Raw genomic sequence first — 65,726 nt, 5'->3', positions numbered from 1 at the left:
TACAGTGTAAGGGGGCCTCGTTAAAATAGAGTGTCCTGTTTACACAAGGCGGAGCAAAATTGAATAGTACATCTACAAGATTGTCATTTTATAATCCTAAAAAAGCAAAATTCCCTTCTCCTTATTTTACAAGACATAAATTTTGCTGTAAGGTTTTCATATTGAACAATACACATTCAAGACTGTCATTTTATGACACTAAAAAAACAAAATTCCTGTCTCCTTTGGATCCATGCATGAAAAAAGAATTTGATAAGGCAACACAATGCATTGTCGGCATTTTATGTTTAGAACATTCTATTTCTTTTTATATTTTAGAAGTAGTTTTTAAGTATTTTTTAGTTTTTTATTTTAAATTAATATATTTTTGATATTTTTAGATATTTTGATATATCGATATCAATTTTTTTTAAAATAAAATAAAAATATTATTTTGATATTATTTTAAATAAAAAATACTTTAAAAAATAACAACAATCACACTCTTAAACAAACTCTTGTTGAGTTCAATATTGCATATTCATCCATGTGAGAATTTAATTCTTTGTGTATTGTTTGAAATTGCTATTCAATCATATTTTTTTTAAAAAAAATTAATTTTAAATTAATATTTAAAAAAATAAATTATTTTAATGTACTAGTATCAAAAATATATTTTTATAAAAAATATTATAAAAATACACATCGCATTATTAAATATGTCATGTTGATTCGCCACGTTATTCAAAAAGCAAGAAATATTAGTTCCGCTTACATCCTTGATTTAGCGTGTATTGCATGGTGCTATTTAAAATAATTTTTAATTAAAAATATATTAAAATAATATTTTTTAGTTTTTTATTTTTTATATTGATACATTAAAATTATTAAAAACCTTAAAAAATATCAATTTAATATATTTTCATGTTAATTTTTTTTAAAAAAAAATAAATCACATTACCAAATAAATTGAATCCAGATTTTAAAACAATGATCTGGTGAGGTCGGTGTTTGAGAAGGGTTTTCTTCTATGAATGTAGTTGTCATTAGATGCACTGTCTTTTCCTTTCGCCCCCCTGATTATATGAGTCAAGTGCTAGGTATTAAGTAGAAAAAAAAATGATTAGAAAATTAAAAAGAAAACCTAACCTTGTTCCTTTTTTATTTTCAATTTAATAAATAAGAAAACCAAACCAGACTAAAAACTTGATTAAAAACTTATTAGCCAATTCACTTTTTATTTATATAAAAAACCAAATTAAACTGAATTGTTCAGCTTGAATAGATATTTAGCTCGATTTAATTTATTTATTTATTTTATATTCGACTCATATAATTTTTTTATTAAAATCGAACTGAACCAAACGACGCTCACAATCCAATAATTGTTTAAAAAAAAAACACGGCAGCAAAAGTCCAAATACAATGCCGATCTTGGAACGTGACGGTGCCAACAAAACTTTCTGTCCTATTATAATGGCTACGATTTGCCCTCCTTAACTAATAATTCGTGTCGTTTCACTTTCACTTGATTTCAAATCCGGGCAAAAATGAAAAGGAGAGATTGGGCCATGTAAGGCCCACCATAGGTTGGCGGTACTGCAAATCAGTGGTTGTCAGGAGCACGCATGAGACCGGGAGGGCGGATATCGGGTCCGATGAAATAACTTGCTAGTAAAGTAAATACGAAGAGCCCTCACCTTTCTCCATGATCATTTCTCAAACCGTTTTCTATAAAAACACGAATTATTCTGTCAATAATGCCCACTATTGTTATGTATTCTTTTAAAAATATAATTATTGAAAAAGGAATGTTTATAAATGATTGAAATTTTAAAAAATAAAATTGTGAGACATCTTTATTTTATTTTTTTTATTAAATAAATTTATTATTTATCCTTTAAACTTCGAATATCTAATTTGTTAATGTGATGTGCTTTTTTTCTTCTTCTAACTGATACCATCTAAATCATTGTAATAACATGTATAAAATATTATTCGTTCAAATAGTATTTTGTTTTTTTTAAATTTTATTATTTAGTATTGTATTATTTTTAAAATTATACTTTGTATTTTTTTATGTTAAGTTATATATGGCCTCTTGATTTTATCATTTTTATTATTATTTAACATAGTTCAATTAGTAAAATGATTAAAAAAATCAATAGAATAGTAATTAAATTTAATATAAAAATTAAATAATGATGAAGAACTGAATTAAAAAAATAAATATATTATAACAAGATAAAATGAAACAAATGACAATAAAAATAACTAAATTAATGAAGTTTATAATTATTGAAAAAATCACATGCCAATTTTCCCTTTAAAACTCATATTATATCTCATTTTAACACAGAAAAACTTCATAAATTCCCTTTAAAAGACCCATAAACCAATTAATCAACTTAAAAAACCCTAAAAATCACAAAACTATACCAAGTTATATATTTTTCCTTGATTTTAATAATTTTTTTTAAATAATAAACGACTATCATCAAACTATTTTCATTAAATAATATCCATGGATACCAAAATTAACCAATTCAGTGGTTAGGATATTCAAAAACAACAACAATATAGTAAAAAGAAAAGATTTCTCTCCTTCACAAAATAGAAACGTAAAAAATAACAAAAATGAAGTTTTGCACTAAATTGAATTTTAAAAAAATCAAAAAAGCTATAATTTTGAAAATTAAAATACCAAGTTAAATTTAAACACCCCACCTATTCAGTGCATTTTCTAAGATGGCCGTCCTTTTAATTTTGTCTCTTGCCACCAAATACAAAATAATTGGCTATTAATTTTGAAATCAAAGGACTCAGTTGATAAAAAAGAAGAAGTTAAGGGATAAAAAAAAGTCTTTAAAACCACTCCTCTCCGTAGCACATTCTGAATATGTAAACAGTGTTTATTGCTGTTATCCCTGTTTTAAAAATATTTTTTTAAAAAATGATTTTTTTTATTTCAAATTAAATTTTTTAGTGTTTTTAAATTATTTGGATGAATTAATTTAAAAAATTATTTTTTAAAATTATTTTAAAATAAAAAATACTTTTTTATTTTGTAACTGCAAATAGGATTAAGAAAACCTTTACATTTTAGTTTATTTTGGTATCATATATATAAAAGAAACCGAGCCTTTTTTCTTTACTGTTTTTTTTTCCTTTTAAACGGCGCCGTTTGGAATAAGGGAAGAAACCCCTAATTTCCAGCACAAGCAGCCACACGCAGAAGAGAATACACACTCCCCCTCTGCTCGTCTTCTCCTCTTCCCTTCACCCGACCTGCTTCTTCTCTCTAATCCACTGCTACTGCGTACTGACCTTCAATTTTAGTGCAAAACAGATCAAAGAGCTGCTGATATTTGCGAAAGTGGTGCCTACTTTCTATCAGGTTGGTTCATCATTCTTATTAACTTCTGCTATTTATCTTGAACAGATTTTCATCATAGGTTGTTCCACTATTGTTATGTATTCTTTTAAAAATATAATTATTGAAAAAGGAATGTTTATAGATGATTGAAGTTTACAAAAAAATAAAATTGTGAGACATCTTTATTTTATTTTTTTATTAAATAAATTTATTATTTATCCTTTAAACTTCGAATATCTAATTTGTTAATGTGATGTGTTTTTTTTTCTTCTAATTGATACCAGCCAAATCATTGTAATAACATTTATAAAATATTATTTGTTTAAATAGTATTATGTTTTTTTAAAATTTTATTATTTAACATTATATTATTTTTAAAATTATATTTTATATTTTCTTATGTTATGTTATATACGGTCTATTGATTTTATCATTTAACATAATTCAATTAGTAAAATGATTAAAAAAATTAAAATAATAATAATTAAATTTAATATAAAAATTAAATAAAATTAAATGATGAAGAACTAAATTAAAAAAATAAATATATTATAACAAGATAAAATAAAACAAATAAAAATAAAAATAACTAAATTAATAAAATTTATAATTATTGAAAAAATCAAAGGACACATTATCTAGATTTCAGCTATTATTGCTGAAAAATCTTAACATGTCAATTTCCCCTTTAAAACTCATATTACATCTCATTTTAACACAGAAAAACATCACAAACTCTCCTCTAAAAGACCTATAAATCAATCAATCAAAGTTATATTTTTCTTCCTTGATTTTAATGGTTTTTTTTTTAAATTTTAAATGATCATCATCAAACTATTTTCATTAAATAATATATGTGGATACCAAAATTAACCAATTCAATGGTTAGTATATTCAAAAACAATAACTTTCTCTTTGATATTGGAATATAGTCAAACTTTTTCTCTCTTTCACAAAATAGAGACATAAAAAATAACAAAAATAAAGTTTTGTACTAAATTGTATTTAAAAAAAATTAAAAAAGCTATAATTTTGAAAATTAAAATACCAAGTTAAATTTAAACACCCCACCTATTCAATGCATTTTCTAAGATGGTCGTCCTTTTAATTTTGTCTCTTGCCACCAAATACAAAATAATTGGCTATTAATTTTGAAATTAAAGGACTCAGTTGATAAAAAAAAAAGTCAAGGGATAAAAAAAAAGTGTTTAAAATCACTCCTCTCCGTAGCACATTCTGAATATGTAAACAGTGTTTATTGCTGTTATCCCTGTTTTAAAAATATTTTTTTAAAAAATGATTTTTTTTATTTCAAATTAAATTTTTTAGTGTTTTTAAATTATTTGGATGAATTAATTTTAAAAATTATTTTTTTAAAAAAATATTATTTTAAATATTTTAAAATAAAAAATACTTTTTTATTTTGTAACTGCAAATAGGATTAAGAAAACCTTTACATTTTAGTTTATTTTGGTATCATATATATAAAAGAAACCGAGCCTTTTTTCTTTACTGTTTTTTTTTCCTTTTAAACGGCGCCGTTTGGAATAAGGGAAGAAACCCCTAATTTCCAGCGCAAGCAGCCACACGCAGAAGAGAATACACACTCCCCCTCTGCTCGTCTTCTCCTCTTCCCTTCACCCGACCTGCTTCTTCTCTCTAATCCACTGCTACTGCGTACTGAACTTCAATTTTAGTGCCCAACAGATCAAAGAGCTGCTGATATTTGCGAAAGTGGTGCCTACTTTCTATCAGGTTGGTTCATCATTCTTATTAACTTCTGCTATTTATCTTGAACAGATTTTCATCATAGGTTGTTCCCTTATTGATTTAGAAAAATGTGTACCTCTTTCTCTGAGAGAGACCATGATGCACATAAACGCTCGGTCGGTCGATTCTTTTTTGTTTTTGCTGGGCACACTTTCTGTGAACTGACACTGAAAGGAATCATTGACAATTTTTTTCCATTTATGTTATTTTATTGACTTACAGATTCTAATTGTTTTAACAAATTGATAGTTATCCAATCACACTGGCAATCCTCCTCTACACTTTTTTTGTTTGACAAACCTGATCCCAGTAAATCAAATATCATCTTTATCCCCACCAAACATACGTTTCCTTTTGGAACTTTCGTAGTTTGCTTAGTATAGACTGCAATTGCTTAGTATAAACTGCGAACAGGAGGATCTGTAAGCCCTAAGCACTGACCGACAATACTTTTAATTTGTCAAGATGAACGAATAAGACGTGCCGCCAACGGGTTACTCTAGGAAATGGGCCCTGTCTCACTACCCTCATTAAACTTTCACTCTTTCCCCGGAAAACATATTGATACTGATGTCATTGTACATTAACAACGTCTAATCTGTTCAATAATTAATAATCAACACAGGACGCAGCTCTTGCTCCTTCAATCTCGGCTGGCTTTTGGCAAAAATGGAGTTCGTGAACCCTGAAGGTCTTCGTCTGGATGGTCGCCGCCCCATGGAAGTACAATCCACTTCTCTACCTTTTTGCTTGACTCCACTGTTTCTTCTGTCTTTGCTTATTTTGTTTCCCTTTTACCTATTGCAGATGAGGCAACTTAGAGCACAAATCGGTGCTGTAGCCAAAGCAGACGGGTGTGTTTAATATTTCTAACCTCGGCTTCTAAAAATCAAAACAGAAATATTGAAGTAAAAAAAAAAAACTATCATTTGTTTTGTAGCTCTGCTGTTTTTGAGATGGGAAATACTAAAGTAATTGCTGCCGTTTATGGACCTAGAGAGGTAGCTGCTACTCCTTTTATATTATATTTTATCTCTCTTTTTTAACTACTTATTTGCTTTGGTTACTTATATTTTTTTTTCAGGTTCAAAATAGGAGCCAACAGATTAACGACCAAGCACTGGTAAATTCTTTTATTACGAATTCAGCTAGTTTAATTCTTTTATTAATAAAAATGCCTTTGTAATGATGTGTATTTTAGGTGCGGTGTGAGTACAGCATGGCTAATTTCAGTACAGGAGATCGGAGGCGAAAACCAAAGGGTGACAGGTACGCTTTGTTTTTTTTTTAAAAATATTTTGAAAACCTCTTGCTTGACTGTGCCTTTTTTTCGAGTTTTGGAATTGGTTGTTGTATGAGATTTTGAATGAGTTATTTGCTAGTGGGCAAACCAAATAACTTGAAGTTGACATCTTTGTTATTTCTGACACTGCTCTTTGTATTTTTTGTGTCTGTCATTGTAAATACCAAGATTGCCTGTGAAAATGCCATTTTCAGATGTACAGATTGTTGGTTTTATGTTTGAGATGTGTTTTTGTCGCGGCTAGTATTTTTTATTGGCTCCAAAAATCACAATAAATTCTGCACTTCAAATCAATGTTACAATACACATTGTTGGGGTATTTTGATTTGTTATAGATGAAAGCATTTGCAGGCGATCAACAGAGATTTCGTTGGTTATTCGTCAGACAATGGAAGAATGCATATTGACGAATCTAATGCCCCGTTCTCAGGTCCTTTTGCGGTTGCGTGAGATATTTTCCCAACTCCAGTGGATGCTGATTCTTCTTTTTTTACCTAAATTGTTTGCATATTTTGCAGATTGATATATATGTGCAAGTTCTCCAAGCTGATGGAGGTAACTTCGAAATCATTTATGAATACCCAGCACTAACTCATTAATGTTTGCTTTTCTTTTTTGTATTTATGTGCTTCTTTGACCTCTGTGCGTAAGCTCAGATTCTGTTAATTTTATCGGTACATTAGGTATGTTAATTTTATCGGTACCTTAGGTATTGCTCCTCTTTTGCAAGATTTAAGAGAAAAAGGTCCTTAAATTCAGGCCATCATATATAAGTTGCAAATATTGTTGTTGTTTTTTCAGTACATGGTCTTTATTGTAAGCTACCTACCTGCTAGTTCATGATAATAATGCCTACAGAATTGTTAATGGTTACACTGCAACAACTTTGAAGGAAATTATTCTTCATTTATTTTACTTTTCTTCATCTGAAAAAGAAACATAGACAGAGACAGGGTTAAATAAACAGGAAGCATTAAAGAGAGCCAAGAGAAGAAAATTGGAGCAAGTCGGACCTCTTCTCCTTGTCTCCAATTGAAATAGAATATGTACTTGGATATATTTGCTCTCTCCCTCAAATGTTTTCCCCTCACTCCCCAAACTCCAAAATGGCCAAAACAAATTATATGAGTCAAATAAATCAATCTTGTGCTGGTGCTAGTGCCAAGAGGCATGGACTTCAGAAACATCCAATGCTTTCTAAATAAGCTAAGCAACGCTTGAGGAGCCTGTTTCTCTAGTATTCATTATCGCACCACCACTGGAAATCTCCAAGATGCTTCACTGTCTTGTACTCAATAATGGAAAATTTGTGTCCATTAAGCCATATGTTGTCTGCAGGAACTAGATCTGCATGCATCAATGCTGCAACTTTGGCCTTAGCAGATGCAGGTATCCCCATGCGTGATCTTGTTACTTCTTGTAGTGCTGGATTCCTCAATAGCACTCCTCTTCTTGGCGAGTTCTTCATGTCTCTCATTTGAATGTGCAGTTTTCTGTTTTCTACACTAATTGATTTTTATCATATTGAAGCTAACTTTTGTTTTGTTGACCCAGATTTAAACTATGTTGAAGACAGTGCAGGAGGTCCTGATGTCACTGTTGGAATCCTACCCAAGGTGGACAAAGTGACACTTCTTCAGGTTTTTACGTGAATCTCTATTTCATATAATTCTCCCTGTTAATAAAAAACCCTTTGTTTCTTCCATGGTGATGTTAATCGTGAAAGTTATTGATCTGGACAAGTATGACTGGAAATTTTCATCATGGAAGTTACTCTTAAGTTGTGACAACAAGAATTTGTGGTGTGCAAATTTTTATCAAAAGTTGCCGTGTCATTTCTTTTCCTTGTAGCCACCTTTTGACACCCTCCTATCCCTCTAAATCGTCTTCACTGGTAAAAAGAAAAGTAAGATGAAAGTAAACACCAAATAGCCCTTGCTCTCATAGCGTGATCTGCTGCACTGTTTTGAATACAGTGTCCAGATGCTTCTTAATACCACTCCAATCGATCTTCAAATACAACTCTACAATGTCTTCAAACGTGAGAATCGATCATTTGTGTTCAGCATAATCCAGGTGTTTCAACTCCGCTGCAAGCGTGGGAATTAGAATTCTTACTTTTAGCAAAGCTTTTACTCTTAGACCCCTCATTTATGGTGTTTTTTTTAATGCAGATGGATGCTAAGCTGCCAATTGATACCTTTGAAAATGTTATGCAACTTGCTGTTGAAGGCTGCAAGGCAATAGCAAATTACATTCGTGAAGTAAGTGAGAGTTTGAATATGATTGAATGACCTATGCATCTTAACCATGTCTTAATGTTTACATATTGGCACGCATCTTAAACATTTCATTTTAGCTGAACTATTTATTGTGCACCTTTTGGCAGGTTTTGCTAGAGAATACCAAACAGCTGGAGTATAGACGTGGCTTGTAGTTCATAAAAAGGGTAAGAATTCTGGGCCACGTGCAATCATATGCTTGTAACTTGACAAAAACAGACAGGGCTTACCGTATCTGCGTTTTTGTTCTGCAGGTATCAGGGCTCATATCCAAGCCCCAGCCTTTGCCTGGTTATTGTTGGACTTTCAGTTGTCAAGTCATCACTTGAAATTTGTTGCATGTACCGGAGTTGCCATCTCTTAAGTGAATTCAACTCTGTTAATTTGCTGAAGTCGTAGCTTACCGGGAGAGATAGTGGCCAGTATATTTGTATTTATATTTTCATTTGTTGCTGGAAGTGCTTGGTTTGACCGGAAACGTTGAACTCATGATGCCTTGTACCATCATTTTTGAATTGTTGATACAATGCAGTAAATTTTGCGAGGAGTATGACATGAGGTGGTGCGGTTGTCAGTAACCTAGTAAGGAGTTCTTGTAATTTTGACCCGCTATTCACCACGGCTGGATAAGTTTTTTTCTCAGTAAAAAAAATTAAAATACAGGCTTTGGAAATTAAATGAACCACAGAGAGGTAAAATCAGCCTTTTTGGGAAAAAAGAGGGAAATAATATGTTAAATTTGCTCGTCATTTCATCCCCTCTCTCCACCTAGAAATATATCAATATCACAATATTCATTATCTTTCCCTTCCAACAAATAATTTATTTTCCTTCGTTCCGCTTCTTATTGAATTCCAAACGAGTTGTTTTTTTTAATGCAGATGGATGCTAAGCTGCCAATTGATACCTTTGAAAATGTTATGCAACTTGCTGTTGAAGGCTGCAAGGCAATAGCAAATTACATTCGTGAAGTAAGTGAGAGTTTGAATATGATTGAATGACCTATGCATCTTAACCATGTCTTAATGAAATGGCACGCATCTTAAACATTTTCATTTTAGCTGAACTATTTATTGTGTACCTTTTGGCAGGTTTTGCTAGAGAATACCAAACAGCTGGAGTATAGACGTGGCTTGTAGTTCATAAAAAGGGTAAGAATTCTGGGCCACGTGCAATCATATGCTTGTAACTTGACAAAAACAGACAGGGCTTACCGTATCTGCGTTTTTGTTCTGCAGGTATCAGGGCTCATATCCAAGCCCCAGCCTTTGCCTGGTTATTGTTGGACTTTCAGTTGTCAAGTCATCACTTGAAATTTGTTGCATGTACCGGAGTTGCCATCTCTTAAGTGAATTCAACTCTGTTAATTTGCTGAAGTCGTAGCTTACCGGGAGAGATAGTGGCCAGTATATTTGTATTTATATTTTCATTTGTTGCTGGAAGTGCTTGGTTTGACCGGAAACGTTGAACTCATGATGCCTTGTACCATCATTTTTGAATTGTTGATACAATGCAGTAAATTTTGCGAGGAGTATGACATGAGGTGGTGCGGTTGTCAGTAACCTAGTAAGGAGTTCTTGTAATTTTGACCCGCTATTCACCACGGCTGGATAAGTTTTTTTCTCAGTAAAAAAAATTAAAATATAGGCTTTGGAAATTAAAAGAACCACAGAGAGGTAAAATCAGCCTTGTTGGGAAAAATATCTTCTTTTTTCCCACTAGCTTGCAAATTTCTATCCCGCGTTAATGGAAAAGAGGGAAATAATATGTTAAATTTGCTCGTCATTTCATCCCCCCTCTCCACCTAGAAATATATCAATATCAATCAATATTCATTATCTTTCCCTTCCAATAAATAATTTATTTTCCTTCAATCCACTTATTTAATTCCAAACAAGTTAGATATAATTTTCCCGAAACAAAGACTTGGAAGCTGGAACTTGTGGCAAAATAATGTCAAGAAGCTGCCACTCGGGATTCTAAAAGATGGGGTTATAGGAAGCATGTTTTGCCCTATACCTGAACCATGCTTACCGCGGTGGACAAGAGATAATTAATGACATTCTATGGAGTACTAGACCCCATCCGAGGAACATATCTCCAGTATTCGTGTATTTGAACCTCAAAGCCACGGAAGATCTTTCTTCTTTTTCTCAGAAAAAGAGCCCATAGTTTATAAATCACACAAACTACCTAACGTTAGAACTGTGGATATTTTGACTGGGAGATCTCTCTAGTAGCTACCTGAATGGAGAAAACCTGACACAGAAGAATGTGAAAAGAGGCTTCAATAATTTTTGTGTGACATGCTAATCAACAAAACAGGTCAGAATTCTAAAAGAAGAAGGCGCAAATTGAAAGCAAGTTATAACAACAACATGAAGCAGTGCCACTTTTTGCTCTTGAAAAATAATTCCACATCCCAAATAACTCCTCTCTGAAGATCAAAGCGTTCGCTGCAAAAAACTTGGAAGGCACAGCTGAGAGCTCCGAACACCCAGTCCATTCCGCTTCAAGGCTACAGGTTTCGCAATCACTACTCCATCGACACTTTACACAAACTCTAAAATGTTTGGGTATCTCACTGTAATAATTCCAAGTGAAATACCTATCTTATTCTTCACAAACAAAACTTCAAAACGAGCTATTGGGGTAATTTTATAATTTCAGAAGAATCCATCCTTCATTGCCAGATTTCAAGGTGCAATTAAGTATTTTCACTTCTGTATCGCCCACTCAAATTGCTATTATACCCTTATATTCAAGATGTTTCAAAGCTGGTGTCGTATTTTCTATTTTTTAAGCATTTTAGGATGACTTAATTATCCTTAAAGGGTGAATTTTCCTTAACTTACGTCTACGGATATTTTTGTATTTTTATTTGGGTATCTTTTTGTTAATATCATGCAGATAAATGAGAGATTTTGTAGTGCTAAGAATACAAATATTATTTTTTTAAAAATAGTTCATGCGTGTTACACGTGTCAACACGTGGACGTGGTTGTGTTGTTCAAGTAGCACGACATTGCCCGACTTCCAAGGTGGCGTTCACTTTATCTTAACAAACTCTCCATTTTTGGACAGACATGTGGTGAATGGAACTCTTGTTTTGGTGTTACTGTCTTTTTCTTTTTTCTTTTCCTTTCTTCCTTAATTTTCATACTCTACCCTCCAAATTCTCACATAAGCCATTTAATTTACTTTTCCTTCAGATTATGTCTATTTTCTTTTGATTCCTTTTATCTTATTAAAATAATTTATAAAATTAAAATTTATTTTAAATTGCACACTTCTTTAATTTTTTATGTTAGATTTGATTGTATTCTTTTAATTATTATTTTTATCTTGTTTGAGTTAATTTTTATGATTGGATTTTTTAACAATTCCATCATCCTTTAGTTTTTTTTTGTATGAAATTTGATCTTCATTCGTTAAATTGTTAGTTTTTTACTTTAATGAATGTTTTAAATTGATTTTTTAAATTTTATTTTTTAATATTAAATTAATTAAAAATTTAGCTTTTTAATTGAGTATAAATCTAGAATTTTATGGTTATGAACTTAAGAGATTGACCCAGGTTTTTTAGATATCAATATTATTTTTATCTTAACTAGAAATTTAATTTCTATTGCAAATATGTTTTAACTCACACATTTTTATCTTAACTAGAAATTTAATTTCTGTTGCAAATATTTTTTAACTCACACTAGAACGACCTGCACCGAAGATAATACATGCTAAATAATTTTTATGTTTTTTCAGTATACTTAATCTTAAATAGATAATCTATATTTAAAAATTGTTTAATAGTAAATAATCACCAAGATAAATGGGTATTTTAATCATTTATTTGAAATTAATAATTTGACTCTTACAACCAAAACTTATCAAATTACAAAAAACCTTTTTAGCAAAATGTATTATTTGTTGTCTTAGTAACTTTTCATGATATTATTCTATATGGACGGTGTGGATTTTTGCAGTCTCAGTAATCTAAGGTAACATTCCATACTCACATGATACCACTAAATTAATCTCACTGCTGAAGAAATTGTAACTTCAAAGCACATGAACGCTGACAAGAAAGGAGAAGAGACGTGTCGTACAAGGTTAAGCATCCAAACTAGCAATGGTCAATCAAAGGGGAGACAATCAGCAGAAAGCCAGTGATTGTTTGCCTGAAGATTATATGACGAGGAAGGGGCCTGAACTGTTCTGCCCGTACCCAGTCCATGTGTGGAGTCAACTTTTTAGCTATGGAGCCATGGATTCAAATGGCCCGACTGGTATTACAAGACGGGGCTTCACTTTAGCTTCTTACTAGGTCCAGACCGGTCCTGAGGGCAGCCGCCAGCACTATGATGTCGGTGTTGATTCGTTGAATCCCATATAAGTTCCTGATTATCGGTCCTTTTACGGCTCTTGACTTCAATCCCAAAGCTTTACTTTTACAAGAACAGAATACATCATCTGACGTTTTATCTGCGCTGACATCTCTTCCTGTACGCAGGCAAAAGTTTCGAGCCAATGGTGCAATCCTACAAATACGTAGACTGGTTGAGATTGCGATTACCGTTATTTTTTAATGTATTTTTATTTAAAACAATATATTTTTTATTTTTAAAAAATTATCTTTAAAATCAATGCTTTAAAATGATCTTAAAATATTAAAAAATATATTAATTTGAAATAAAAATAAAAAAAAAATATTTTTTAAAATATTTTTAAAATACAAAAACAATCATAAAATAAAAATATCAACTTATGATGCTCTAAAGTTACATTTTAAATTTGTATGGACTACAATGATTTGCGTGCTTGGTACAAATAACGTGACGTGGTTGATCATGGTGCCTGAATCAATTTTGGATAAAGTTTAAAAACTACAAAACCATTCCTAGAGAATTGATTGAGTTTTTATGTGAAAATATTTTTAAAAAAAATTAATTTTTTTATTTTTTATTTATTTTAAATTAATTATTTTTTGATATTTTTATATCATTTTAATACACTAATATCAAAAATTATTTTTTTAAAATAAAAAAATATTATTTTAATATATTTTAAAATAAAAAATACTTTAAAAAATAATAACAACCACAATCTCACATACTCTTTAAAATCCGTTAGGTATCCTAAAAAGGTTTCCCAAACATTTCCTTTATTTCATCGCAAAGTGAGGCAAATAAGATCGGGGGCATTTCAAGCAGGAGCGAGTTACTTGTTTAAAATCATCCATTATGAATTCTCTAGTTTCTCCTATAAGCATTTATATAAGCATTCTTGACCATCCCAGCACTGAATATAAGCATTTTAATGGACATCTCAAATTTCAGTCATAATTCATGATGTAAATGAGATAATAATAGCAAGAGCATGTCTTGTATAGAAGCACGATCGTCTCAAGCTCATATCAAAGTGTCCACGTCACTATTTGATAAAATTTCACAAACAGAAATATTTATAAACCACTAGTACCCAAACCTTCCCTGAATGAGTTTCTAAATCTCTTCAATGTACATTACCTTTCAATGGCCATCCCAGCACTGAATATTGATAAAACGCATCAGTTCTGCCATGAGAGAGCTACCTTAACATGTTAAAATTAAGAGTCTCGAGGATCGGCGCCAATCCTATTTAGATATTCTATCAACAGCTAAACTATTAACCGTAATTTTGGGCTTGTAATTATGCCAAAACTAAATGGTTGCTTTGAAATATAAGATGAGGGACTGCAAGCAAGCTACTTTCGTCAACCAGCAGCCACAGCATCAGCTCTGGGGCTTGCATCCAAGAGTTGATGTAGCTTGGCACCAGAGTTGGAGTTTCGCTGCTCATCAATGTTGTTTAAAATCATTTCTTGCGTGGGTCCTAGTTGCGCATTCTTGAGTTTCTCCTGCAAATTGAACCACTCTAGAAAGTTACAACATAGATAATTAAATACCAGCAAAGAGCTAAATAAATAAACAAACGACCTCCTGGACTAAAGGATTGACAGAGCTGAAAGGGTGTGTACCGTTAATGCTGCATTTTCAAGCCTTAGTTTCTGCGATTTCTCTGTAAACTGATCTATTTCCGATTTAAGTGCCATGTTCACTGTAGTCAAAGTTTCTACTTTGTGTGCGAGTTCTTCAGCCTCGGCCTAGAGGGTCGAATACAAAGCACAATTTCAGTGATAAATTGATAGTCTAATGGAGAGATTTAAAACGACAACAGGATGTCTAGGGGGGGAAATGCAGCTACAAATCTACTCTACCTGCTTCCTTAATCTTGACCTTCTAGCAGATTCTCTGTTCGATTGCTTCCTCCTCTCTCGTTTCAGCTCCCGGTCATTCTGAGCATGCCAACAGAATTCATAAGAAAGTGCTCAAGATAGGGCATATATACTATTCTAATTACAAACAAAAACTTCTGACGATAGCATATGTTCAGAAAGGCACAGAAGAAATGGTTGGGACAAATTAAGAGATATTCGACAGCATATATTATACCGGTGACCAGGCTTCAGAAGGCAGCATGGCACCAGGTTGAGGAATAGTTGCAGGATTTGTCTTAGCAACATTCACACTAGGAGGGTTTCTGAGCTCCAATGCTTTGGTCATACCAGGATCAACAACTGCACCCAAAACCTTGTCAGTGGATGGATTCACCTCTCCAAGAAGAGGGCTACAATGTGTCTCTGTTTTTGTATCTCCACCTGTGGTATGATGATCTGAGTACAGAAATGATGCCCTATTTTTTGGTACACCATACACAAATGAAGCTTAAAAACATAAAATTCAAGACAGAATGTGGATCGGCTATATTTTGTCCATTATCTATTCCCATTCCTGGGTTGTTTCGTTTGTGCTAGAAGCCTAGAATTCATTGCCATGCATGCATGAGGTTCAATTACAGGGAAAGTTTCCTCATCTAAGCATGCTGTGCGGCTTATCAACTATTGCCCTCAACAACATTGGTCATTCCTAAATAAAATATCATAATTTCACTTTCCAAGATTTCGCCTAAAAAGAAGTCATTCTTCAATTGACACTACCATGTTGAATGATGAAGAGCACTACAACACGGCCCTCACATCTGATAACCATCCCTTTGCAAATGAACACTTTTTGGTAAACTGTTCTGGTCAATATAGAAACTAGCTTTGTCATTTCACAACTTGCAACATGGTCAAATGCGATGCACACAACAGGAAAAGAACAAATGCTACTAGAAATAGAGTTTCTAGGTCAACACTCTCAATGAAGGATGAGATTATACCAACAGTTGGTGTTCCCTCACGGCTCCTTTTCTTGCCCTAACAAAAGAAGCAGTAAAGATTACAGTTAACATTCAGAAACATATTAGATTTTGAAGCATGCAAACACTCATGAAAGATAAAACGGCTCACCCTAGCTGTATTCCCATCACTTCCATCACTGGAACCTTCTGTCTCCATGCTGTACATGGCAAAACAATTGCAAGTTGGTCAAGAAAGTCTCTCAAAGACCACCAAATTGGTCACCCAGACAAAAAAGCTAAGCTAAGCTAAGCTGAAACAGAAGTTGAAAGAAAATTTGGAGGGGGGTGAGTTGGTGCCAGTTTCAAACCTCTGAGGTAGCCTACTCCCACCCTCTGCACTCTCAGCATCACCATTGCCTATTGACATTGCAAGCCCATCAAACCCTTTCAACTTCTTCATTAAACCCTGATCAGTATTTCCTGAAGATTTTGTAGGTGTTTCTGCACTCAAAGGGGTATGAGCCTGCATAATTGTACAAGAATTACATATGCTTACACAGTGAAGGCAAATCAGTTTCTGTATTTCCAACTGATGCATTTCTATCTCATTTTGTTGAACTGATATTGAATACAGATGGAATTGGAAGTGTAGAAAAGGAAATTTCCAAAGAGCAGGCTTCACTTACGGCAGGAGATGACAGAACCCCAGGACCATGCGGATGGGATCCCTGGGAATTGAATAGAATGGAACTATAAGCATGTTATAAACTCTCCAATAATTACACTACAACTTTGAGTATTCTGTTGAAACTTTGATCATAACTTATCCAGCCATTCTCTAAGTTAGAAAGCATTGTAACACTCCTTGAATAATATCAACAACCAAGTTGTTGAAACAATGCAGACTTACAATCGGAACAGCCGGATGTGCATACACTCCTCCATGTGAATAGATTGCTGCATATGGTGCCCCATAAGTAGCCATCATAGGCTGGAAGAATTCAAAGTTAAAAGTCCATATCAGTGCTCAAGTCTTCAATTTACTTCATTACTTCTGAAGTACCAAGAAGAAATAGAAAATTGCTGGCAATCTTGAAAGAAAAATACGTCCCTTCAAGAGCTTTGAGTAATACCTGCGGCGGGCCCCACATATAAGGATGGGGGGCATGGCCAGACGCCACACCCGAGTTGTAATATGGCGGGAGAGCCACTCGGGATCCATAATATGCCTGAAGATGATACAAATTCACATAGTATCACAATTGAATTGAAAGTGGCACGAAAAGAAAAGGCATAGCAGAATATGCTGGTGATGTCTCGACTCTAAGCCACTAAATGAAAAGGCAGAAAACAAATGCAAGCATTAAGCAGATAACCTGAATAGCTGCCCAATCAGGATACACATGAATGCTGGTCTGATCCTGCCAACAGAAAAGGATTGACCAATAATCAGAAAAAAATTTGCACGTAAATCACAGCAAACTAATCAAGGCCTTATTTGTTTGGTGGAAAGTGTTTTCCTTGAAAACACGACTTTCTCATGTTTAACTACATTATGAAAAATTGATCAATGAAATTCACTTTCCAGTCAAAGAAAAACATATGTTTTAGATGAAGGAAAGTGTTTTCTGATTTAAAATATTGGAAAACACTTTTAATGAGCTAAAGTGGTACAATACTTCTTTATTATTATTATTATTATTATTATAAACAATAATATATTAATAAAATAATTTAAAATATAATATTATTAGAAAATAATAAATTACTAATATATTTATATAGAAAATAATATATTAGGATATATTAATATACAATATATAAGTATATTAATTTGATATGTGAGTGCATGCAGTACTTTAATTTAGATAATATTGCTAGAAATTAAATTTGAATATAAAATATATTGTAATATACAATAATCATACATTTAAATCATATAAATTGCTATATAAAATTAGGATACCATAGACAAGAAATTTATTTTCAATGTTCTCCAAACAACAAAAACTAGTTATAAGTCCATAATATTATATTTAAAATATTTATATTATATGTATAGTTACATTTTATAAAATAAACTATAAATAAATATATTACATAATAAATAAATTTTTTTCTGCCATTACACTTTTTATACCTTATTCTTTTATTGTATGTGCTCAAATAGTTAAATTGAATGTTTTATATATGTTAGATAAACTTTAAAAAAATGAAAACATTAAGAAGTGGTTTTTCAATTCATTTCATGGTATAGCATTCCAGCTTATGTTTCGTGACATTCTCGGACATCATAAACTAAGATTTTTTTGCTCAAAAAAGGTAAAAGAACGTGACGATATCAATTTCCACCACTGAAATGTAAATACTTCTCAGCTTACTTGCGGGGCAGGAGAAGATTTATCAGACGCAGAAGACTTTCCCTCTTCATTGTTTCCCATGGTTAAACACCAACAAAAATAAAAATCCTTACTTAATTTGGAGATGGTACGCAAAAACTGCTTTAACTCTCTCCCCTGCAACAAAAGGAGACAGGTTAGCAAAGGTGTGGGAGCAAAGTGTGAACATATTGAAGAAAAACAGAAGATAGAGATTGAGTCATGGCACATCTAATCATTCAAATTGAGCCATTGCACAATTGCTAGATTCACTAAAGACCCGCAACTTCTAGAGTCAAGGTCTGTCAAAAAAGTCAGAAACCAGCTATCCCAATATGAAACAGCTTTGTGCAGGAGGGAAGACACCACTGATTTTCACTTGATAAAAACTAATTTTATGTACGAATCCGGTACAGTGAAAGATAGGGTTTTCCTCAGCTCTTTTCAGACAATGGAAAATGAAACACTGTTTAAGAAACTGTGTAATTTACATGTAAAATCATAAAACTTTGAAAGATAATCCATTCACTGGCTTCTGTTCAGTGATACATCGGATCATTAACTATCGACAGCTGAGCACACCATAAACATCATTAAGGATGTGTTTCTGAACTTCTTTCATGAATTTCAATATTTAATTTTGTAAATATTTTCACCCTCAATTAAAAAGTTCAACTCCGTTGAAAATTTTTATGGAATCTGAGGGTATTAAAGTCTTTCCACAATACCATTGGATCACAAGAAAGGGACGCGCACAAACACCAAATCCTTCACCAGGGGTCTTATCCGTGAATAGAATGACTAAAATACCCCTACAAGTTGAGCTGGAAATCTAAAATCTTTCTACACCTGCACGATCAGGTTCTGGCCAAAAATATTATCGGGACAGCTTCAGTTATAAACTATTTCAATTCTTTCTCGCAGATTTGGAGAAAAAAACGGAGAGAAAGCAAACCTTAGAAGTACAAGAATTATTAGCAAATTCTCTGTTTCGACCCTAAACAGGAAAATTGTGGGATCCAGAAAGTTGCCAAACTGATTCTCTGTTTGGATGACAAGAAAATGAAAGAAAGTTTTTCCAAAAACATTTACAATTGACAAAACAAAATTAATTCTATGTTTATTCGTTCCCAGACTCGAAATGGAACAGCTAACAGTAGTTTTGATTTTTCATGCTAACATGTCTCGAAAGTTCAGTTTCCTCACCTTCCTCACATTTTCTCACTAACCAAGCAAAAACTTACACCATTAATAAAATAAAAAAGAAATCTTCAAAAAACCACAGGATTTTAAGAGAAAGAGGAGAGAACTCCAGGTTCTACATACCTTCCAATTCTCAGATCATAAATCTCCTTATCCTTACAGATAACAAGCTGTGAACTCCAGAGACTTGAAATAATGCTCACTCTGTCTTCAATTTTACACGAAGAAGGAAGCAACTTAGATTAGAAAACCTGTCGCTAGCTTCACAGGCTCTGCATTTTTTTTTTCTTCTCTTTCTTAAAAAACAGGGGGAAATGCAAGTTCAATTTTTTTTAGTCGGAGAGGAAACAGAGAGAGAGAGAAATTATGGATGGGAGGAGAAAGAGGGGGCGCCAGGGCAACATCCACGTCATGAGACACGTGTAATATGTCAGGGAAGCGTATAAGTACAGCAGGATATACGATGGGGGTATGGTGGTTGTTGAGCTGGCCCATTGATATTTGTGCTGGCTAAACTTATTGTTTATTTCCAACGTCACCTCCGGCCGTAAACGTGTTAGCAAATGACTCGATGTACGCGTCTCTTTAATTTAGGGGGCCCACCCTATTCCACCCGTCATGTGCCTTACGTGGTCTCTTTTTTACTTATTTAAATAAAATAATCTTTCCTTTTTTTAATTTTCCCTAAAAGAAAAGATTTAACTCTATTGAATAGATCCTTTGGAATCCACGAGTGGCCATTCATCGACGGGCTAATTGGGGGGGGTTACACCACATTTTTCAACCGGGCCCACATTTCTTTTAACTATATGCACAAACACGATATATCATATCCGATTTGCTTGCAACTTTTCCTGTGATTTGGTAATTAATTTAATCCATGAAGCTTCTTCTCTCTTATTTGATGTCATCCTTTAGCTGGCTTTACCATCTGTAAATCAAAATATCATGTGATAAAATGAAAAGTGCATTCAGCCTGTTTGCTATTTGGATATGGGTTTTTTTCTCTTCATTTTCAGCTTAATTGAAAGTTGAAGAGAGCCAAGGGAAATGGGATTTTTCGGTTTTGTTTGGAATTCTACTCTCCCTGTGCTCTGTGTTTTCACTTTGTAGTTATCTTCAAGAACATGCAGCAGAGGATAAGTCATTTACTTATGAGTTACCTTTTGTAAAACATGCTGGATCTTTCTTCTTCTTTTTCACAGCTAGTGATGAATGATAGGTTATAGTGTATAGTTGTGAGAATCATCAAATGCATGAGAGTTCTTTGACAGTGGTTTCTGGAGCGTCGTTTTGGTGAAAGCTACAGTGCTGTAATTGGAAAAGCAAGAAAAGAGAATCCTACCAGGAATTCCATGAAGATGTTAGCTTTTATCCCTTTCATCTCAAAACTTTAGATGTACTAATTAAGCTAAAAACCTTCTGTTTAGCGTGCTGCTCTATTACAAACTGAGCTCTCCGTAGTGATTGATGCTCTGCCGCTTGTGTTATTACTGTTAAGGATGAGCTATGTTCCTAGCATTCTCTTCATCTTTACGTTGTCTAGATAAATGAGTTTCTGAACGGGTGGCGGATAGAATAAGAAAACTTGAACGTGTATATTTATATAACAGAGAACTACATGGTATTGTTATTAAAAACAATATAGTGATTCATCCTTGAAATCTCGGAATTTGATTTATTGTTTAACTAGGATTTAAAATCAAGCCATGACAAGTTAGTTGATATGATTTGGTCATCGTAATTGGTTAAAAAAACAACTCACTCGACAGGCAAAAAAAATCTAAGAATAAAACTGATAAAAAAATTTATTAACTCAACTTTTTATTTAGAATAAATTTAAAATTAAATTATATAAAAATTACTTAACATAATCCAGTTAATTTGACCTAATCTATCCCAAAGTAACTCGATTGAATAAAAAATAAAATTAAAAAAAAAGTATTTATCCATTTTATTGTCTTACCTGATTTTAAAAATAAACTGTGTAATATACACTAATAAATGAAATTATTGTAAAATATAGCATGTCGTGTAATATTATAGTATATTTTAGAGCAATATTATCTAAATTAAAGAATGGCACGTCCTAATATATAAAATTAATATAATATAATATATTGATATTTTCTTTCTTGAATGATTTATTTTCTAGAAATGCTGTATATTTTAAAATATGTTATTAACATGCTATTGTGTGCAAACAATTAAATACTTTTCTCAATCCATATTTTTTTTACTGGAAAATGAAGTTTCATTTACCAGTTTTTTAAATAATGTAATCAGATGAGAAAAGGTGAGGAAAGTATATTTTTTAATGGACAAACAAATACCTAAAATTAATAGTTTTATGACATTTTAATGAATAAAAACAAATATCTTCATTTTAAAAAAAGGAAAAAAATAAATAAATAAACCTCCGGTAAAAGTGGATCGCTTGGAGAAACGGTTTGCTACTTCAAAATTTTCTTCTTTATTTTCTAGCTATTCCTGCACCGTACATTCTTATTTGGAATTCTTGCCCCTAGTTGTTCAGGCAACTAGCTGTTACACCATGAACTCATGTTCTCACAATTAGTCTCTGTCCTGTCATGAACTCATGGGGTGCGTGTGTCTGTGTCTCAATATATATATATATATATATAACGTGAAGAAAGATTGTACTGCCCTGTTCTATTCTAAACAGGTACAGTCTGCCCAGAAGAACAGCATATGAAGAAACAGCTCAAAGTTTCGAGATTTATTCTTTTCTTGCACAAATTTGACCTTTCGGGTTCGATTCCGGTGATTCTATTATTCAATACGAAGTACTACCATTATATTTTCGTTGGCTCCTGCAGATTCTTTGTTTATGGTGCATTCGTACGTGACTTGTTGTTGTTGAATTTTAAACTAAAATTTCATGTTCAACTAAAACATGTTTTAGGTTGTGATGCCTTATTAAGGATCGATTACGAGAATCCTTCTTTCTATAAACATTTAAAAAAAAATTGTAAATCACTTAATTTTAAGTTTATCATAACCGATAAGGATACAAAAATATTTTTTTAACTTGACATAAAAAATATAATATAAACTTGAATTCTAAAATAATAAATAATTTTTTAATTAATTATATATTGATAATTATAGTCAATAAATTAAATTATAATAAAATATAACAAAATAAATCAATAATATTATAATCAACGAGTTATTTAAATAAAATGAAAAAAAAAATATTATAAATTAATAAATTAATAATATAAAAAATTAAAAAATACTAGAACAAAATTTCTCAATAGTAGAATTACTAAAAGATAAGAAGCACAACCTGATTGTTCCCATCACAATAAATCTTTGATACTCTATTGGGTTGCAAGCTAGTAAATTTAGATTAGTAATTAGCTAATATAAATTCAATAATGAAATAAACCTCTAAATAATATGAAAAATTTTCAAATTAAAAATAAAAAAATAGAATAAAAAAAAAATTCTAGTTAAAATTTCTCCATATAGCCCGAATCTCTAATTTTTTTATATTCTTGGCAAACTTAAGTCCCGACTTCAAATATATCATTCTCTCTCGTTTGGATGAATTATTAAACGTAAAATATATAGTTAAAAAGTTTCAGATGTTTACTTTCCATCATAACTTTAATCGAAGTAAAATTCAACCGGTAATTCTAGATATGTCACAAATAGTACACGAAAGTATTACTTTACATATTTGACAATATTAGTTTGCTAAATTTGGCTATCTGAAATATTATGTTCCTCAACTCCATTTAACTTGAAAAATTACCATAATATATTTTCCTGTAAAATTTCAATTTTATCCAATATACAATTTGAAAGATATGATTAATCTCGTAAAATTAACCAGCATACATTTTAAGGCCAAATTGAACCCGAACCGATTCACATCACAAATTTAATAAACTCGTAAAATCAGATTAAGTTTATCAAGTTTACTAATTTTACACAAGTTAAATCTAATTTTACTGGTTTCGAGCTTTTAATCTGATTTAGCACCTTAGATATATATTGACTCTTACCTTGTCATTTTAACAATCTTGATCATGAACATAAAAAAAATATTATAATTTTTCTTCTTTTTAGGAAAAAAAATTACATGATAAAATATAAAATTAAAATATATTTAAAAAACTATTTTCACATGTTTTTTATTTAAAAATATTTTTTAAAAAATATCATATATCGGAATATTTTATGTAAACGGAACTTTTTAATGGTTCGTTTTACCCATCTAAACAAGGAGAAGGAAAATCAAAATCTGTCTTTTGTTATTTGCGGGGGGGTGTACAGTGTGCTCCTTCATTTTTATTCCCATCTTTTCCGTCCCCCCTTGGTTTATCCTCGCTCGAATAGGGTGCTAAATATAACTCAAGCTTATTTATCTTTTGTTGGGTTACAAAAATCGGGTTTTCATCTTTATGGACGAGTCCACGACGCCAGCATCAGTGACGATTTTGAATTGTTGGATTTAAATAAAACAATAAATAGTTCCATTAAATCCAACTCTAATGACCCAACCAGTCCTATTCTTTACTATTTGATAATGTTCAATAAAAATTCAAATAACTTAGAATTTATATATTAAATATTCTTTTTTTAATTTTAACGATTTAATTTATTCTTCCTTGCTAAAATGAATGACCGGTGCTTGGTTAACAATTTTAATTAGTTGGAATGAATTAAATTCTCAGGATGGTCGAGAAGGCTTATGATGGTAAATAAAAAAAAATCATAAATATGAGGTTTATGTAAAATTAAAATTTACAAAATTTTATTTAAAAAAATAAAAAAAGTAATGAATCTCTTGATGTAGTTCAATCATATATCAAAGATTTGGAATTTATGCAATTTGGAGGTTGAGAAAAGTATCGTGTTGATTTTATAGATGATTACTTGGTGTATTGTTATACATATTTACTTAGGAGCAAAATTAATACTCTTTAAATATTTAAATATTGCAATGAAGAATTAATAAAAAAATAAAGGTAATAGAAAGTGACAAAAATAAAAAAAATGAAGTATAATTTGATGAATTTTGTTCCTGAAATAATATTATCCACTAAAATATTGCTCATCATTTACCACAATAAAAAATCATTGTGAAATGCAAAAATAATACTATTAAAAGAAATAATAAATTTCATGTTGGTAAGTTTGGGAAAACTTGTGGGAGAGATAATTTTAACTGTCAATTATATAATTTAAAAATATTTCATTAAAAGTTTTAAAAAATATCATATAAACCATGAAAAAGTTAAAGATCTTCCTATAAATACCTCAAAATATAAGAGTATCTTACATAGATAATAATATATGATCCCATGAAGGTTAATAAATAATTTAAAATTATAGATTATATATTCACTGTATATGCTTATAATAGTATTGCATGTCAATTTCCTGTTTGTCAATCAAACATCGAGAGTACTTATTATAATACTACAGTAGAATCAATGAATGCTACTATTACAACCCGGCTCAACCTGCCATATATTGTTCATTTTGAGCTTTACTACCACACGGTTTTATTTCTGGTGGTGTGAGCTCTTGTTTTAACCTGACACCTCAAAACACACATGACAAATTGACAACCAGCACTCACAATAAAATTAACTATCACTCTCTCACCCGTCAATATGGGATATATATATATCTGTATGTGTGTGTGTGTGTGTGTACATGAATTTATTCACTTTTATTTTTCATGTCGTTAGTTTTCAATTTAAGCAACCTTTATTTTTTCCACGAGGTTTGCAGCTGTATTCTTTAAAGATGTATTTCCATTTAAAGAAATACAAGAAAAACATTCAATTAAGAGAATACTGAGGTTAGCTCATATAGTCATCATCAATAAAAAAAAACAAAAATTAAACCTACAACGAATAAAAGAGAAAGATCAACCGACACATTTGATGTTGATTTTTTAAAAAGAGAAAGATCAACAAAAACGTTTGATCTTGATATTTTAATATACTTGTTATAAAATAAACATTTAATCTACTTCTAGGCAATGTTTTGTATGGAAGCATCCTTTTTGAAAAAAGACATTCAACAAAAAAATACAATCTATTGTGAATAATTATATATAAAAACTAGTGAATCTTTCTTTCAAAAGTAGATTATTAAATTATAAGTGGATATTAAAATGGAAGATGAAAGTTGATGATACTATTAATAAATATAATGATAGACTTATTGTTTAATTTAGACAACAAGAAGGCATTGAATATTTTGACACAAATTCATACGTGTTAGTAACAAATTTCATATGAATATTAATAGCAATTACAAATGTTAACAATGTTGAAATATATCAAATAAATATAAAAATAACTTTTTTAATAAAACAACCCAAGTGATTTGTTGTTAATAAAAAATATACGAAAGTTTTAGGCTTTAGACGGGGCTTAGACCTGAATTTACTGTAAAATAAATTTTGTTCTTTCAAAAGATTATTTTTTACAACCTATATAATTATGGACTTGTGTTTGAGTTTGTAATTTTTTAGCTTATAAAAAATTATTTTTTTCAATCAATGTTTGGTATAACTCATAAATATTAGAATCTAAATAGTTTTTTTTAAAAGTATTTTCTACAAGCCTAAATAGTTTTTCCAAATAAAAAAATCTAGATTTATGGTCAAATGGTCAGTTATAATTCAAGATAAAGTTGGTAATAGTGAGAATTAGTTATAGTTGTTGCTGTAATTATAAATAACTTTTATATTTTTGTAACTTTCAAAATCCATTGTAATTAAACAAGGTTCTCTCCACATTTTACACATCATTTCTCCACTCATTTTTTATATTTCTCTTCTCATTTTTAACTTTGTTTTTCTTTTCAAATCTAATGTTTAGGTTTATTTTAACAAGAAATAATTAAATCTATTAACTTTGAATTATAAACCTTATTCAGACAAGGTGATGATATTGGAATATCAAGAGATTTATTATAAATATTTTAATTACATCAACCAATGAGCAATAAAATCTTAAAAACAAATAATTTATTATTATTTGTTTTAAAGTATACATGCTAAGACCTTATTTTGAAATTATTTGCAAGCATGAATATATACCTAGTATACACATGCATGCTATAATTATATAATTATATTTGTGATGAAAAACATGTTTGTCATGATATATACATGATATATGTGTTTACAAGCTTTTAATCTAAACTTGTATGCTATTTAATTTTATCTTACATATCTAATTTGATTAAAATGGTTTTTGTTATGTTAAATTAAACAATCGTTCCTTACTAATATAATTAATCATAATATCTTCTGGAACACAGATTTTTCCTTCTAAAAAATTGAAAAACTAGTTTTTTTAAAATTTGTATTGGGTTCGAAAACATATTTTAGAATTCTTTACAGTTTTTTTATTGTAAGTATTTCATTATCCTTGAAGAAAAAACATAAACAATATATTTCTTTCTTTTATTCATATGCACATTTTAGTTTTTAGCAATTTAAAACATGAAAATTATTTTTTTTATATTTTCATATAAATTTAATGTTATAAATTTATTTTTTATTATGACTCTAATATAAAGATATTTTAAAGTCAACAGTATAATTTTTTCATTATAGATATTTTAAAGTCAACAATATAATTTTTTCATTATAACTTTAATAAAATAAAACAAATATTTTATAATTATACCATTAAAAATAAAGATTATATTTAATTATTAATTATTATAAATTTTATTTCTTAAGAAAAATACGTGCAATATTCATGCATTTATTTTTTATTTTTTTTATTGACAATAAAAACTAAACAAATATTGAAAATGAAAAAGAAAAACATTTTTGTGTCAGTGAACCGTATCTTCTGCAGAAAGTCGGAGAAGAAAACATAAAACCGTCATTATCTGCTGAACAACTTGCCCATTTGGCTCCACGACTTACCATATAAAACAAACAACACGTGGACTTGCTTCGTGATCCTTCGTTCACTTTTACGAAAAAGGACAGCACTAAGGTGGCCTTGTGACGATCCTTGTTCTCCCAACATGTAATATCACTTTACTGAGCACGCAAGGAAATAAGGGGGCGCCTATTTCTTTGGTGCCTTTGCCGCTTCCACACTGCAAGCATTATAATGGCAGGCTAATTAGGGCGTTTGGCCGTACATTATTTTCTTTTACTTCCATTGTTTTTGCGGTGTTTTTTTTTGAGAATTTTTATTTTCATTTTATTTTAAAATATTTTTTTGAATGTTTTTAGATTATTTGTATGTGTTAATTTCAAAATAAAATTTAAAAAATAAAAAATATTTTTAAATAAAAATACTTTAAAAAACAATTTATATCATAATATTTACTATCCATCTTTTTATCTAATAATCTTTTTTATACGCTACAGTGCCCAATCAGGACGAGCACAGAACCACATGTATCGCGAAAGTTCATTCATCATGCATAGATGAGTGGTTCATATGTAACTATATAGTTTGAGATTTTAGATGGAGCATCCCTGTGATCGAAATTGAACTTTCGTGATACATGTTCATTCATGGTGCATGGATGATTGGTTCACCACATCTAATAATTAACGTTGCTAAATTAAAAGGCTATTCTACCCCTTTTTTATATTTTATAATAGGGTATTTTTTAAAACTCGTGAAGATTTGAAATCTCGGCATGCTTGCACTAGTAGCCGAAGTATTTTGACTAATACAATAACGACATCTTTGTAATACTATTTGCGAAGTATTTTAACTGTTAACAATGACAATTTTTTCGGCAGGATACCCTTTTGGGTTAATTTTAACCTACTCATCGTAATTTTACAAGATTAACTAATTATTTTAGGTGGTTACAAAAATTATATTTTAACCCTTATATTATTAAGTATAATAAAAAGTAAGTCCCTTTTTGTCAATATTAAGACTCTTTCTTCAATGTTTGAAAGGAGGATTTTTTTTTCTAGCACAATAAAAAATACAGTAAAGTAACATAATAAATTAATATTTTTTTATATTTTTAAATTATTTTAATGTATTAATATTAAAAATAATTTTTAAAAAATAAATTCATTTGCTACTGCAAGTACCGGTAATATTTAATAATTCTTTTATTATTTTTACCGTCATCAATTCACTGGTGGTCGCCAAAAAAGAAATAAAAAAAAGAATATAGGGTAGTCCAAGGAGATTCGCTAGTGGGACCGGACTTTTAACACGCGGAGAGCACGACAGCCAGCTTTGACCTCTTTCCAATCTTAGCCGCCCCATTCTTTTCCATTCGCTAAATCCTCACCACTTCAACAACTCACCTCTCAAAACGCCACGTGTACGCACCGCACTCTGCCACACAGTTACAAAATATCAGAAACAAGAAAAACATTCTTAAATCAAATTCTGGGTCCCATTCTGAAGCTACATATCCCTCGGCCACGCAGGCATTTAATCCAACAGAGAAAAACAGGCCACGCCATCTTAGACTAAGAAGGTATCTTCTGCCAACAAGGCCTGCCGTTGCTTAAAAAGCATCTCACCACGTACTACTGCACATGTCCGCGTAATGTGGTCCGCGCTCTGACGTGTCCCAAGCAGGCGAACCGAGCATCCAGAGATTGTGTTACCATCTCATGTATTACGTCCCGTGTACTTTCGGGAGATCTAAAATTGCCCATGTGCCGTCGCGAATACTCCACGAGAAAGGAGGAGACGCGGTTTCATTTTATTGGAGCCCGCCGTCGGCTCATCCAATAAGTGATAGCAACAGTGAGGATAGCCCGATTAGGTATACCCATGCTCGAGCCTCACCACAACCAGCCTATGCGGGTGACCCGTTTAGTGCCGGTTTGTCTACGTGTTTGTATAAGTTTCGTGTAAAAAAAAAAAAAATACTTTGGTTTGAATTACAGTATCCACCAAGAATGTTAATTTCATTATTTTCTATTCGGAATGGCGGGTAACTAATGCTAATTTCATAATAAAAGCCATCTTGTTATAAATCTCGATCACCTCATAACAATTTCTCAGCAAAATTTTAGTTGAGATATTCTAGTTTTATTTTATTTATTTTATTTTATGAATAATATTTTTTTAATATATATATATATTAATTTTACTATTCAACACCTAATTTATTAAAGACTAAATTTTATAATTTGTTATAATTTATTTTTTGTAGTTATTTTAATTCTATAAACTGTATTATGAATTTGACAAATTAATCTAGTTAAATTATTATTTTTTTATTTTTTTATTTAATATTTAGTTGATTATAAATTAGATTTTTTTATTTATTTTCTATGAAATTATCACAATTTTATGTCTCGTATCCTCTTATTTCAATTTTTATTTTCAAATTCATTTGATTTTTAAAAATTTATTTTTAATCCAAAAATTTATTTTCCTTGCTTTTTAGTTTTTAATTCAAAAGAGGAGAGAGAAAATTTTAGTTAGCAATAAGTCTGATAATTAAAAAAATTAATCTTAGTATCAATAAATTATATTTAATATTTAATAAGAGAATTTCACTAAAGTATTATTTGTTATTTCCAATAGTATATTCAGATGAATTAACTAAAAAATCATTTGGATTTTTTTATTGGATGTAATTCAAATTCCAATTTTTGATTTATAAAATCATAGTCTTTTTACACGGCCCTTCGTTGTTGTTTTTTTTAATAAGATTTTATTTGACTACTGTGTATTATTTGTTTGATTAGATACCGTTTGTTCTTTTGTTTTTTTCATGAAATCTATAACATTATTTTTATAGCACTAGTTGATTTTATTTTTTTTGAAGCCCTTCAATATGACTTTGACTCATGATAAAAAAAAATTGATTCATAGTAAAAAAACTGTTTTGCTGCTAATGCCTGCTTGTTTTATTTTTGCTAAAAAAAATAATATCTATAAAAGGGGTTTTTGATCTATAGTTATTGTTTTATGTAAAAAAAGGCATTAACAATATCTACATACTAATTTTTTATACTAAAAAAATAATTTAACATGTTAATTAACTAATGACATTTAGATGTTGTAATCAAATTTTAAATGAGTTTGATCGGATTGGAACTCGATGGTTACTTGAAAATTGCTTGCCTACCAAGATATTTTTTAGGTGCATAATCTAATATCAAAAGTATTTGGTTTTGTTAGTAGTTTAAACATCTTGTTTGATGCATTGAATAAGTGTTTTTGCTGTGTTAAATCTAACCTATCAGGTAATTTATGTATTTTAATTTTATATTTATTATATTTTTATGAGATTTTATTCTCGTAAACTTAGATAAGTAGGGTGTCAATTAGAAATCCTTTGATTTTTTTTTTTTATTAGAATGTTCAGTTAATCTTGAACTAGACAAATGATACTTATTAGAAATAGATATATTTCGCTAAAAAGAGCCATCATATATATTACTATTAAACTTCCAAGCATGCCTGCTTACATGGAGCATGGAGAAATCTTTTTTTTTTTCGGTCTACAATTCTAAAAGAACTATGGGTTTTTTTTTTTAATGCTGCTTCACTATTTATATCAATAGAAAAGCACCATAAGTTTTTTTCTCACGGCCTCAAACTTTTTTGTCGCTTTAATTACATTCTTCAATGTAATGTCCTAATTAGATGAGATTGACATTGAAATCACGGTAAAAATATTAAATCAAAAGAAATGAGACTAAACTATAAAACACAAAGAACAAGAAGTTTGTTTCAAAAATTTTAACAATATTTATTATTACTGAAAGGTTTATTTTATTTATTTATAGGTATTTAGATGAGAGAATCGTCAAAATCAGATGACAGAAAGAAAAAATAACTTGTTATCACAATTCTAGCCATAAAATTAATCGAGTTTGTTTCTAAATATTTCATCTGACTAGTATAACTTGATGATGTTAGTTTCTAGCATTCAAATTGGTCAAGAAAGTAGATTGGGCATTTGGAAGATTTAGGGACGCGACTTGATTCTTCATTTTACAGTGGAATTTCGGCAGCTCTAAGGCATAAGGGGGTTTAGCTGGTTGTGCATGTTGTTTTTCATGTGCTTGGAGATAAAAAAAAAATGGTTGGAGAATGGGTCATTTGGTTTCAAAAACTAAAAAAGAGATTTTACCCGGATTCTGGCAACTTTAATTTTTTTTTTTATTGTTTCAACCTATCGTCCGCCTAAAAAAAGTAACCACAATGTATATTATTTGTTTTTATTTTTTTAAAATATTTTTTATTTATTTTAAATTAATATATTTTAAGTGTTTGTAAATCATTTTAATGTGTTGATTTTAAAAATAAAAAATATTATTTATATACATTTTAATATGAAAAATTATTTGAAAAACAACTATAACTATAACAATATTTTCAAATAAATTTGGTTGTTTGGAGTCGTGCCAATGGCTTCTTTAGGTTTTTAGGTCTCAACTTTTTATAGATATTTTTATTTTTTTAAAAAATTATTATTTAATATAGGATTTTCATATAATTTTTTATTTTTTTATTTTATTTTTTAATTTCATGTGGATTTGAAATTATTTTTTTTAATTTTATAAAAAAATAAAAATTAATTGAACTCAATGAATTCATGACTCAATTTCTAAATTTAGTAGTATGATGCGGATTAACATGCTTGTATAATTTTTTATCCTTTTGATTTTGTGTTTTTTTAACTTCCAAAATTAAAAAAATCATATGTATACAGCTCTTACACAATTAAATATTAAATTTGATGGTTTAAGCAAATAGCCAAGTTGTAAATGTTCAAGTGAGATCGAATTCACTAGTTGGAAGTAAGAGTTTGTTTGAGTTAGTAGTTCCGTACAACAGCTAACCTAAAAACACTCGTACAGTAATTGTAAGAGAGGATTTGCATAGCTTCATCACATGTATTTACATTCTGAACATCACAGGTTACGTGCTGTGATGGATGGAACGAGATTTTCAGACTTGATAGGAACAACACTACAGTTCTCGTCCATGAGACCAGCACCCTGAATAATTTTGTGTGTTTCTTAAGCATGAGAGGATTGAGAATTCGTTCTGTACAATCACACACAATTATTTTTCGCATTTAATCATGGCTAGAAAAAGTAATTATTATCACGGATACACCAGTTAAGGAAAAAACTTAAAATCAAGCACAAAAGTTGAACCAGTGAATTTTTCAATGCCTACAAACATATATATCCTTGATAAAGAAAATTATTACTGGTCATAATTATTAAATTCGGCTTTAGAGTTCGTCCGGTCAGGGAGCCGGATCCTAAATTTTAAAGAGTCAATCTAGAATAATAAAAAAATCAAAATTTTAATATTTTATATAAAAAATTAAAAAAATTCATGTAAATATAAATAATATATATTGTAAATAATAAAATTTAAAAAATTATTTGAAAAAAGCTTTTTTATCCTATATTAAAAATATATTATATTAAACTTTTAAATTAAAATATTTAAATTAAAAATATTTTTCATTCCATATAAAAAATGCATAGTTTTTTTTTGAAACATAGAGTATATATATATTAATAGGTTTTAAATTTTATATTAACAAATATATATTAATAGGTTTTAAATCTTATATTAACAAATATAGTTTTTTTTCTTGTGAACATAAAATATATATATTAAAAAGTTTTAAATTCTATATTAAAAAAAAACCTTTGTTATTGGAAACATGAAGTATATATAGTAATAAATTTTAAATTTCACATTAAAAATATATTATATTATCTTTTTAAATTGAAGTATTTAATTTAATTTTTTTTATTACATGTTAAAAAAAACATGATTTTTTTCTTGGGAATAGAATATATATATTAATGAATTTTAAATTTTACATTTTAAAAAAAAATATTGAATTTCACTCGGATCACGAGTTAACCTGTCAGGTTAACTGAGTTTATAAATTAACTTGTCAGGTTAATCGAATTTATCTAAATCATTATACTAGCTGATTTTTTATCAAATTTAAATTAGTCTAACCTTCAAACTAGAACTATTTAAATTTAATAACTATACACTGAAATCTAGTTAGACAATCACTCTCGCTTTGATAATTAAAATAAAAGAGAATAAAGCAAAATAAATAAAGAGAGAAAAAGGAAAGACCAGCAAACTTTACCAATTATTGAATCAATCCCAGTTACAAGGTTTAAAATATTTTTTTTATATTGGCTTTATTACAAAATATCTTTTAATTAAACTGTCTTGGGATATAGTTTATAGAAGTATTAATTATTATTAAATTCTCTCATTTAGTACTGTACGAGGGGAAAATACTTGAGCAAATAATCAGAACAATTGTTCAAGAGATTTAAAATTTTATTTTTCAACGTCAAGGAGAATACATGACTTATCTTATAAAGGAATTAAAAACAAAATTCCCTTCCATTTTTTTTATAGCTAGGATCACGTAAGGAGTATATTAATATTAAATAATTTTATTAATTATATTTAGATAGTATTTGAAAATATGGGCCAATGCATATTTTCAAAAAAATTAAATTTTTTATTAAAATTAAATTATTTTTATATTTTTTAATCGTTTTAATATATTATTCTCAAAAATTATTTTTAAAAAATAAAAAATATATTATTTTAATATATTTTAAAATAAAAAACACTTTAAAAAATCTTCTCAACCATACTTTTTAACAGCCCCCTCAGTATAATTTCAAATGAGATATATTTTCTCAAGATATAATTAATACCAGAAATATACTAAATGTATAATTGACAACGTTCATTTAAATTTGAGGCTTGCTCACCAAAGAAGGAACAGCATGCGAGTGCCGATCCCCGATGATATTAATGGCGCGCACGTGACTGGGCCTAATGGGGTGTGACGTAAGAGTCAGAAAGCCACGTCAGAGATAAACTTGAGCCGTCGATTACCTGTTGGGACTTTCGCTGATGCGCAATTTTCGGTTAGATTCGAAAGAGATCAGTGATTGGAGGGATCTGACGTGGTGCCCTCCTTTTATATTTTCTTTTAGTTTTTTTTTTTCCAATCGGACAAGGCATTCTTACAGACAAGATGACGTGTCTTGCGGTCACATAGACTATGCGTAGGTGGCGGGTCCCGGTTGACGTGGACCTGAAGCAATATTGGAAGATCAGATCTGGATTTTGAGTTTTTCTGCTCCTATTGCCTTGCTTACAGATGAGTTAGAAATCCATCGACGCACGCCATTATAAAAAAAAGATTTCTTATTTATTAGAATATAATTTTAATTATAAAAATAAAAAACATAAAAGTGACCGTCAAAACTTGAATTTTCTTTTGAAGCCATCTTGCTAATGTAGATTTCTTTATTTTCCAATATGTATATTGGATTAGTTGGCCTTTAGAGCTCAAGTGGGTAGATTCTTTTTTTTTTTAATTTTTTTTAATTTTCAGCCTGGACATAGTGTAAATAACCTTTCACGCCAGTCACCTAAAGCAGAGAGATGCTCCAAACAACACCCCCCGACTTGAGGACAACCTCTTTTTATTGATCCTTTTCTTATTTTCTTTTATATAGATAAGATGTTTTTATTTGATTTGTAGGTATAATCAGAGTTTTATGTCCCTATGATATTAAATCATTTGAAAAATATTTTGAAATTCTATTTTATTATTTAGAATAAATTAAGATATATTGTTGATATTTAATCCATAATTTTTAATTTGATCTGATCCAATATTTGAGTTTTAGGTTTTAACCGGGTTATATATATTAATTTTTTTTAAATTAAAATAATATTATTTTAATAAAAAATAATAACAAATAAATTACAATTGAATTTTTGACCGAGTTATACCAAATTATTTTTTTTAACCCATCTTGATTTTAGTCCCATAATAATTGAATCCTAAATTAATTCATTAGACTAAACTAAATTTTAAAAATATGGTTTAATAATTAAAATTTTTCACCAAGAGTGGTAACACAACTTTTTTCTCGTTGAAAGTTTTATTTTTATGTATAGGTTTTTAATAAAAATAATCTGATTTAAAAAACCTTGGTTCTGCAAGATTAGAGAACTATATTTGTTGCCCATGAAAGAATTAATTAGTTGTTTCCTAAAATATTGAAATGTTATGATTCATCAACCTTACAAGGGCGTTGTATCTATTTTCTTGTAAGAAATTGCAAAGAAAACATTTTATTTTGTATCAATTTGATATTAATAAAAATACCGCCTTCTTGTTGTTGTTTTTTTTTTTTAAAAAAAAGAAGGATGCAAATAGAAAAAAGGTTTTGAGCAAACTAACGTGGCTGCTTTTTACAAAAATATATGAATAAATTCAATTTCCCCCCTTTACTGGGAACTGAACTTTTAACCTCTGGGTGGATCCGCTGACGACAAAACATGTCAATAGCTCTCCTATTGATTGCATGATAATATTATTGGTAATTTTATTTTATTCTATTTAAGTTATTTTTTCTTCTGGAGCAATGTGTAACTCTAAAAAAGACACAAGACAACTAATATTATCGAATATATTTTTATATAGATTTGCAGGAGGTAAATCTTTTATAGATCATGATCCTGGAGACCGGCCCGGTCGTGGAAAAGATTTCCTTCTTCCTTTGAGTTTGAATACGAGAACCAGCATTCATATAATTTTACTATCTCAAAATGTATTAGATGGTTGTGAAAGTGCTTTTAAAATCATTTACAGCTACAACTTGTTCTTAATTAATTAACGCACAAAACTATTCAAAAATACTATTTATTGTTGAAAAAAATTGAATGTTTAAATAAATTAGCATCTCTAACATTAAAACCGCTGAACTTGAAAATTAATTGGTGTTTTGCTTGATTATTATCCACAAGTTTAAGATAAAAATTTGAACTCCAACGAGAGCGAAGCATACTAATTAATACAATTTTACATATATGTCCGTGACCTGTTGCTCAGATTCAAATGATGGTGATTAATTGAAAAATATGAAAGCAAAATGTGCTAAACTCGTCATATGCACTTTATATTTTCATTTGCTCGTTAAGAAGCCCTTCTATTATTAATTCAATCAATTAAACATATTTATTTTTTATTCTTAGTTAATTGAGTATAATTTGCTTACTTTTTAAAGAAAAAAAAACTGCTTGAAAAAATAGTGAAATGATCATGATAATAATAATAATAATAAAATTAAAAGAAAGTTGATAATAATTAATCCTGCAGTGAAAAGCAGTGCTTAATTAGTTGATATGAATATTTGTTTTTGTAAAATTGTACTGATTGACTCGAATTGAAAATACATGTGCTTAATAATAGAGTGTTTTTTTTTTAATTGATGATTTATTGAGAATGCAAGGTGAAAATAAATAGGAGTTAAAGTGGGCCTACGAAGACCAATGTTTTATTAGTATCAGCTGACCGTGGCTTCTTGTGGCCCGGGATTACTGAACTTAGGCAGCACTGCTTCTGTGCTGGATACATGAAAACTCAAGCCCATCAAGCTTAGAATGTAAGGGCCTAGAACCCAGGCCCCTTTTCAGGCGCTAACCAGCTGAGGCCCATCAATCTTTTTTCATACGATTGAGGTAGCGGACAGTTTTCTTTGATTGATTCGGCCTTCCTCTTATGCTAACCATAGGAACACATGTTATATTGGTTAGAATCTTGATTTAAAATTATAATTAACAATAACCTGTTTAATAATTAACAAGATTCAGTGCTTGCTTTGCCCGTGTGCTGGACTATTGTCTTTGCACAATAAACAAACGTGTTTTTTTTTTTATATATAAAAAACACGATACTTCATTAAGTTAAATAAACTGAATTTAATTTAATTATAAAAAAATAAATAATTTTTTTAAAGTCACTAGGATAATCTGCTAGATGTTTTCTTAAAAAAAAAAGCAAATGACCTTAATTCACAACTTATTAGACATGGAAAAATAAAATTGGATAAAAAATAATATAAAAACCAATTCTGATTAACTCAAGTTAGTATGATAAATTATTAATTTTGGTAACCAAGGTGAAGCAAACATGGAATATCTCGTCAAACTCGCGGTCCAGATCATAAAAATAAAATAATCTAATAAAAAAAATAAAAAAATTATAAAACCTTTTCATAGAAATCATGCTAACTTTTCAAACTTATAATCTGGATCATTAGATGTGAAGCATTATATTTGAAAATAATTTATAAAACTATAAATTGTATATTTGTTGAATATTTTTTGAATAATAACATTTATAGATTTTTAGTTTAAAATTTTAAAATTTCTAATATTGCAAATAATACAATTACTGAGCCGAGTGATGTGATTTTATTTGAAAATATTTATTCAATAATTTTTTTTTCCAAACCTACTAATAAAAGTTATTCTTCTAAAATAAACATTGTTATTAATCATGCTTTCAATGAAACTAAAAAGAATAAAAAAAAATAGATGAGCAAAAGATTTTGATGTTAATTTTTACAATTTTTTACTTGAAAATGACCCTAAAATATATTATCAAACTATGACATCTATTGAAACTCTTTTTTGAAAAGAAATGATAAGAGATAAAATGAATTTTTGAATTTCTAAAAAAATCTTGGTTTTTAACTGATTTTCCATAAGATTGCAAGATAATAGATTATAAAAGGGGTGTTTAGAAAGAAATTGAAAACTAATGAATCTATAGAGAAATTTAAAGCTAGGTTTGTTGATAAGAGGTTTAAACAAGAAGGAATAATTTTTTTTTTGACATATATGCATTGATTTCTTATTTTTTAAAACATATATGCACTTATTTCTAAAATCACTATATCTCTTTAGCTTTTTTTCCACAGATTAGAAATTAATCAAATGGATGTTAAAATGCTATTTTTAAATGGTGATTAAGAAGAAAAAAATTGTATGGATTAATTGGAAGGTTTTGCTGTGCCTAGTCAAGAAAAATAAAATAAAATAATATATATACACACACTTTATTAATTCAAGAGAACAAAAGGGGTGATTGAGATATTTGAGGAATTTTTGTTGCATTTAAAAATTCTAATGAATTATTGTATTTTGAAAGAGAAGTATATTACATACAAAATTAATCTTGTGCAAAGAGAGTATTTTCTCTCTAAATAGTGTTATTGCTAACGATGCCAATTTCTTCTGAGCCCTTACTTTTTTACATATGTATTTTTATTTATAATTATTTTTATTATTTTTTTAGTTTCTGATTTAATATTAAAAAAGAAAAAAAATCTTTATTATTTTTATTTTTTATTTATTTCCTAACAACAATTGGTCTCATATTGCTTTTTGTGACATCCACGTGCCAGCTACCTTACAAAATAAAAAAATAAAAAAATCTCATTTGGTTTCTTCACCAGATCAATTATTATCTTTAGCAAGCCGCATCATCAAAATTAACAGGATATTCATATGCCAGTTGTCTACACTCTCTATACAAGGACAAGCCATATACTTCAATAATTATCTACTTTCACTCTTAAGGACAGGAATCATATCGTGCAAGATAATGAGTCTCTGGTCGTCAAAATGCAGCACTGTCATGTTGCAGCAATTTCTCGTTTGGGTGGTGATGGTGGCAATGTGGGGTAGTGCAAGTTACTCAAAATGCGATTTTGAGGCAATCTTCAACTTTGGCGACTCAAATTCGGACACTGGTGGGTTTTGGGCAGCGTTTCCGGCACAGTCCGGTCCTTTCGGCATGACTTACTTCAAGAGACCGGCTGGTCGGGCTTCCGACGGGAGGCTCATGGTTGATTTCCTAGGTAACCTCTCTTCTATCATTTTAGGCCTTGTTTGTTTTATCTTATCATATCCTTGATATCTTGGAAAGACAATTTGAATACAAATCACAAGGTAGACAAACAATACCCATGTATGGTTGCCGCTTAGGACTAGTTTAGTTGATTGTCTCAAACAATTTGAAATCAGAGCTCATTCATTTTGAGATGAAAAAGAACAAGTTAGAAGAAGGATTGTTTCTGTTGCGGAATCCAGCAGCCCAAAGATTTTTTACTTGTTTATCCTTCTTTGAAGGAGCCTTCAAGTTCAAGGCTACAGTCGCTTGCGCGGAACTGGAATTTTAAAAGTTGAGGTATCAATGTTTGGAAAATAAAAATTAAGACGAGTATTGAAATAACGTAATAAATTAAAAATTATAGAGATAATACATAATTTCTTGAAAAGATACATATTTCTTACGAGATAAGTCTTAATTTTAAGGGAATAATAAAGAAATCTCAAAATGTTTTAGAACTAAAATGTAAAGTTTCTCAAATCTTGGGAGTGCCATGGCACCCTTAGCTCTGATTCCTAGCTCCGCTCCAGACAGAACCTGTTTGCACGATGATCTTTATTTGGCAATTTCTTACCACAAGACAAAACAACAACGTGGAAGAATTTTGGATTCCTCCAGCTGCCGACAATAGCAGCCACCAATAATATACCGACGGCGAGATGATTTCGCCTTTCCGTTTCTTTTCCTTGGGACCTTCGGCCCATGGTATATGGCTCTAGATCTCCGGGTAACACGCGCAAAACCAGAATGAGCTTTATACGTATGTTAATTTTTTATCTTGAATAAATCATGAATTATTCCAGGACAGCATTCAAAATCTCATCAAAAACTTACAGCAGCTTGCCAAACAAAGGCTAATAGAAAAAAGAACAGAGTGATTACTGGCATAACATCTACGATTGGATTCAAAAAAGCGTAGGCTTCAGGCAATTTTGTGAAGAAAAAACTGCTCGAATAAAGGGCAAAACCAGAATGAGCTTTATACGTATGTTACTGTATTATTATTTTTAAGTTAAATTAAATTAAATGATTGTTCTGAAATGAAACTGGAAGATATAATTATCAATTCAATAGCTATGTGATGATACATAATCATATTATTAAAAACTCGGTGCATTACGTCGTGAAATGACTTTCGATATTTCACTTGACAGCACAAGCTCTGGGATTGCCATTTCTGAGCCCGTATCTGCAATCAATTGGATCTGATTATAGACACGGAGCCAACTATGCAACACTGGCATCTACTGTACTGTTGCCTAACACTTCCCTATTTGTTACTGGGATCAGCCCTTTTTCTCTGGCTATTCAGATCAACCAAATGAAGGAATTCAAGGCTAAGGTTCATGAATTCCACTCCGCTCGTAAACAAGGTGTGTATAGCGCACTCACCATAATTCAAGCTTCACAGTTGTGTTCTAGACTAGATTACGAAACTAATTTTGGCATCTTGTCTTGTAGGATCAACACCACTCCCATCACCGGACATTTTTGGAAAATCTCTCTACACGTTCTATATTGGCCAGAATGATTTTACTTCAAATTTAGCTGCTATTGGTATAGGTGGAGTGAAGCAATATCTCCCTCAAGTGGCTGCACAAATTGCCGGTAGTATCAAGGTTAGCTCTTCTGCAACAACGAACAAGCATGATGGCCACTAGGCCCAATAAACAACATAGCCTCAAGTAGCTCTTCTGCAAACATGGCCTATTCTCATGTTAATTTATATAATCTTGAAGGAGCTATACGCATTGGGAGGGCGTGCATTTCTGGTTCTCAATCTTGCACCGATAGGTTGTTATCCTGCGTTCTTGGTACAGCTTCATCATAACACCTCGGACATCGATGCCTTCGGTTGTTTGATAACTTACAATAACGCAGTGGTGGACTATAATAACATGTTGAAAAAGGCTCTAAGCCAAACTAGAATGGAACTCCCAAAAGCTTCCCTTATATATGTGGACATCCATGCTATTCTACTGGAGCTCTTTCAGCATCCCGGTTCTCATGGTATTTAACATACCTGGAAATATATTAATAAATCACTTGTTTGTTTAAACATCTGATAAGAGTTGTTTGTTTTGGAGTAGGGCTCAATTATGGTACCAAAGCATGCTGTGGCCATGGGGGAGGCCAGTATAATTTTGATCCTAAAGCTTACTGTGGAAATACCAGAGTGATTAATGGAAGCACTGTAACAGCATCAGCATGTGGTGATCCATACAAGTATGTTAGCTGGGATGGAATACATGCCACAGAAGCAGCAAACAAGCTTGCTACAATAGCTATTCTGAATGGGTCCTATTTTGATCCTCCTTTTCTTCTTCATCATCTCTGTGACCTCCAACCTATTAATTGATGTTTTCTCTTTAATTTTAGGAGCTAATAAATAATTAATTCATGATGTTAGCCAGGCTAACGATCCCCTAAACTTTGATTTATTATGTTTAACTGGATCCTTAAAGTTCAAGGTCGTACCCGTCCTCCATGATTCAGTTGTCGATGATGAAGCGAGAGTTGTGATGGGAAAAAGATAGAAATACATTATAATGTTATAATATGTACATATCATATAGATTTTTTGATTAATTGAAAATTATATGTACGAGATTTATATATAAGATTTGTGCGGTTTAAATTATATGTACCTACCATCCTTATCAATCATGTTTTGAACCATGTGCCCAATGGCAATCGAAAATAAATTTCAGTTTCAAGCATCGATGCCTCAACTCATCACAAATTACCAACAGTTCTTCTATAACCAATTGAATAATAATAATAAAAACGAAGGTATCATCTCTAGAAAATTAAGAGTGAGAAATGTGCAAAGAAACTGAAGTGTAGTCAGGGGACATAATCTTGCTCAAGGGTTGGCTGGGTTCTTACCATTGATGATGACGGTATTTTACTTCTTCCAACCGAAGTTGTATCAAGGGCCACCCCATTTTCAGACTCTGCCTCCATTTCTCTGAATCTCCCACTCCTCACTAGTTTAAAAGTGGTGAATCCAATCACACCCAGCAAAACAAACGCAAGAATAGCAGCTCCAAATCCACTCACCCACCATATCCAAACTCTGTTATCCTTATCTACTTCAGAGTTCTTAACAGCAACTGAAAAATGACCATCACCTTGTGTCATGCAAGTATTTTCGTTAGTTATGTTCCTAAAGTGGACCAATCCATCTGGACCAAGCTCGACGCATTTTAATATCTTAGGATCACCTTTTGTTATTAGGTTAGGAAACTTGATCGAAATGGGGTCACCCAGAACGTTAAACTTGAGTGCCTCATTACCCAATGCACTTAAATTGGAAGCATCATAAGCCATGAAGCCAACAACAGGAGCAACTAATGAATAATCAGGCACCCTGTAATAAAGAGTAGACCAATTTCCCAAGTTTTGATATACTAAAGACAGTCTCTTCACAAATGGGAATGGAATAATCCTTGGCGGGATAAAAAAAGAAGTGAAATTGGCTCCTCTTTCCCAGAAATGAGCACTTCTTAGCCTAACAACCGAGACTTCCATTCCAGAGAAATTAGCAGGGAGAGGAACTTTTAATGAAGTGCCTGTACGTTTCTTTGCTTGTGCCTTCATTGCGTATTGGTGAATCAACGCATCTAAAGACTCAGGGTCATAGCTTGTTAAGCCATGAACAGGTGAAATTAACAACAAGAACAGAGGAAAGATGTGCCAGCTTCTGTTGCACCCCATCAAGATCGAGTCCCTAAGCCTCCTGATTTACATGTTGAATCCCCCCTGATAAATCATCAATTAATGAATGCTATAATAATAATAATAAATAAAAAAACCACCCCTTGCGCCAATATTATATATACAGTGCAATAGGAACCCAGAGAAATATGTTAAACAAAGGCAATGTGTGTATTGAAAAGCTAAACCAAATCACCTTAATTTAACAAAGGAAAGTGGCTTCACAATGAGATCAGAAACTCCGAATTCTTCAATGGATTGCCGTGATATCTAGGATGAGATTAGGAGCCTGGAGAAAAAGCAGCTGTGTTATGAGGGGGGATGACAGGTTAGACTGGCACCACCAGAGAGAAAGGGTCAATTGGATTGGTTGATTAGAAATAAAAAGGTTTAGTTATGGCAAGCAAACCAACGAGGTGTTAGGGTGGATTAGCCCCACAAGAGAGGATGGAATCTGGTACACGTCTAAAAATAGATGATTGTTGTTTATAGGCGAAGTTATTTTTGAAGCTATGAAATATGGTCACTTACAGACCCACAACCTATTTCTACGCAATCCATTGCGATACTTATCATATGATTTTTTTTAATGATACATTTCATGGGCGCAGTCTTAGGCTCTTAGTTATTTTCACTGTCATTTTGCAACTTTGAAATTGAAATAATGCAGGTTTAGACGGGAAACACCATTGATGAATGTTACTTCATAAAATCCAAGGTGCTTAAAAATAAAATTTATGTGGTTGTATAATAAATTAATCATTTCTTTTTTATTTAGATGAAAAATTGCTAGTTTTTAGTCTTGTGTCGTCTATTTCTTTTTCTGTCCTTGTTTGTGTAGATTTCTTCTCTGTTTATATTGTTTGAGCTCATCTCAAGACAAAATTTTATTTTATATTCTTATTGAATTATGATCATTTTATATTTTCCCCCCCATCTCAACATGATTCCCTGTTAATTTTTCCAAGAGCTTGTTCTCTATTTATTTCTTCCCCATTTAATTTCATCTCCCATTATATATTTTAGCTTTTGGTCATCTCAATCCCCTTATTCTTCTTTTCCTCTCAATTTGCACCTTAATTTTTTTTTTTTTTGTGTGTGTAGGATTTCTATTTTATCACAAAAATAAATACATAAAAAAATAACAAAAGTTATGAAATGAAAAAAAATGATTGAATTTTCAGGCATGATTAAAGACTAAAAAATGAATTCATAAATATTAAAATCGTAGTTATTGATAACTAGAATTTGATCACACGAGAGTTCTCTTTCTTTTCTTTTTTTTAACGATTTTCTTTTTTTAGTAACAACCAAGGATTAAAATGCAAAATAATAAAGCTTCATGACTAAAATATAAAAGTTAAAAATAGCATTTACCAAATATGCAAAAGATAAAAATTGAGGGACCAAATTAAAGTTCCTCATGCCTTTTGAACAATGTAAATGAAAAATGCTCATTTTTGTCATTATTATTTCAATTTATGTTTTACAAATAACCTAAAATATAATACCAGGTTAGGGGTACACGAGAGCATGATAATAAAAAATAATTCTAACACATAAAATCAAATCATGTTAACGTAACTTGCAAGTATGGATTTTTTTTTTAAAGTTTAGTGATTAAAGTGTAATAAGGAAACAATTAAGGACTTCGAATAAAAAACTAAGGAGTACTATAATATATGAACAATTAAGGACCCGTTTGTGAATAAAAAGATTTCCTTCTTGACAGAAAAAAAAAGCAATGGCATTGGTATTTCATTTTTCTTTTTGGTGATAATCTTTGTATTGTTTATTGACTTATAAAACTTCTCCCTTCTACGAAGTGCGACCCTCACACAATAAAACCAGCCATCCATGTGGGAGAGCGCGCGCGCCATAAACGTGGATTTTCAGATAGGAAATCGACCAATCAAAACGCACACCAAATCCAGGTGTTCTCATCTAATTCAATGACCGAAACACAGCACAAAAATATCATCACCGGATAAATATACAATTAAACGAAGAACAGAACGGATAGAAAAATAAAGTAAAACAAACACAGAGCAAAGTCGCAAAGCAGAGGATAGGAAGCAAGAGCGCCACTCATCGAAAATCCAAATGGCATCGACGGTGATTGCGGCGGCGGCATCTTCCTCCATGGCGGCCACTGCCATCAGAGCCACCCGCTGCTATGCCTTGCCTTGCCTCCCTCCTCGCTCCTCTTCATCTTCCCAATCCTTTCCCATCAAACAAGTCTCACTCACAGCCACAGGTATATCATTATTCTTTACTCAAGTTGAATGCATGAATACACACAAGGAAGACAAAGCAAAGCAAAGAAAATCCCACTTACAAACAAATGTAAAACAAACGCGGTGCATAGTAATCATATAAAGTTTTTAATGATTAATTGGTCATTTTTGGCCCGCAAGTTTCACAATTTTCTATTAGGAAATGTCTCCTGGTAGAGTTAAACTAGTACATTATTTATTTCCCATATGTCTATAAAGTGGTAGGTTTGAGCTTACTTAAGTGGGGTTTCTTTCTCATTTGCAAAACAAGTCCTGAGAGGAAGCAAATTAGCATGAATTATTAATTGTTGCTCTAAGCAGAGTATTTTGTCGTGGAATTTCCAGCTAGAGCAATGTCCCTTTTTGTTACGTAAAGGGAAACAAGTATTATATTTTGAAAGAGACTTAGTTGGTTCCCTGAAATAAAAGCATCAACAAGTTGAAATAGAAATGATTTTATCTTTGGTGGCTTTATCGATCATGGTAACTCTGGTATTGCTTTTGATTTCCCCACTGTGATTCGTGGCATTTTTTCGGAGAGTTGGGTAGAAGGAAAAATAGGAGGTTATGTGTATTGTTGATAACTAGTGAATGGTAATGGAAGCAAGGAAAAAAATATTATAGAGTGGATCTAATGCAATTTACCTTTCATAGCTGGTGTTCATCAATGCGGCTCAAATTAGGGACGGAGAGAGATAAGCACCTGGAAAACATACGTGGCTTCCCTTTATGTTTCTCTTCTTTTCTAGGATATACGGCATCTTGGATTATGTGGCTGTTAAAAATACATTTCAGGAATATGCGAGGGTTAAAAACACATTCGTAGACCATGTTTGGGTGGCATTTCAGTGTCTTGCATTGGTCCTCATCTTGACTAGTTCCTGTTTTGATTTTGAAATTATATACCAACGTTTCCTATTCCTTTCAAACAGAGTCCCGCAGGTTTGCTCCTTCCCAGACCAGAGCCTCTTCTTCAGAAGAATCCCCAGTCGATGCTAATGAGATTTTCACTGACTTGAAGGAAAAGGTAAGAAACAAGCTTGGCACGCTACTCCCATAGACAACTTGGCATTCTTCAGTGGTGTTTCTCTTTCTGAATGGTCCCATTTTGGCCTGGCTTTCCGTTCCTTTCTCGAATCCCCTTTATCGTTGGACTAAATGAATTGCATCTGTTGTCAATTCTAGTGGGATGCGGTTGAAAACAAATCCACAGTAATTATCTATGGAGGAGGGGCAGTAGTTGCTGTTTGGCTATCATCAATTCTAATTGGTGCCGTCAACTCAGTACCTTTGGTAGGTTATTCTTTTAAACAAGTATAGAGGAGACTGATGCTTTTCCAGTTCTCATAGTTACTGACTTTCCACTTTATTAGCTTCCCAAAATCTTGGAGCTGGTGGGGCTTGGATACACTGGATGGTTTGTCTACAGATATCTTCTCTTCAAGGTAAGAGATTCAGCATGCTTGATCTGTTCGTGTGGTGGGTGTATGTATGCTTTTGAATGTTTTCGTGCAATCTGCTCCTGTCCTAGTAAGCCTCAGGTCAAGCAGAAGAAATATATATTAGGCAATACAAGCTAATAACATCAATGCCAGCCCATTTTTTATTAACTATAATTTGAGTTCCATGCATTCTGCGTACTGGAAACTGCTACAGGTTGAGATAATGTTGGACAAAACCGATGATGGTCTTTAATTAGGCAGATCTTATTCGATTAAAACCCAACATTGAATGGCAATTGGTTTTTGAACCATGTCCTTCGGGGCACTTGGTAGACATTCTGCCAAAGAAATGATTATACAATGCCCCTAACCAACAAATTGCTGATAAATGAAACATTTTACTTCCTCAGTCGAGCAGAAAAGAACTAGCAACGGATATCGAATCATTGAAGAAGAAGATTGCAGGAACTGAATAAATTTGCATTGCTGGGCAGTGGATGTATCTTCTCCAAAAAAAAACAATGTATTTTGGTACCCTGCATCCCTGCTGTAAGATGTAATTGTATCTTGTATTATGTAATGTAGAATAGGCATTGTATGAGTTCTATTACTCTGTATTTCCCGGTTCATTATTGTAATAAGATTTGGCAATTTCATCTGTGCTTTAAGATGGATACTGATTATACCACTAATTACATAGTGATGATTCACAAGAGATTACGCACACCCAGGTCCATACCATAAAGCTACTTCTTTAATTAATGTGCTGTTTGTTTTTGCGTTATAGAAAGTATTTTTATGACAGGACTTGCAGAGTACTGCCAACGTAGTTAAATCAGTTTACCAGGGTGCGGTGCTAATTTTGAACGATGACAGAAACCTCACCAAAGCCAGCCAGCACGCATGCTTGACAATAAAAGAATATTATCGTCTTGATTCGGCCAAATAATATGTTTCTTGCAGAAAGACGACGAACCGTGATCAAGAAAGCGAGTTGGATTGGATGGAAATATCCTCCAGAAGAGTGGATCAAGCTTAATGTTGATGGTTGTCTTGTTTAATTTAAGCTAGGGCTGTTTTAGCCCCGACTTTCCCAAAAAAAGAAAAAGAAGCAAGCAGGATCAAGATATATAGAGGGCAATATTGTAATGTTACATCACCGTAACCAAAGACAAGCCCGAGCACACCCCTCAAGAAACCTCACGATATTATTCTTTTCTTGATAAAAGAATTACTTGCAGAGCCATCTACCCAAATCCGTGAAACACAAATCATACATTGCACTAATAATCTAAAATATTAGCAGTAATTTTAGTACAATGTAATGTAATATAATTAATTATATAATATAATATAATGGAATGTGATGATTCATTACTACTGTTTAACTACGAGGAAGATTTATTCAAATCTTTGAATTTTTATATTCTTTTATGTTAATCTCTATATTTTATTTTATCTATAAACTAATCCTCATTAAAAAAATTTTTTTGCTCTTATATTTTCTAAGAATATAATTTTAAGAAATACATAGACATAGAGATAGGAACTATGTTTCATTACAATCAATCATGAAATCATGATAATTATCTTAAATTTTTAACATCAAGCTTAATCATTTAGCTTATCAGTCGCTTATCAAGTCAAATTCAAAACTTAACATACAAAAATCATATGAAATAAATTGTTTAGCTTATACATTTTATAATTAGATTGCAATCTAAAAAATGGGCATTACAAGATATAAATCAAACTATCATGATCAATGTAGAAAACACAAAAAAAAAATCTAGAAATCTACCTTGTTATTTTTTATTCTCATGCTCAATAGAATCAGCCCTTACAAATAACAATCCACATCCACTGCCATACATATAACGTTCAAGAACTAATAATTTTATATTCATATTACCATCATGGTAAGATCCCATAAATATACCTAAAAGGCACACCACAATCCTCATCTTGAAAATTAATATTATCATCATGTTTTTCATTACCATAAACACCATATTTTCCACCAAAAACCAAATCATTCAATTTAAATTTTCCTGATAACTCTCAATAAGTTTTAAACAACCTAGCTTCATCAAGCATGTATTTCAAGATAACGTCAACCTTATCATCTTGATAATCCCCGAACCTAACAAGAATAATATTACCAGCAACAATCCATACTTTTTTTTTTTATCATCTTTCACTTATATGAACAAGTCTTTGGAGTTCATCAATGCAACAGGTTTCACACCGACCATTTCCTAACATACGTATTATTTGCGCACATTCTTGTTCGTCTTCTTTGAAGATTAACTCTCTTTTCTCGTCATTTGCATCATTCTTTCTTCTCTTTCGATTCTTGCTTCCCTTCCCCTTGTTCTTCTGCATCTTTCAAAAGAAAGTGTTTGAGACCCTAGCTTGGTGTTTTTTGCTCCAAAATATACTGTCACTGGTTTACAAATTTTTAAAGAGGGGTGGATAGCCGACTTTCTTGGTATTTAGGCGGTTGGCCGACTTAAAACTAGGCAATTATGAGCTAAGCTTGTTGTAATTGTTCTCAAAGCCCAATAAGAATTTATATCAACTATATAACAATAATAAAAATACCCAGATAATTCGTTAAAAAAAAACATTGACTCTATAATTATCATGCTGACTATCCTTGGTTAATTTAGAATTATCCTATATTAAGTTATCATTGGTGTTCTGCAGGATTTTAGCAATATAAAATAAATAAGATTTTCTTTTTCTTCTTTTTATTGGTTCATCACGAGAATTGTGGAGCCTTGAATCGTCCAACAGGACTAGTCATCCCTTATTGCATAATATTATATAAATTAGAGTCATCATAACTCAATCCGCTTCACTAGAGGAAGCTAAAGATGGAATGAATTTCTCATTTTTCTAAAGTAGAGAAAAAAATAGTGAATTTACCTTCCTTTTTCTTTCTCTCATTCTTTTTTCGAGAAACGATGAATGAGTCTATTTTCATGTTACAATACAAGAAAGAAAAAAAATGTATATGCCTTAATTTTGATGTCATGTTTCCACATGGAAAAAGAAAAGAAAAAACTCCTTTTTTATGAAAACAATTAGAGAGAGAGAGAGAGATAGAGAAAGAAAGAATATATATATGATGAATTCAAATTTAATGAGCTAAAAACCCACCTTGAAAAGATCCAAAATAACCACGTGAGCTTGGGATACCATGCCCAATCTCAAGTACTATCAAGTGCATGGACTCATACATTGTAGACCGAATCTATATTGGGCACACACCTAATATGGGCATAGGTATGACATGCCCAGTTGATGTCAAGCATATACCCCAATTCCCTTATGAGCTTAAGTTACTATGCATGAGCTTAATGTGTTTGGTTCCAATTAATGTGTTTTGACTCATTTTTTTTTTTTTTTATCTCTAATGGGTTTAAGCACCTTATCTGAACTTAACACTACCATAAAATTTTTTTCAAGACCTTACACAAATTCTTCGATATTTTATACTGATTCAATGCATATTATTTTGAGTAAAATACAACTCAAAACATCACAATGGTGAAATTACACTTTAGTTCATCATTTCAACAAAAAAAAAAACAAGACTCATAAGCTATAAATACACCATAAATCCTTTAAATGTTAGGTTCATATTCTCTATATTTTTAGCATATATATTTTAAATTTGTCTCTCTAAAATATCTTTGCACTTTCTCTCTCTATAAAGATACTTACTTAAACATATGCGAGTCCTCACATCTAAAAAAAAACCTTTTGTAGGTATTAATTACTAACCATCTTAATTTATTAAGCACCATAAACCAATTACTAGTACCCTTGTCTAGGAAGAATAGATCAGATTGCTAGAACTAAGAAATTAACCGATTTTCTAACACATAAACCTTGTTCCTAAGCTACTTGGATGTTTTGGGACATCATCATTAGCGTTGTTTGTGGGGAACTGATAAAAAACATGCCATCAATTTCTTTCTAAAATTCATTTTTGAAATCTACATGTAATTTTATGGCACACAACGAATACACATTTGGGCTAGGATACATAATGAATCTACCTGTTGTAGTGAGTATTTTTTTCCTAACTGAACCTTCAACAACTCACCAGTCAGATGTAAGTCCTCATTTAGGTTGTGTTGGCAACCCAGGGATGAAATCAAACATTACCACCCCAATAAGTCTTAACACCTTAGGAACACACAATGCTTTAATGCCATGACCATCGGTCGTACAAAGCCCCCGTAGACAATTACACTACACAAATAAAACTAGGCAGAATGACATTCATGAGAGTCTTTTAAGGAGTTATTTGTGCCATTGCGATATCCATGCATAAAGTTGATACTCTAAACATACTCCTCTTACCTACCATGGGATGAACATCAATTATCGTAGTTGTTATTTCATGTCAAACTCCTTGGGCTCTCAAGAGCCAAATAAACAAAAAAATAAGCGATGGTTTGTACTTGAACATGCCCAGAAGAATATCTACACCCCCCATCAGGTAAGAGGTTTTTCTTTGTCCAAATAGGTCTTGAACATTTCATTCTCTAAGAAACACAATACTATAAAAATAAATTTGGAAAACTATGATGGTTTGGCCAACCTAATGGAGCATGTGTAAATATATGCAACAACTTGGAGTTGGTCATCTATGACAATGACTCAATGTATAAAGTCCTCTATATAACCTTTTGGGGCCTACACGTGTGTGGTATAATAATTTGGAGTCAAGCTTTATTGAAGGGTTCAATGACCTTTATGCCAAGTTAGTGGCACGCTTCAACACCAATATATTTGCTAAGAAAAGTTCAACATTACTATTTGGTGTTATCTAAGAAAAGAACAAGTTTACACAGGTATATTTAAAAAGGTTTAATGAGATACTCAAGGTAAAAGAATCGCTTAAGCCAATAGCTTTAATAAAAGCGGTAAGAGAACATGTCTTTTAAAGAAAAAAATATACCTTAATAGACAAAAGCTTGTTTAAGGTGAAGCAAGTCACAAAAAATCACATGCGGATAAAATCGGCAAGTTTGCTATTACATAGGCTTCTTTGTTTTTATAAGGATAACCAACATAAAGGACTTTCCGAGCAAAATCATTCTCTTAATAGGGAGCTCCTATGCCCGATAACAATGTTAGGGAGGTCATATACCTCCTACACTCCAATACAACCACTCTCTAATAGAGAGGCTCCTACACCCTACACCATTAAATAGGAGGCCATGAGTCTCCCACTCTCTATTACGATATCATATCAATACAGGGCTTCTGAGCCTCACATTATTGTAGAGAACGATCTTTAAGGGTTTTCCCTTTACCCCTTAAAAATTTTCCTGGTATGAGCATCAACTCGGGTCCATCTCTTTTACCCCTTAAAAATTTCCAAGTATGAGTGTCACGATAAGTTTCTCCTCGATCTCTTAGAATATTTTCTATGTCTTGGCTCACCCTTCATAGATTTTCCCTGACCTCTTAGAAAAATGATCTAAGTATGAAGTCCTTTATATCTCACATCATTTTTCTAAAAATATTTTTTAAGTATGGGTTCCTTCATGGTTCCCCTACACGCTTAGAATTTTTCTTCAAATATGGTGTATGCCTTTACACACAAGTTCTCTAATAAATAACCTCGGGGTTTCCACCTCTCTTCTCATATATAGAAAATTTGACAAACTTATCATAATAACCAAGTACTTTTACAAGTTTTTATATATTAATATCATAAAAACTTGAGGGACTGTCAATAAACCTAAGTCTAATTAGCCCAAACCCTCCCTAAAGATCTAAAAAAAAATCCCTATGGGTTTCAGCTAACATGCTTGAGCCCAATTACTATCAAGGTGGATTGGCTCGGCATGATAACATAAACTCATGTTGGGCATCCTGCCACACCTAACTGGTGTTGAACATACGCTTCAGCACCTCTATGAGTTTAAGCTACCATACTCAAGTCAAACATGTTTAGGACTAGACAGTGTAACTAAACCCATTTTTCATCCTTAATGGACTTTGACATCTTGTTCAAATCCAGCATTCCCTTGAGAATTTTCTCATAACCTAAGTGAATTCCATAATATTTTTTATTAATTCAATATATATTATTTTAAATAAAATATAATTGAAAATATAACAAAAATAAAATTACATTTTAATTTCTTCTCTTCATAAAAAAACAAAACTTGTGGACTAAAAATACATCATGAATTAATCACTAAATTTACAATTTTTTTATTCTCTTGAGTCTATCTTTTTAAAATATCTTTATACTTTCTATACCATCTGACTTACCAAGTATCAAGATCCATTTACCAGCATCCCTAGGAAGAAAAAATAATTCAGATTCCTAAAACTAAAATATTAACTAATTATTCATTACTTTACAAATAAATCTTTTTATTACACTAACTGGATATTTTAAAACATCATCAATGTGCAGCCACTAAGCAGCTTGGCTAACGAGCATTTGGCACTGAACGCTGCTATCTAGAACAGTTGCAGCGAACAAGCACAGCACAAGCACGCATTTAAAAACAACACAACTGCATAGCCACATTTATCACAAGGTCGACATATCAAGAAGTGCAACAGTAATCAGCTGTATTGTTCTGAAGTTGCATTCTTAACATAAAAATGGTGAGAACGGAAACCCATTCCCTGCCAAGATCTAACCACATTTACATTTCCCTGCTCATTTCGAAGCACAATTCAGCCGGGAAGAAAAGGAACACCTCTAACCATATTTCAACCTCCAAACCAAAACTAAATCTGCGCATGGTACCTACTTATTACATTTCATATTTGTCAAGTCTGAGAAGGGAATCAAAAGGGTTAGCACTTCTAAGCAGAAAGCTCATAAGTGAGGTATTAAGTTAGAGTCTGATGGTAAGCTCCGCTCTAAGATGCAAGACACCATTTATGAAATAAAGACTGTCCTCAGCCATGAAGGATGTCCACGGTATGGCAAATAAGTTTCGGTACCCAACTGCCTTGCCACCAGTGAACGTGTAATTTCCCTTGTATTTGCTAACAAACTCCTCTGTTGGCTTTGATCTAGCTGCAAATTCATAGTCAACAGCAAAACTAACTGACCCCTTCTCCTGCATCCCCAGAAACAGCCCGAAGCAATGGAAAGAGCTTTGCTGGTCCATGTTGCAATGTGCTGACAAGAAAAACCCTTGTCCACCCAGGTGAAATGCCTGGGAATATACTCGTCCAGAAGGGAACAAATTTGCACATTCCTCCCGCTTCAAGTCCAGGTACACCACACACTGCTGCCTGGGTAATTCAAACTCTACCACTTTAACAGGCCGATACTTGTATGCACGCTCCACAAAACGACGATTCGAGGCGGCCGATTCCTCTGCTGCCAGGGTTCGCTGCCGATGTGGCGGCTCGCCCTTAAAAAAGAGAGCCTCAAGAACGAGCTTGGATGCGGCATCGTGCTCAAAGTCAGTACAGGTTAAAACTTTCTTAAGCTTCCGGCAAGTCATGTAAGGGAAGCGAATGTAGCGTGCTAAGCGTGCGCCAAGGACTTCACGCCGTTCCTCCAATTTTGGATACTGAGCCCTTGCCCACTTCAATACAAAGTCATATACAGCATCTTCTGAAGCCACCTGCAGGTCATCACTAGATAATATTGCCTCAATTCCAGCCAAGGGCAGGGCCATTACCTCTTCTTGGAACCTGGTCAAGAGTACAGCAGTTAAAGCATAAGCCTCCCAGAAAATGCTCATATAAATCTCCATTCAAGAATTAGAAGAAAAATTTAGTTGATAATAGTTTTTGGTTTCTCCAATCTGATGCAATTGGCATCTTTAGCTCTTTGTATATTAAGCCACCCACCCTTCATGCTTTTAAAAAGGGATGCTACATGCATACACACACGTTATATCTGTTAAAAATTCTGGTGAATGGTTAGGGCATCATATAATCTGGCAACCAGTTACAGATAAATGAGGAGAATTTCCAGTAAGAATAAAATTCAAGTAGAACAAGAGCTTACTTGGTCATGTCCTTGTAACGGGCTGCAAGGTATTGCTTTGCCGCGTCAGTCAATGGCTGGACAGCTTCAGCCATCAAGACACTTGATGGGAGCTCCAGATAAAGCAAAGCAGACTCTGGTGTCATGGAGAGATTACGCAACTGTCGGCTGCAATACCTCATGCACGAAGCAACCTCAAACTTGTCGGCAGCCATTAGCACGTCAAGCAATTGGGGAGCCTGAGAAGCAGTTAAGGTATTGCTGTACATAAAATTCAGTAACTCCATAAGGGCAGCTTCCTCTGTTCCAGGAGAGAAAAAAAGGTAGGAAATTGTGAGAAAAATTCATTTCATTATGACGACATTTTATGACAATCTCTACAGTGACCCAGACAAATTACTTAAAACAGAGTGCAAGTTGCATAAAAATGTAGTAGAGGCACTTGAATCCTGCATTTGACATTCTTGTTTGAGCTTCAAATGGCACAGAATAAAGAGTGTGTAATAATCAAGTGCAAAGGAGAGAATGGTGGCCCATGAAAATATTTTCAACAATGGGCTGATGAAAAGAAAAAACAAAACAAAACGGAAGAATGAAGATGGTGCTTTCTATAACAAAGACAAGAAGGTTCTGATGTTTTCCATACCAGAGGCATTGATGCGTAGTGTCACGTGCCGCTGTTCTGACTCCCTCATTCCATTAGAGAAGAGCTATCCAAAGCAAGAGCATTGATTAATCAAAACACCCCAGTAATTCCAGCAAGCAAAGAAATTTTAAAAAGAAGGGGGACCTTTACCTTATAGAAAAATGGACTTTTGGCAGCTAAAATAGGAGAGCTGATGTGTAATGTTTTAACTCTCACAACTGTAGAACAATCCATGCTCCAGGATGACTCATTACCATCTCCAGCTTCATCATCTGCAGAGTTACAAGCAAATTTATGGTGCGCACAATGATAAGGAAAAAACAGAGCAGGTATGCATGTACAATAACCAGCAGACTTTTCAAAGTGCATGAATTTCTCTCTGCCATATGAAACGAGTAGTTTGTGCAAAGGAATTTACAACAGCCAAGATTCTAAATTTAACCAAAGGAATCGGACCATCTCAAAAGATTTATCAAAGCCACAAGGTGTTGTTTGTCCTTTATATTGCAATTATATAGAACTCTATAACCTCTTCTACATCCCCAGTCTTCACTTTCCTTACTTCCATTGATTAAAATAAACTTGTCAATGGCTTCTTCCCGGGCTCTTAATCAAGTTAGTTCTAACTTAAAAATACATCAGTGTCAAGGAAACCTAACACTTCCCAAGCAACCACGCACATGTGGACAGAGGTACAACATTCAGAAGATTACATGAGAACAACTAGATTACAACTTTGAAAACTCAATCCACCTGAAGGTGAAACTTCAACCATTGCCTCTCCTTCCTCATCTTGATTTTCACCCACCACACAATCATCCATGTCGGGTTGGTTAATACCTAAAATCTGCTCCTCCGCACCTACAGATAGATCACCTGCACAAACATGCAAGCATTAACAGCATCAGTAACCTTATGTTGGCTAAATCCAGACCAAACAGCACAAAAACATAATATAAAGCAAGAAAGAACGCACCAATTCACAATTCAGCCATGAAAAATAACACAGCCTTAAGGTATGGAAACAAATAACAGTTAAAAGCTCTTTCTTCAGTTTCCCAGGACAAAGGTATTGATACAGCGGCTCAGCCAGGCCAAATCTCTTCTCAATTTTGCAGCATAGTGGTTCAAGCAAACCTTTAAGGAACGTGTTCAATTTTGAAAACCGGGAATCCAAAAATATTTATATACTCGAAACCAAATAATGATTGCTTTGTTTTCATTTTGATTTGAATTCTATTTCCTTGATTTCACAGCAACCAAAATAAAAAACAAATACCGCAAAACAACCAAGAAAAAGCAATCATTTTACTCTCTTTTACCTAAATTTTCTTCGCAACCAAACAGATTTTCCACATTTTAAAGGAGAGAGAGAGAGAGAAGAGAGAAATGAGTAAAAAGAGAAACGAACCGTTATTATTATCCTTCTTGATATCTTCTCTCCTCCTCTTACGATGCCTAGCCCAATCAATAATACTCGTGCACCCTTCACCATCGGCTCTATTCTCAGCCGAGCCGCCCATGATCTCGATCCGGAGAAGCCGGTCAGAGAAATTACTATCATTAAAAGCAAACCCGAAATCTCCATCGGAAGCAGAACCTCCACGCGTAGAATCGGAGTCCATCTCCGTTCTCGGGTCAAATAGATCCGTATTCGACCCTCTCATCATTCTATTAAAATCCTGGATAAAGAGACCTGCCGCTATAGCAACCAAAGGGAGAAGATGTGGTGGTTCTGTATTTTTCACAGTTTTGGGGGGTAGTTGAAGAAATTTTCCCAATTAAAGAGAGGGGGAGAGAGAGAGCTGTTGATATTTTTGTTTGTGGTTCGCAAATACTGGATTTGTTTATATCAAGTTTTTTTTTTTTTTTGGACGGCTGTTTGCAAATCAAGATAGAGGAATGGATACGGTCAAGTCAGGTGTGGTGTCCTGAACTTTGAAATAGCTTTTTTTGGGTTAATTTTACCTTTTGAATTGATCAACGATATACATATACATATACATACATACATATATATGTATATATATATATATATATATATATATAAGAAAGGAGAAATTGTTGAGAAGAAAAGAGGTGGAAATTAGATAATTAATAATAAATCCATTATAAAATTATGTGAACAAATTTAGCTATTAGTGAAAATTCTATTATTTTTTTTTAAAGTAAGTTTAGCAGAGAATTACAAATATGGCATGACACAGCATTGTCTTCTGCTTTGTTTTAATAGCAGTTGTCTTTAGATTACTTGCTAGTGATCATTTAATATTAGGCGTTGTCACATTTTCAACTTAGGAAGTTTTTAATTTTTTCTACCCGACAGCGTCTCTGCTTCTATTAATGCCATTCTAGTTTGTGAACTTTTAATTTTTGTTTTAATCAGGAGTTTATGTTAAGTTTTGTCTATTTTATTATGATATAATCATCAGATTTACACGTGGCATAATTAAATGTCTATTAAACACGCATAAACTTTTTAATTTGCTTCTATCTAAGCATATGCATTTTTAGTTTTTCATTTTTTAGTCTTTATATTTTCGTTAAGAGCGTTTTTATAATAAAAAAAAGGTAATTTCATACTCGAAACAGTAAAAAACCACTGTATTTTTACTAAGAAACAATTTATATATTAAGATTATTCAAATTAAAAAATAAAAAGAAAAATAGCATACCTTAAGAGAACATATTTTAAATTTATGAAATTTCTTTAAAAAACCCACCATTATTTTTTAAAAAATAAAATTATCCCATATAAGGAAGTCAATTGGTGAAAACATTAACTACTGACTAATGAGTTTGAAAAACACTCAATTAATAAATTATTTAAAGTCGAGGCACTTAAATAATAAAAACAATACAAACACTAAAATTTTTTTAAGTGAAACCAATGTATTTTGATATAATTTACGTTCAAAAATCAATAATTCAAACTACATAAATCAATTGATTTTATATTTTTCTTATTAAATATAAAAGAATCGTAGCCTAATTGTTTTCAAATTGATGGATGTTTTTAATGGATGTTCTTATGAATAAAAACAAAAAAATGTAGAAAAGTTTCATGTTCAAAATCCAAATTGAATTTGTCAAGTCGTCTTGCCAGGGTTTGGCGACCTCATCGTAGCTGTTGGCTAAATATGAAGAAGAGCAAATGCAAAGGATGACATCCAAAGCCAAATACAAGATGCTGGGAAGGTAAGTATCAACAATCAAATCTTTCTACAGCGTCCCTTAAAATTAATCAAGTCCATTAAAAACGAAGATGGGGCCTGGTTGTTTTCAAGGTATAACGCACCGAACACGTTCAAATCAGGGCAAAAAAAATGAATTTTTTTATCCAATAAAAATAAAAAGATACGCAGATTATTTAACATTTTTCAATAGAAAAATATTATATTCATATCACATCATTTAATTATTAAAAAAATTGGATGAATCATCAATCAGCCCATAAAATTAAAAAATTAGCTAATTGATACAAGAGGAAGAGGAATGGTATAATTTGGTAATCTCATATTTTAAAAACACCGTATTTATTAAATATCATTATTTTTAAGTGTTACAGTAACAAAATAACTATCATGTTTTAAAACGGTGATATTTGATAAATATCACATTGTTGAAATGTAACATAGTTAGATTGTGCTATTTTTTACTTAACAAATTAGGTTTATAATGATGAGTGAAATTAGTCAATTGATTCTGTAAATAACAAAAAAATTTCTTAAAATTATCAAAAGCAGGAAGCCTTAATAAGATTTTTAATGTGTAAAGATTTGATAATTCGTGTAATTATTATAAAAAAAAATAGCTTTCAAAAACTCTTGCAAAAAATTAAATATAATCCAATTGTTGAGTTAAAATTTATGGTCTCTTTAAGTTATTATTTTGATATGATTCAACTAAACTTTCTCTTAGTTTCAGATTTGTCCCACTAATTTATAAATATATCTATTAAATCATCCATGTAATTTGTTTGGAGTAAATTTTTATTTAATTATAGTAGACTCTACCTAACTACTCAAAATCACTCACTGCTATATAAATAATAATTTTTTTAAATTTTAATTAGAGTTTATTTTTTAATATATATATATATATATATAAAGAAATCCACCACATTTAATTAATCGTGTCGAGGCGTCATGGTTGATGGAACTCTTTGGTTCAGGTCATATAAAATCAATGCATGCCGTCGCGGGCTTGATGATGGTTTGTATGATTCAATTAATCCCTTAATTTGCTCTTTGAATATTAATCAACGCGTTTTAGCCGGATGAGCATTGCATTGGTGCACACGCAGTGGCTTTTGTCATTACTCAAGTCTGTAATGATTATATTGTTGGGTGAATTGAATTAAACTTTCACCTCACAGCATTTATTAAGCTCCTCTACCAAGAAACACGAAGAACGGGTCCCGAATTATTCAGCAAGGTCTTCGAAAGTAGACATGTAATGTCATGAATCAAGCTCCATGATCAACTGTGTTCTTACTTCTCCATGTTCCAATCACTTTTTTTTTTTTTTTTAGAGGATTACTACACCTTCATAAATGTTAAACACTGAGGTTAAAAAATTAAAAATGCCCTTTACAAAGTTGACTTAAGAACTATGAAGTAATTAGACTACAACAAAAATATATATATATATATATATATAATTTTTTTAAAAACCTCTTGTACACTAGCTATGTTTTACTTTATATAAGGACATAAGAATAATTATACTTTGTAATAAAAATATAAAAATACAGAATTACCTCTCCAAGTGTCTGTTCAACTATTTGATTTTTTAAGAGTATCAATTTGTTTAACTATTTGGTTTTTTAAGGAGGTATCGATCATTTTATAGTAAATTATATTATGTATAATTCACCGTACAACACTACTACTTTTAGCTTTATTGTAATGATATATTAAAAAATTATTCTATTACATAGTAGCAAATTGAGCATTAAAAAACAGCCCTATAATTTGAATAGTCTAAAGTCATTACAGTGCAATGCCAACAGAGCGTCCACGTAAAGGAACTTCAATTATGTTTTGAAAACCTATTGCGTGTGTTCAAAACAGAGTAATGCCGACAGAGGCTGCATATAATATACAGCCCTCGGTCAAGCTACATTTTAGAGATGCCACCAATCTGCTACCTCGTCATCACGTTGCCTTACTTCAACAGGAGCAATTCATTTCCCCCTCTATGTTATCTAAATTTTCAATGTCATTTTATATGCCACACTTTTATTTCATTGCATCGACAAAATGAAAGGGAAATAACCTAAAATCCCATAAATTTACCAGAGTATTCTTAAATGTCCTTTTTTTTTTTAGGATTACTGTAGTATTAAAATATTCATGTAATTTACTAGTAAGATTTATGAATTAAATAATTAGTTAATTATAGCAATCTGGTCTGTTTTTTCAATTAAAATTACTGTTAATTTGTATTTATTACTTGGTACGTCAAGTTAGTGGGGTTTTACCTAATATTCTTAAATGCCTTTTTTTTTTTAATTTATTTGTTAGGGTAGGACACCATGATTGATTTGGGGGCTCTAGACCTGCTTTCTCCCTCGAATTTGCTTGCCTAATGAAACATAAGCATGGGCACATAAGTTTTAATGATTCCATCAATTCTGTGGGGCAGAGATAAGACGAAAGGGTGGGCATTGGAAACATTAATAATTACGAGGAGTAAAATTGATTGTTCAAATGGACAGGAGATAGCATTGCGAATCGCGGGGATGCCCCAATAGCTTACCCCTGCAATCAATTTGTTATGCCTTGCAAGCGCACATAACAACAGTTTTTTTCTCTTATTACAACTGTATTAATCATGATTAAATAAAAATAAAATGGTAAATTTTAATTTGCATCCATAGGGTATTCAAACAAGAACCTCATTTTTCAGTGTAGTTATCCACTCCGTCTGTAAGGAATAAAAAAGTATGAATTTTAATTTAGTTCTTGAAAGTCTAAAGAATATCTCAATATCATCTAATGAGTATTAAAAACTAGAAAAAGGAGCAAAGGTTTTTGCTTCCATCTTAATTAATATCTTTTTATTATTTTCATTCTCTTTACTTCCATCTTAATTAATAATCATCAATAATTGTAAAAAGGTTTTTTATAAGGACTAAACTGTATATTTCAAGAAAAAACAAGGATAAAACTATTAAATAAGGATCAGTAGCATCAGTTTATAAATAAAACAAACATATAAGAATTAAAACAACTTTTTATCAAAACTCCAGGGACTGAAATGAAATTTTATAAAAAGCCTCCCTCCATTCATGGCCAACAAAAAAGAGAAAAGGAGGCGTATCAGATTGTGACCATGCATTGACAGGTAGTCCTAAGACTTTTAGTGCATGTTTTCTGATACCAATCAGATTCCGACAAACAAGAGGGGAAATAATAGCAGTAGATAGGAACAATATTCTGAAAGATAACGAGTCGCAATAGGCTGAAGCATAAATTCCCACTCACTTGATCAACAAGACTCAGACAAATTAAGCTTCATTTTTTATTACCGAAAGTGGTCTGCACCTATCAACTCCTAAGAGATTCAAAGAAACCGAATGTTAGTATTGAATTCTTAATTGATCCTAAACAAAACTTCATAAAACTCAAAAGCAACAAAAAATCGAGACTAGCGGGAAAGCTTGAGATACATATAGGATCTCCCTTCAATGCAAGAAACGAAAGGAGGAGCAGGCAACGTCTCCCTGGTCATGCAAACCCTTAAGCTGCAGCTCTAACTCATATATCCTGCGCAACCGAGAGGTATCCATGAACAAGCAGACGAGGATACCCTCTCTCTTTCCTCATTTTGAACCAAAGAAAGCTCCCAAATTTACTAGCAATAGCTTCGAAGTAAGAGAAGAAAAAACGAAGTGTACACCTATTGCAAAAGGGATAATGCAAGGCGAATTATTAACTGGAGATAGAAGATAAAGTTTGGAGGACTAAGGTTGAATACAGGGCCTTTATATGGAGAAGAAAGGGTAGGTGAAAGGCAAAGGTGCATCGAATAAGACTGAGAAATTAATAAAAGCATTAATTGGGAAAGCGAAGGAAATCTAGGGGGACAGATTTTCTCTTCAAACGAGAGACGGAAAGAGGTGAGTTATCTACGGGCAAGTTTTAATTTCCGGTAAAAAACATTTAAGAGGAGATTGGTTGGTTTTCGGGAGATGGGGACGGGCACGTCCTTTACAACTCCAACTCTTAGAGAATGGGCCATTCTTTTTTGAACTGGGGAAGTTTCATCCAGCATCGGAGGCCCATTGACATATTTAAATCGGGCTCGATTGAATATGATATAAATATAATGGACATAAATGTATCACTTCCATTTATTAAAATGTAGATTCTACTTTTTATTTTTATTTTTCATTTTGAACCTCTCTGGGGTTCGTATTCGGGAGGAACTAAAGATTCTTTTTTTTAAATGATTCAGTATAGTTTTTCTGTATTAAGATTTCGTGCAGAATAATACATACGAAGTGATAATTGATGTAAATAATGATATATGTTTTGATGAGTAATAAATGATTGGTCATAAAAAGTAAGCGATGCGCATGTTTAATTATTTGTACGGACTATGGCATATTAGTGATGCTTTCCTTATTGTGAAAAAATTCTCCTTTTCTCTTTCTTATTTCCGACCCCCGTTTGTTCATGAGTCCGTTGCGAGTTTCTACACAGCATTTCGGACCTATGAAGAGCACTTCAAGTTTGTAATGATGTAATTTGGTCTCACTAATACACCAGCAAGCTTTCGAAGTTTCATGAATCTTTTTCGCCCTTATCTTCAAAATTTTATTTTGTTTTTTTATTTTATTTTTAGTACGGTTTTAAATCACGGAAGTCCACCTTACATGTTTACAAATTGTTTTACAAGTCTTAACAGCTAACATTTTGTTTACAAAAAACACGAAATTTTATTGAAGTGTTTTATAAGTTAAATATTTGGGGCATGTAATTTCCAACCAAAATAAAAGCTGTTGTGGAATGGCCTCCACCATCAACAACAGATTAAATGGCTGGTGGCTTCCTCGGGTTACCAGCGTATTATAAAAAAAAAACAATATAAACAAGAAACCATGTAAGGAAGGCAAAATCCATAAATAGAACAGAAAAAAAAAAAAAAACTCATGTAAGGAAGACAAAATTCATAAAGAGCTTTTGAGAAACTACAATTAACTGACTTTTTGTTTTTTTATCCATGGACAGCACTAATGTATGAGAAGGAAAAATATTTCAAATAGAAAGATTGAGTATATTTTTAATGGACTAATAAAATTGAACTTAAAAGATTTGGTGGGGCCTAATAATACCATCAAGAAATACATTCTAAAATTTAAGTTAATATAGTGTTTGTAAAAGTAACAAAAAGCATAAATATATTCTTGACTTAAATATTTTTTATCCATTATTTAAGTTTTGGACTAAACATGTGTTGTGTTGGAATCAAGATGAACTCTAGCTCCTTTTCTGGTATTAGAAAGATGAATTTTTATAGATTTTTTAAAGATAAATATCACAAGATATATCTAGAATATTTAATATAAATATCTAATAAATATTTAAGATGTAAAATATTTTATATAAATATTTTATAAACATGTACTATATTTATAGAAATATGTACATATTTTTTCTTGTATCATCAAAATATATATACAAGGTTTGCCATTAAAAGCAATACAGATTGACCCAAGAGAAATAAAAATATGTTTTTTTGCATTTCTTCGTCACACACACACACACAACACTTATCCCTGTGAGAAAAATATCGTACATGAGAAAATAAGAGTCCAAAAAGCTAAAAAGCTAATGCTGCAGCTGAAGAGGATGTTTAACAAAATGTTCCCTAATTATAGTTTAACAAAATGTTCCCTAATTATTGTTCTCATCTCCCGCGAATTGATGTCCACAAAAACTGCCAGCTGGTCCACCGTCCTCCAAGGCTCATCCAAGTAAAAAACATGAAATCATCTTGATATCTGGTGCATCTAAAAAAAAAACAGAGAGAGAGAGAGAGAGAGAGAGATCAAGCATTTCATGCAACAGCGACCACAGACACCCACTATCGTGTGGAAGATTTTGTGGAGAGTTGTCAATTAACTATTAATTGCTGCTATATATCCCTTGATCCGAAGATCCCAGAAAAAAACGAAAGACAGTTAAAGTGAAATAAAGCAATTTGCATCCTAGCAAGAGTAATTTAGGGCTGCTAGAAAGCCCATAGGAGCTCCCTTCACCCCAAGACCAAAAAGATCAAGGCAAACACATCTCCTAGCACATGCAGACCCTTAGCCTGCGCAGCTCACCATGGCTACGTGCACACCCATGGGTACTCATGAAATAGCAGAAGTGGTTTCCTATCACCTCCTTTCAGATCTGGAGTGAGCAAGCTCCCATTTAATGGTACCCAGGAGTCTCTTAATCAACTACTGTTAGGAGAAGGAGAAGGCCCTAATTAAATACACTAAGCCTAATTAATTAACAATAGGAGAAATCAAATACAGTTCAATAAAATAAAAAAGGATGTGAGTTGAGAATCTTAGGCGAGCAAGGGCAGTGGTCTCTCTCTATATATAGGCCACGAGCATGGTGTCTCGTCATCCAGGTATGCAGATATATGCAATCTACACCATTAATGCTGAAGATGTCCAAAATCTGATGAAGGGATCTTTTTGTCCAAATCAATGAAACTTTATATACAAAACCCAGCGAAATTAGTGCTCATGAGATTCTTTTCCTAACTTTTTATTTAGTGGAAAGAATTAATTACCGTTTATATATAACCGTTTATATATATATATATATAAACGGTAACTAATTCTTTCCAATAAATAAAATAAAAGAATCTCATTAGCACTAATTGCTAACGTTGTACTCCACGGTTGGTGGGAATTGGAGTAATGTTTATTTTTATATTTAAAGTATTTTTATTTGAAAATATATTATAATAATATTTTTTATTTTTTAAAATTTATTTTTATATCAATATATTAAAACAATTTAAAATTATAAAAAATTTAATTTAAAATAAAAAAAATTCAATAACACTTTTTAAATACAAAAACAAATATACACGTGTGATTCACTGTCAAGAAGCCTATATTATTTTATAAGATAAACCATGATTTAATCACTATAATTAATCAACATTCCACTTCTGTCCAATATTACAACTGTAGTCTCCAAATTACCCTAGAGGCAAGTCTATTTTTTGGATTTTCTTATATTTTATTTTTTTTAAAATTTTAAATATTGTTACTTGCATGGGGATTTAAAAGGAAGATTTGAGAGTAAAATAGAAAAGTATAAAAGACAGCATATATAAAAGGGTGAGATTTCTATTAGATTCTTGTA

The 65,726-nt window shown here is 31.6% G+C and overlaps 6 protein-coding genes and 2 long non-coding RNA genes across 14 annotated transcripts; 4 read left to right on the top strand and 4 right to left on the bottom strand.

The window, feature by feature from the left end:
- Positions 1–3,153: 3,153 nt before the first annotated feature.
- RRP41 (3'-5'-exoribonuclease family protein) lies at positions 3,154–9,296 on the top strand. 4 transcript variants are annotated; one of them, XM_011039309.1, is made up of 13 exons: positions 3,154–3,376; positions 5,751–5,848; positions 5,933–5,979; positions 6,066–6,126; positions 6,210–6,248; positions 6,327–6,394; positions 6,764–6,858; positions 6,947–6,983; positions 7,767–7,883; positions 7,983–8,068; positions 8,603–8,692; positions 8,818–8,877; positions 8,965–9,296. In XM_011039309.1, the coding sequence occupies exons 4-12, from the start codon at positions 6,113–6,115 to the stop codon at positions 8,863–8,865; spliced, it is 594 nt and encodes a 197-aa protein (XP_011037611.1). In that variant the 5' UTR covers positions 3,154–3,376; positions 5,751–5,848; positions 5,933–5,979; positions 6,066–6,112; the 3' UTR covers positions 8,866–8,877; positions 8,965–9,296. The 4 variants fall into 4 exon arrangements, with proteins under 4 accessions (XP_011037611.1, XP_011037600.1, XP_011037607.1 ...); XM_011039298.1 differs by having other exon boundaries at positions 3,156–3,376; positions 6,780–6,858; XM_011039305.1 differs by lacking the exon at positions 3,154–3,376 and adding an exon at positions 4,935–5,110 and having other exon boundaries at positions 6,780–6,858; positions 8,972–9,296.
- Positions 9,297–9,585: 289 nt separating this feature from the next.
- Positions 9,586–10,276, top strand: LOC105134745 (uncharacterized). The gene is made up of 3 exons (XR_844051.1): positions 9,586–9,681; positions 9,802–9,861; positions 9,949–10,276. It is a non-coding gene; the product is annotated as an uncharacterized LOC105134745 (long non-coding RNA).
- Positions 10,277–14,044: 3,768 nt separating this feature from the next.
- On the bottom strand, positions 14,045–19,870 carry LOC105134726 (common plant regulatory factor 1-like). Of its 4 annotated transcripts, none has more exons than XM_011039261.1 (13): positions 19,636–19,870; positions 18,313–18,447; positions 17,308–17,352; positions 17,065–17,160; positions 16,842–16,922; positions 16,618–16,659; positions 16,300–16,454; positions 16,101–16,149; positions 15,971–16,007; positions 15,202–15,422; positions 14,967–15,044; positions 14,727–14,852; positions 14,045–14,606 (listed from the first exon to the last, which is right to left on the bottom strand). In XM_011039261.1, exons 2-13 carry the CDS (start codon positions 18,370–18,372, stop codon positions 14,463–14,465), a joined length of 1,134 nt encoding a protein of 377 aa, XP_011037563.1. In that variant the 5' UTR covers positions 18,373–18,447; positions 19,636–19,870; the 3' UTR covers positions 14,045–14,462. The 4 variants fall into 4 exon arrangements, with proteins under 4 accessions (XP_011037563.1, XP_011037545.1, XP_011037554.1 ...); XM_011039243.1 differs by lacking the exon at positions 19,636–19,870 and adding an exon at positions 18,801–18,952; XM_011039252.1 differs by lacking the exon at positions 19,636–19,870 and adding an exon at positions 18,801–18,951 and having other exon boundaries at positions 15,202–15,407.
- An 18,956-nt stretch (positions 19,871–38,826) lies between these two features.
- Positions 38,827–41,873, top strand: LOC105134717 (GDSL-like Lipase/Acylhydrolase superfamily protein). Its single transcript, XM_011039233.1, has 5 exons — positions 38,827–39,223; positions 40,410–40,628; positions 40,717–40,874; positions 40,995–41,265; positions 41,346–41,873. The coding sequence occupies exons 1-5, from the start codon at positions 38,968–38,970 to the stop codon at positions 41,612–41,614; spliced, it is 1,173 nt and encodes a 390-aa protein (XP_011037535.1). The 5' UTR covers positions 38,827–38,967; the 3' UTR covers positions 41,615–41,873.
- Positions 39,784–40,403, bottom strand: LOC105134711 (uncharacterized). The gene is made up of 2 exons (XR_844044.1): positions 40,245–40,403; positions 39,784–40,019 (listed from the first exon to the last, which is right to left on the bottom strand). It is a non-coding gene; the product is annotated as an uncharacterized LOC105134711 (long non-coding RNA).
- Positions 41,874–41,914: 41 nt separating the features above from the next.
- Positions 41,915–43,488, bottom strand: LOC105134701 (uncharacterized). Its single transcript, XM_011039214.1, has 2 exons — positions 43,172–43,488; positions 41,915–43,020 (listed from the first exon to the last, which is right to left on the bottom strand). The coding sequence occupies exon 2, from the start codon at positions 42,973–42,975 to the stop codon at positions 42,103–42,105; it is 873 nt and encodes a 290-aa protein (XP_011037516.1). The 5' UTR covers positions 42,976–43,020; positions 43,172–43,488; the 3' UTR covers positions 41,915–42,102.
- Positions 43,489–44,978: 1,490 nt separating this feature from the next.
- LOC105134692 (protein CURVATURE THYLAKOID 1A, chloroplastic-like) lies at positions 44,979–47,399 on the top strand. Its single transcript, XM_011039204.1, has 5 exons — positions 44,979–45,232; positions 46,184–46,278; positions 46,437–46,544; positions 46,625–46,696; positions 47,104–47,399. Exons 1-5 carry the CDS (start codon positions 45,079–45,081, stop codon positions 47,167–47,169), a joined length of 495 nt encoding a protein of 164 aa, XP_011037506.1. The 5' UTR covers positions 44,979–45,078; the 3' UTR covers positions 47,170–47,399.
- A 5,856-nt stretch (positions 47,400–53,255) lies between these two features.
- Positions 53,256–57,212, bottom strand: LOC105134684 (BTB/POZ domain-containing protein POB1-like). Its single transcript, XM_011039192.1, has 6 exons — positions 56,750–57,212; positions 56,092–56,214; positions 55,489–55,610; positions 55,339–55,402; positions 54,714–54,993; positions 53,256–54,394 (listed from the first exon to the last, which is right to left on the bottom strand). The coding sequence occupies exons 1-6, from the start codon at positions 57,006–57,008 to the stop codon at positions 53,581–53,583; spliced, it is 1,662 nt and encodes a 553-aa protein (XP_011037494.1). The 5' UTR covers positions 57,009–57,212; the 3' UTR covers positions 53,256–53,580.
- Between the last annotated feature and the right edge of the window lie 8,514 nt (positions 57,213–65,726).

The sequence above is a fragment of the Populus euphratica genome, unplaced genomic scaffold (assembly GCF_000495115.2).
Source record: "Populus euphratica unplaced genomic scaffold, PopEup_1.0 scaffold2.1, whole genome shotgun sequence".
NCBI lineage: Eukaryota > Viridiplantae > Streptophyta > Magnoliopsida > Malpighiales > Salicaceae > Populus > Populus euphratica.
This window is presented reverse-complemented; position numbering and strand designations above follow the sequence as displayed.

Coding starts and splice junctions, on each gene's coding strand:
- LOC105134717 (XM_011039233.1), top strand. CDS start 38,968: ATGAGTCTCTGGTCGTCAAAATGCAGCACTGTCATGTTGCAGCAATTT. Junction 39,224..40,409: donor GCTCATGGTTGATTTCCTAG/GTAACCTCTCTT, acceptor TTCACTTGACAG/CACAAGCTCTGGGATTGCCA. Junction 41,266..41,345: donor TCAGCATCCCGGTTCTCATG/GTATTTAACATA, acceptor GTTTTGGAGTAG/GGCTCAATTATGGTACCAAA.
- LOC105134701 (XM_011039214.1), bottom strand. CDS start 42,975: ATGGGGTGCAACAGAAGCTGGCACATCTTTCCTCTGTTCTTGTTGTTA.
- LOC105134692 (XM_011039204.1), top strand. CDS start 45,079: ATGGCATCGACGGTGATTGCGGCGGCGGCATCTTCCTCCATGGCGGCC. Junction 45,233..46,183: donor AGTCTCACTCACAGCCACAG/GTATATCATTAT, acceptor CCTTTCAAACAG/AGTCCCGCAGGTTTGCTCCT. Junction 46,279..46,436: donor TCACTGACTTGAAGGAAAAG/GTAAGAAACAAG, acceptor TGTCAATTCTAG/TGGGATGCGGTTGAAAACAA.
- LOC105134684 (XM_011039192.1), bottom strand. CDS start 57,008: ATGATGAGAGGGTCGAATACGGATCTATTTGACCCGAGAACGGAGATG. Junction 56,215..56,749: donor CAAGAAGGATAATAATAACG/GTTCGTTTCTCT, acceptor ATGTTTGTGCAG/GTGATCTATCTGTAGGTGCG. Junction 55,403..55,488: donor AAAGTCCATTTTTCTATAAG/GTAAAGGTCCCC, acceptor TGCTTTGGATAG/CTCTTCTCTAATGGAATGAG.
- LOC105134726 (XM_011039243.1), bottom strand. Junction 16,150..16,299: donor GGGAGTAGGCTACCTCAGAG/GTTTGAAACTGG, acceptor TGCCATGTACAG/CATGGAGACAGAAGGTTCCA. Junction 16,008..16,100: donor GTGATGGGAATACAGCTAGG/GTGAGCCGTTTT, acceptor TTCTTTTGTTAG/GGCAAGAAAAGGAGCCGTGA.
- RRP41 (XM_011039298.1), top strand. CDS start 5,795: ATGGAGTTCGTGAACCCTGAAGGTCTTCGTCTGGATGGTCGCCGCCCC. Junction 5,849..5,932: donor ATGGTCGCCGCCCCATGGAA/GTACAATCCACT, acceptor TACCTATTGCAG/ATGAGGCAACTTAGAGCACA. Junction 7,884..7,982: donor CAATAGCACTCCTCTTCTTG/GCGAGTTCTTCA, acceptor TTGTTGACCCAG/ATTTAAACTATGTTGAAGAC.